The 52887-nt window shown below is 55.4% G+C and overlaps 2 protein-coding genes across 3 annotated transcripts; one reads left to right on the top strand and one right to left on the bottom strand.

Moving 5' to 3' along the window:
• Positions 1-11595: 11595 nt before the first annotated feature.
• On the top strand, positions 11596-12678 carry LOC104476986 (4-galactosyl-N-acetylglucosaminide 3-alpha-L-fucosyltransferase FUT6-like). Its single transcript, XM_010116955.2, has one exon. It carries the CDS (start codon positions 11599-11601, stop codon positions 12676-12678), a length of 1080 nt encoding a protein of 359 aa, XP_010115257.2. The 5' UTR covers positions 11596-11598.
• Positions 12679-25231: 12553 nt separating this feature from the next.
• On the bottom strand, positions 25232-42827 carry NRTN (neurturin). Of its 2 annotated transcripts, none has more exons than XM_086767528.1 (3): positions 42673-42827; positions 27271-27523; positions 25232-25706 (listed from the first exon to the last, which is right to left on the bottom strand). In XM_086767528.1, the coding sequence occupies exons 2-3, from the start codon at positions 27494-27496 to the stop codon at positions 25258-25260; spliced, it is 675 nt and encodes a 224-aa protein (XP_086623654.1). In that variant the 5' UTR covers positions 27497-27523; positions 42673-42827; the 3' UTR covers positions 25232-25257. The 2 variants fall into 2 exon arrangements, with proteins under 2 accessions (XP_086623654.1, XP_086623653.1); XM_086767527.1 differs by having other exon boundaries at positions 27271-27432; positions 42673-42764.
• Between the last annotated feature and the right edge of the window lie 10060 nt (positions 42828-52887).

Genomic DNA, 52887 nt, shown 5'->3' with positions numbered 1-52887 from the left:
CAGAGGGTGAAGTTTTGCTCTAAAATACTGGAACTTGAATCCCTCTTACCCAAGGCTGCCACATGGTGCCTCCTTGAATTCTTTGATGTGGGCTCTTGCAGCCCAGCACACTCACTCTACAGCCACCTTCCCTGCCCAGAGGATTGCAGGGCTTTGCATCCCAGCTGGGATATAATTCATGGGATGCTACAGCCTTTGGGGTAATCCAAAGGCAAAGCTGACTGGAGCCTCTCTGCCCAAGGAAGAGAAACCACTGGGAGGTGGTTGAGCAGAGCAGGCTTTCCTCTCCTTGCAACCGCTCCTGGCTGCTTGGCCACCCACCCATGCGGACCCGCTGTGAGAGGCTGGAATGGGCTCAAGCAGCAGCTTCCCCGGCACTGAGTGGCCACTCTTGGGTCTCAGCAGCCCCGGCTGGCGGTGAGAAAGCTGATGGAAGGCGAGATGTGTCCGCTTGCTGTGACGGCAGTAAAAGTATTTCTGGAGGAGCGTCCTTGCCAGAATAAATTGTTGGCAAGCATGCACTAATTCTCTTTTCATAAACAAAGCGAAGGAGATAAAAGCAGCAGCCTCAGCTGCCTCCGCCTTCTCCCTCTAGCGCAGCGCCTCGCGCCCTTGCACACCCAGTCCTGCATCTGGAGCTCATTGGGGGCAGCTGCTGGGAGGATGCAGATGGGAACCAGCTGAGCCTCCTTCCATGCTGCCACCAGGTCCGAGCACGGTCCTGGGGAGGGAGCATGCAAACGGGGCCCCGCTTGGGCTAGGAAGCTTGGTTCAGATCACCGGTGGCAATCAAAGCATCAAAAACCAGCGTGATTTGGTCAACATGTGAGCAGAACAGTGAGGTGGCTGCCATGTATTTGTAACAGCCAAAATAGCTTCAGATTTCCTCTTGGCCATTCATGCCACTCAACCAACAGTAGCCAAATGCTGGGAAAATGTGGTGCTTGTTAGATCTTGTGTGTGCCATGAATTTTGTCCTGTCCCTGGCACAAACCTGAGATGGGCACCACGAGTGGGGTGTTTCCCTCAGGCTCTGCAAAGAGGTGGTCATCTTGGGAGCCAACACTTGGGAGCACCTTGGGAACAGCTTCCCAAAGCTTTGGCTTTGAGAAGTTGTTATTAGAAAATCTAATTTGAACCCTTTTTTTTTTTTTTTTTTCAGCCAAGGGTCATTGCAGATGGATTTCTCAACACAGAAAGATGTTAGTGGGTGGGGAGAAAAAAAGCTCTATGTGGCCACAATGGAAATGTTTGCATTTTGCGTTTGCAAGAGGAACATTTTCCATTTTGGGGTTGGAAGTGACTTCTGTTTAGAAACTTGAGGACAGCATAGTGTAATGCAAAAATAAACAGCAAAACAGCCCAATTCACTGCAGCCCAAAAAGAAACATTTTGAGATAAATGAAACAGAGGCCCCTGGTTGGTCCTAAATGAGACGTCAGGAAGTGGGATGGACACTTTGGCTGGTCTTTGACTTTACCAAAGCCTTCCCAGGGCATCTCTTGGTGGATTCTGCTGCTGGTTTTGGGCAGGATTTTGGAGGCTGAGCCCATGGTGCTCACCTGGAGTTACCGTGGACTTGTCAGCCCTGTAGAGAAATTGTCTTTTAGTCAAGGCTGCATATAGCAGATGGCAGCTGGGAGCTGTCCTGGTGTGGGCGTGCGCTTGCCCAGCTCCAGTTCCCTGAATCGCTCCCCTTCCATCAGGGTTTGCTTTGCGCTTTCCTGACAAACCCTTGCTGGAGTGCTGGTTTTCATTAGCTGAGGGACAGCAATTCGCTCTTCCACGTCCGCCCCGTCCTCAGGGAAGGCTCGAGGAAACAACTTGCGTCAAGCATGCTCAGGGAACTCCAAAATGGTCCCCTCTGCAAGTGTCAAATTATAGACCGTTGTATTCTGTGTTAGTCTCTGCAATCTGAGACCTGTGGTCCTTCAGCTGCACCTTTATTTATTTATCTAGATTTCCTCTGAAACCAGAGATGGGTCTCTAGCATGGCCTCCATTATAATTTTATTAGTTACATTTCCAGCTACTTGTTGATTACATTTTCCCCTTCTAGACCATCCTTTTGCCCTTTCTTGGGAAAAAATAGATGCTGCATGTATGGGGGGGGGGGTCACTGCCCAAATCTGCTTTTTTCTGGCAACCAAAGTGCGCAGCTGGAGACCTGGAATTGGCTGCAAGAGGGCTGTCTCTGGGGTGCAGCTCAGCCTTTCCAAAGGATGCTTTGTGAGGGTGTGGCCAGTGTCTGGTAAGAACCAGTCTTCCTTTTCTCTGTTTTGGGTTGTTCTCTCACGCGTGGGGAGCTGCGACTTGTCTTCACAGTCCCCAAGACGCAGGGGTCCTGCCCGCACAGTGACTGTAGCTGAGCCATTGGTGTGGAGGGGCTCAGGGAGCTGACGGGAGCTGCCACGTGCTGTAGTGGAGGAGATGGCAAGTTGCTGCTGGAGGTAACCTCCACTCCTCAGACCAACTGTGTATCCACTCTGTATTAGGTACCTGGACCCGCATTCGAACCTCACCTTCACCCATGTTTTTGTTGCCTACTCTCATGCTAAATGATTTTCAGCCCTTGGCCGTTTTTAAATTTTCTAAAATATTTTTTGGTGGAGACCCATAGTAGACAACTGACAAATCACTCTTAATCCACCTGAACTGCTAAATCTCTTGGTAATCCCTCCCCAGCACTGCTCCGACACTGCTCCCCTACAACAGACCTTCTTGGTACCATCAATCAGTGTCTTTGGCTCCCGGGTGCCTCATGGTACGTGTCTATGCAGGGAAACCTTCTCATCTCTAAAACTTGGGGACCTCCCACGGTTTCCCATTCCCTGTGACCCCGGCGAGGGGGTCAGTGCACAGAGTAAACCGGTTGAGAGGGAAGGTCCTAATATTTATACGGAAAGCCATTAGCAGGCAATATCTTATCTACCTTCTGTTTTGAAGTGGAGGCTCGGGGCGATGGCAGGGCTACGGCTAGCATAGGAGCTGCCTCCGAAATGCCCTGACATGCTCTGTTTTGCCATCTGCGCTTGCAGCTGGGTTATATGTCATGTTTTTAATATTGTGGAACGAGAGCAGTGGGTGCAGAAGGCTTTGGGGGGGGGGGGAAAGAGCTTTGATCCTCACTTGCTAAATTTTAAAGCCAGACAAAAGCTCCCCAATCCACCTTGTGACCTCCGGGGATGGTGCGTTGTAGCCAGCTGGTCCCAGTGGATGCTGTCCTTCCAGGCCCAGCTGCAGGATGGAGTGGTCTTTCCTGGTCTTAAAAAGCACAGGGCTATGAAACAGCTGTTGTCTTGTGAGCTCCCCTGAGCCTTCCCCAGATGTTGAGCGTAGCTTTGAACACAGAGGTGGTCAAATGTTGTTTTCTCCAGTAGAAACTGTCTTGGAGAACCTCTCTACTGGATGTAAAAAAAAAAAAAGGCAGGGAAGGAGTGGAGACGAAAGTGAAGACATAGCGGTGGTGAGATTCCTGCAGGACTTTTCACATGAGAGGAGAGGTGGTGGCTCCTTGGGGAGGCAGGCACACAGGGCACAGGGGACTGGCACGTATGTGGGTGCTGGGTAGGCAAAATATCGAACTCCAGCACTGTCACCGACTGCGTTTCTTTAGGAAATGTGGCAAAACACAAACCAGAACCAAGCTAAAGAATGAGGCAGTGGAATTCCAAATTTGCTGATGTTTTTTTTCATAACATCTTCAGCAAAAAGAGCCCTCCGCTCCCGGGCTGCAGTGCAGCTGCGGATAGAGCTCGGTAGTGCCCTGTTTTCAAGTCCATGTCCTCATAGGATGCTGGGAGCCCAGGTTGTGCTGGGAATGGGACCAGCAGACACAATGAAACTCATTGGAAGCTGCTGGCTGACCTCCCGTCAGCAGCTTTGGGGTAGCATTCAGCATATCTGGGCACTTTGTAGATGCTGGGCAGAGACTGGGGAGAGGAGTGGGGCTGAAGCAGCTGTTGGGACTCCGTGAGCCCTAACCAATCTCAGAGCAATTGTCCCGTAGTTCAGAAGCCATCAGGGACATCCAGGCACAGGCTGGAAAAGTCTTCAAGGGCGGGTGAAAACTGACCTCACCACTTAGTTCTGCAAGGCTGGGAAAAGCAAATTCCCAGAGCGAAGAGTGTGGTTGCTCCCTCTTTCCTCTCCTCTCTTCAAGCCCGGCATGGGATGGGTTCCTGTGGGATGGAAGAAATGTTTCTAAACCAGAAAACTGCCTGTTGAGAGCATCCAGATTGTGTGCGTGCTAGGAATGATAACTTTTAAAAATCAGGCCCTCCCTCACCACCAGGGGTGTTTCTGTGTTCCCGTGTTCCCGTGTAGCTTTTGTTCTATTTCAGTATCCGGATCTGTCTATTTGCATTGTTTGTACCAAGATGGATTTCGGAGGTGTTACTATTTGCAGTCGCTGAAATCCTACCCTGACGCCATCACATGCTGATTACTAAATGCTGAGAAATGTAGGATCTTGGCTCTTGACCTGGGAGAGACATTTGATGATTTCAAAGAATGGGCAGGACAGGGACAGCTGGGAGGGAGCAGCACACCATGTGTTGGGCTGCTAGGGAGTCAGGGAAGGGAACATACATTGTCACAGGGAACATAGTTTTTTGCTGAATTTATAGATGTGCTTGGGCATGCTGGAGACACAAAGCATCTCTGATTCTCAGATATGATAGGGAGAAAACTTGTTCCTTCCCCAGAAGAACACTGGAGGCTTTCAGTGCTGTGTGTGAACATGGCCTGGGCAAGCGGGGCCATTAGCGCTGGCATCCCTCTGGTGTGGTTCAGCTCTGGGTGCAGCACAAGTAATTGTTGGGTTGGATCTTTTTTTTTTTTTTTTCACTAGAAGGAAATAGCACGTTCTTGGGAATAGAAACAGTTCAAAACCTTCCTGCACCACTCCCTGCTGCTCTCCTGGAGGTTGGAGCCTGTGGGGAGCACGAGTGGGGCTGCCTGCCCTGGGCTCCCCCATGGAGTCGGACCCATGCCAAAGGGTGGTGTGGCCCTCTGGGAGGAGCTGTGGTCCCAGCAAATGCACAGGACTGGTGATATAAGACAGAGCAAAATCATGGGGTAGCCTGGGGAGAGACAGTGGTGATGAGGTTTGGCCTGCCCAGGGAGGCAGATGGCTAAGGAGATGCAGGGCGTGGGGGAGTGCTGGTGTTCGGGGCTGGCTGCCAACCCCACGCTCCCGTCCTGGTCTCCCTGCAGACATTAAAGGGCTCTGGATCAGGCACTGCTAAATGTGTTCTTGGTGGCTGCATGTCTCTGCTCTGCTGTTGCTGGGCTGTGCCATGAGGTGGGTCTAACCTAGAAGATCAGAAACCCATTGCTGGATGGCAACCAGGGCATGTGGTTATATGGTGAAGCACAAACAACATAGCATCTTAGGACCTGTTGTACATTTGGGGGTTGGGCCCCTCCCACCTCCCAGATCCTCCTTCCTCATGCTGGAAACCCATGTGAGAAATTTGGCAGGGTGAGAGTACCTATTGACACTTATTTTATGTCTGTGCAGGCAAAAAGACTGACGGTGATGGAGGGGAGCATCAACAGTCATCGTGTTTGGACGTGACCTACCCATCCCATCCTGAAGCTGAGTGTTTGTGACGACCACTGGATCCATGCTGGTATTTGCCTATTGATGAGCATCTCCCAAAACATCTTTGTTCCTGGAAGCTACGAGATGCGTGCCTGGAGATGAGCAGGGACCAGCTGGAGACCGAAACTGTGAGTGCTCCAGCCAGAGCTCCCTGGTGAGTCTTTGCAAAGGAATTCTGCATTCCTCCTACTGCTTTGCCCTGCTCCTACTCTTTGCAGTCTGCCCAAAGGGAAGTGCAGTGTTGTTCCCTTGTAGATGCTGCAGAAAATTTTCAAAGGAATTGGAGGTATATAGAGAGCTTTTACCAGTTAATTTTAATGCAATCATTAAAAGCCTCACTACTAGCAGAGATATATTGCTGATGGGGCTGTGAGAGATGTGCCCTGTCCTCTTGGAGACTCGTGTCTCTTCTTGGGACAAGGTGTCTGATCAGATAAATGCTTCCAAGAACTCTCCCCTCAGCTGTAGCCCTGGGCTATGGCTTTTCCTCACATGCTACATATGCAACGGGAAACTAAACGGAGCCAGGGCACAGGTCTATACTGTCGTGTTATCACCTGTACCGCACACACCTTGGCACAGTTTTAGCCCATGCCAAAGAGTGCTCTCCAAAGAGCATCTAGCTGTGGCCCGAGAACAGCCCAGGGCAGGGACCATTCCCAGCAAAAAGCCTGGATGCAGCTGCAGTTGACTGAGAAGCGGTGGGGATGGGAGTAAAGCCGGGTCACTTGGCCTCAGGGACAGAAACTAGTTTCTGGCCCATTTGTTTAGTAGTGCAGATGAATCCAGTGTGTTTGCAAATCCACCACTGTGGATTATCCGTGGTGGACTACCTGCACTTGGCGACCCCTTTGCAGGCAAATGGTCTCAGCTGTTGACCTGCTAGCATCCCTGGAGGAGCAACATTTGCCCCGTGGGCTCAGGGAGTCCAGCCCTTGCATTTTCCTGTGCTCACCTGGGTGGGACCTCAGCATCTGAAACTCCGCCGTCACTTGCTGGGTCAGCAAGGGCAGTAACCAGGACGCTTCTCCAAAGTACAACACTATTTGTTTTCAGATGTAGCAATTACTGAGACTATTCATCATATAACAGTAAGTTTTCACGTCAACTGTGTTTGGTCCTGCCAAATCCATTACCTGAATGTCCCATTTGTTCTGTCCATGCCACATCTCACATCACCTTCTGGACTAAGTGATCTGTCACCTCATGTCACGTATGCCACTCGTAACAAATCTCAATGCACAGCTCTGTGACTGTTTTCCATGGATTCTCCACACTTGCTCATATGTTTAATTTACACTAGTTACCCCTGTTGAGCTTAAGTTCCATATAGTCCTGGCTTTCAGGGGTACAAAGTCTTGAATTTTCCACCTGCCTGAAGGCTCTTCACTGGTGTTACAGCATCCTTCAACTCGGGCTTCCCATAGTGCTGGAAAACTCAAATCTTCTTTCTCTTCTACAGGCTTGAGTAAAATTGCATCTGGGAACATCTGGGCACTCATGGTCTTCATTCATGCTGCTGGCTGCAGAGCTCACGGCCCCTCAGCAAGAAAGCTGGCTGGTGTCTGAACTTCATGACTGCATCTACCGTTGGAGGACAAGTCTGTTCTCCTGAGGCTAACCAGCCTGGCAGGGCCATGTTCATGTTAGAGAAATCCTTTTTCTACCAAGGAGTGGCCACAGGTTCCCTGTAGGGAATGGTCGCTTGTCCTGGTAACTCCCAAGTTGCACCTGGGTCACATCTGGCATAGCGCTAGCTGGATCATGCCAAAGCTGGGCCGTGGACCATTCCAGATTTCAGCCTCTAGATGAATTAAATACAGAGCCTGCGCCCTCATATTGTTCAAGTTAGTAGTATAGGTGTAGCCTGTGCCATGGGGAAAGGGCAAGAAGTCACAGTTTCTCAAGTGTGGCATTTCTAGCCGGAGCAGTTGAAAGGCTGGTACCTTCTCAGGCGCAGGTGAGGAGCTGCCTGGGTCACCCTGGAGTGAGCAAACCATGAGTTCTGGCCCCTGTCCCTCAAGCCATGGTGTATTTTTTGCTCTCAGCTGTGCTGGAGTGCTCCCAAGTGTGCAGGAGGCACCTGGATAGACTTCAGGTGACCGCCAGCTCTGTCCTGGGAAACACACACTTGCTGGGAGAAAGCCTGAAAATGTAAAATCTTCCACCCCATATTGCCCATTTACAATCATCTTGCCCACCCAAAACACTCCAAACCTGCCTTAAAATGTCTTCTGTTAATTCCAGACCAACAATCCATATTTACAGCCGGGTGTATTTAAGCCTGATAATAACACATAATGGCTTTTTTCTATCCCAGCCAAGTGCAGCCAAGCTCAATGCAACATCAATTCACTCTGGCTGTGGCAAACAAACCATGACCACAGACCGTGATGCACAATGCCTGTTTACCTGGGCTGGAGACGCTCCAAAGCATGGTCTGTGGTGCTGGACACAGGAGGGATCCCCCAGATGGTCTTGCTCAAGCTCTTGTCTACTCTGAAGCTCACAGTGATCACTGAAGTCACCAGTTCCAAGACGCTCTTTAGCTTGAGATCCTGGAAGGGTGACAAGGAGATGTGGCCTGGCGTGGGGAGGGAGACAGCCATGCCACAAAGCCTGTTAGCCGACTGGGGGACTTGCAGACCTGATGCGTGCGCCTCGGCTCCATGCCAGCTTTGCCCATCCTTCCCAAACAGAACTGCCCTCCTGTGACTCAAGGTGGAGAAGAAAGCATATAGCAAGCAAATCCTGTGGGTTGAGACCAGCAGAAGAAGCAAACCAGTGCATGTGCAGTGATGTTTTCAATGGTAAGGTACGCTTTAACCACGAGCAATGTCTGGGCTGCTTTATTTCCTCAATTTGTCAAAGAGGAATCCGTCCTGGCTTTATTACAACTTTTATTTTTGGGTGACATGTTTCTGGTGGTAGCGACTGGCACGCACAGCTCAAGACGCAGAGGAACACCTGGAACACGCCGCTGATCCCTCCCTGTGTCTGCGCTCTCCTTTCTTCTCCTCTTTTCCTGGTTGTGTCATCCACTCCAGTGCTCACCTTCACAGCGTGCTTTCTCACCAGGACCAAGACTGGAGGTGAGCTGCAGAAGCCCTTTCTTTTTTTTGTTAGTTATTGGAGGAGGAACCTGACTTGGGCTGCGAGAGAGAGGCACCGGGTAGAGAAAGGAGTGGGTCTGCAGACATCTCTTTTCACCTCTCATGGTAGGGTTTTGCGATTTCTTTCATTGCTTCCCTCTCTATTTTCTTGTTGTGGCTGTCGGTAGTACAGGTACCACTGATACACAAGATAAGTGACAAGCACCACACCCACCAGCTTCTGCTGGAAATCCTGTTGTTGTGGAGGATCTTACAGCTGCCTGTAAGACCACGGTGGAACGCAGGTTGGTGCTACATGCGTTTCCTTGTCCTTAGGTCAGTGTTGCTAATAAGAGGCAGAGACCAAGCCTGTCCTGGTAGATAGTCCTGATTACTGCAAAAGCAGCACGATGCAGGCTGTGGGACGCAGACAGCAGCCCCGTGCTCTTGGAGACCACAGCAAGTGGATCAGTGAAAGCAATGGGGTGTTGCAGACCTGAGGGACGGTGACCATTATCTGGTACAGAGGAGCAGCCAGCAGGATGCAGGTGATGGTGGTGCTGTGATGGAGACTGTCAGAAGCTGGGGGGTTCATGGCATACAGGCTGTACTGAGAAGGCTGTGGCTACTGTTCACAGAACACTGAAGTAAAACACACAAATAAGGCCATTAATTAGCACAGATAAGCTGTTTCAAAATATTCCATGAAGTCATCAACCAAAAGCCCCCGACATCAGAAGGACGTGGACCAGTTGGAGAGGGTCCAGAGGAGGCCACAAAGATGAGAGGACTGGAGCAGCTCTGCTGTGAGGCCAGGCTGAGAGAGCTGGGGCTGCTCAGCCTGGAGAAGAGGAGGCTCCGGGGAGACCTGAGAGCGGCTCCCAGTGCCTAAAGGGGGCTGCAGGAAAGATGGGGAGAGACTCTTCAGCAGGGCCTGGTGTGACAGGACGAGGGGTGATGGTTTCAAAATGGAGGGAGGTACATTCAGATCAGATATTAGGAAAAAAGTTTTTACACTGCGGGTGGTGGAGCACTGTCCCAGGTTGCCCAGAGAGGTGGTGGATGCCCCATCCCTGGAAACGTTCCAGGCCAGGTTGGATGAGGCTCTGAGCAACCTGATCTGGTTGGAGATGTCCCTGCTCCTTGCAGGGGCTTGGACTGGATGGGCTTTACAGGTCCCTTCCCACCCAAACCATTCTGTCATTCTAACAGACAAGCAGACACATGGCAGCAGCCTGCACACCAGAATGTTTACAGGTCAGAGCCCTGACAGCCACACGGGCCCCTATCCGTTGTCTCTGCATGACACTGACCTCAAAATCCAGTTTGTGGTTCATGGGTCCATTGACCCATCCTTCTGGTTCATGTCATCGTTTTGGGGACGCCCTTCAGCTCTGTTCCTTATTGTGCCCCCACACATGCTCTGCTGAAGCTGGCATTTTGCTCCGGTTTCCCACGTCTGCAGGCAGCGTTGCCCGTGTCACGCAGCCCCATGCAAGTCCCAAAGTCTGCCCCGTGCTCCTGTCATTCTGCTGAGCTGAGCTCGGACCTGGAGGCTCCTCTTTGCACCTGACAAGATTTGTGCTGGGGCCTTTGGTGGCTTCCCTGGGGAAGTCTGTCACTCCTGGCTACGTTCCGACTTCTCCATGCCCCTCGGCCTTGTGGTGGCTCTCTGTCCTCGTGAAGTTTCTGCCCACCCCAGACATGGTAAACTGGCCAATTTATATCTACGTTTTTATGGCTCTATGTTTTTAATCTCTGTAGCATATATAAAAAAATATATATATAAAGATATGTACACAGCTATACATACATAGAAGAATATATAAACCAGTGTCTCTGTATCTAAATCAGTAAACAAATAATTATAGATCTTTGTGCCCTTCTTTATGTATACTTCTATATACTGTATAGAAGTACAAATTACACATATATTTTAAAATACGAGCACTTCTCAGGCCAAAGGAGGCAGCCAATCACAGCGCTATTTCCTGGTCCAAAGGAAGGGGCCAGCCAATCACAGGGCTGCCTGAGAAGATGTGGGCTATGACACTGTCAAATGCGGCGGCCTCCCACGGGGGAGGACATGGGGGCCCTGCTCTGATGTGCTTCAGGCCTCACGGCTAGCTGGTCCTGCCAGCCAATCGCAGGGCTGCCTGAGAGCACATGGCAATGACATCAGAAATGGCTGTCAGCCAATCACAGAGCACTATGATGTTTAAAAAAGCGGGAAGCTCCCCGCCATAGCATGGTGGCTCCCTGTCCTAAAATGGCGGCCAAAACAAAATGGCAGCCCCATGGAGGTAGAGGAAAGGCCTTTGGGCGGAAGGGGTGGCCGGTCCTGCCAGCCCATCACAGCAGAGCACATGACCAGAAAAGGGGGGCGACTTCCGAGTCCTAAGGCTAGTGGGGGGATGGGATTTCTGGCGGGAGCTGGTGGCGGGACACTTGTCACTCCCTCACGTGTCTGTCGTGGTGCCTGTGGTGCTCCTGCCCCGTCGCAGGGCCCCGAGGTCACAGGGCTCCCCGCGACGGAGCAGTCCTGAGGAACCCGCAATGGGCAGCTCGTGGCTCTTCTGGGAAGTGAGCCAGGGAAGAAGAGCTGACAAGGAAAGGCGGCGGGTGGCGATGGAGGAAAGGCTGGGGTCTGTGGGAGGGTGGCTGCGGCCTGTGGGTGAGTGTGTGTGTCAGTGCCTTGTGCATGGCGCTCTAGGGACCTTTATTTCTGCAAAGAGGCGGCTGGCGGTAAACGTGCCTCAGGTCTTCATGCTGTCCCCTGAGGCCCTGGGCATAGCTCCCTGCCAAATGCTGTACCCAGAGCCACCTCGCTGCTGGGGTCACTGTGCACCCGTCACTCCTTGTCCTGTCTGTGGTGTTTGCAGAGCCATTGGTGGAGCTCATGGAAGGGAAGAAGATCTCCTGCAAGAAACTCCTCACCTTCCTGCTCTTCAGCTTCATCTTCAGCTCCTGTCTCTTTGTTTCGCTTCATCGGTTCAGGGCTTCTGAGCCAGAGCATTACAATTCCAGTCCCTCTGCACCAATAGCCCATGCCGGAAACACCAGCGCCCCACCACAGGGTGAACGCAGGCTGACTATCCTGCTGTGGAAGTGGCCCTTTGGGCACCACTTTAAATTCATAAACTGCTCGGAGTTCTACAGCACCCCAAACTGCCATTTCACCGTCAACCGCAGCTGGTCCCAAAAGGCTGATGCTGTCATTATGCATCACAGGGATGTGTACAGGGACATAGAGGGGCTGGCCCAGCTTCCCAGACTCCCGTCCCAGCGCTGGATCTGGTTCAATCTGGAGTCCCCAAGTCACTCTCCAAACTTAGGTGCCATGGACAACCTCTTTAACCTGACTATGTCTTACCGGAGAGACTCGGACATCTTCACCCCTTACGGGGAGCTACAGCTCCTTGGCCAGCCCCAGCCTCTCAGCATCCCGGCCAAGACCAAGCTGGTGGCCTGGGTAGTCAGCAACTGGAGAGCAGGCTCCCACCGGGTAAGGTACTACCAGGAGCTGAAGAAATACATCACTGTGGACGTCTATGGGCGACATCACTTGCCCCTGCCCTGGGACAAGCTCCTTCCCACTGTGTCCCAGTACAACTTCTACCTGGCTTTCGAGAACTCGCGGCATGAAGACTACATCACCGAGAAACTCTGGAGGAACGCCTTGTCCTCTGGCACTGTCCCTGTCGTGCTGGGGCCTCCTCGAGAAAACTATGAGCACTTCTTGCCCCCTGACTCCTTCATCCATGTCGACGACTTCACCAGCGCTGAGGACCTGGCGCAGTACCTATGGGAGCTGAGCGAGGACTTCGAGAGATACCAGCGCTACTTCCAGTGGCGCAAGTGGCTGAAACCCGTGGTGGGGGCCAGCTGGGCCCTGCACGTCTGCAGAGCTTGTCACTTCTTGCAGACGACAGAGGCCAGGTACCGGGTTGTGCCCGATCTCTCCGAGTGGTTCGTGTAACTGCTGTTTGCTCAGCTCTCTGCTGCGCTACAGTCTCTTTGTCCTTGCTGGTGGGTTGCCATTTCATGGGGTGAGTGGACTTGATGGAAATGGAGGGACAAGAGGAGCTTTGAAGCGAATAAGGACAAGGAAGCAATTAGGTGTTTGTATGTCTTTGCGTTACTGGAGAATAGGCTGTCAGATAGAGTAGTACACTGTTTTTTTCCGCTGAGCTATTAGTTACCTGAACACCTTGTTATGCTGGCTGCAGCTTGGTCTTTGGAGAAGTTCACTTCCAGTTTCTGCAGACAATCCTGGATCAGCTCCACAGGCTGGAGAGCCGAAGCAAGGGGCCAAGCGGAGAAGGTGAAACAGCAATACCTATCGTACGCCTGTTTCAAGGACTTTGTACTCTGCAAAGCTGCGGCTTGAAGGGGCGGCGATGCCACAAGGCTGCCTGCTGCCGCAGGAGGACCTGGCCACGCTGCTCCCTCTCGGCCCCGCAGCCCCAGGCCGGCCTGTGCTCTGCCTTGGGCTCCCCCGACCGCCTTTGGGGTGCTGCATCGGGATGCTAAATGGGCAGAAAACTACTCACTTTACTTTACAATGCTGTTTTTTGGACAGGTTAGCGAGATGGTGTGGGTTTGAGGAAGGGTCTGACAGCAGCAGGCTGGTGCAGGTAAGGTGTGGCCTGCCCAGGACGCCCCAAACAAACCATAAGTTGTAGTGTTTGCAGCACCATGTGGCGAGGAGGCGCTCAGGACCAGCATGTGATGAGCCACCCCTTCATATCTGCCTTGGACATCGCAACTTCCAGCATCGGCTGATGCCTCTAGGCCACATGGTTAAAAAACTGAATAACTGGCCTTTGTGGAGCTTCGTGCTGCCGTTCAGGTTGTGTCACTGGAAGTTGTTTCCTTTTCAGGTTGGAGAGCCCCGTTGTGTGGAGTCGGCAGGCGCAGCTGTGCCCTCCCAGGCTCCCTGCCCGTACCTCTGGACATTCAGTTTGTTTTCCTGACTGCTACTGATCCCCGAACAGAGGTTTTCAAAGGTCTGTCCTGACCCCGGGGTGTTTCCATGAGGAAAATCAGCTCAGAGGCCAGCAGTGTGTACAGAGATGCAATTGTTTTCTCCATCAGCAGCATTTAGCAAACATTGCCAAATAATTCCCTCCGCATTTCCTCCCACAGCCGTTCTGTAGCAGAAGGACCATGAGCAAGACCTTGCCTTTACGCATTGCGAGTCCCTTATTTTCCTTAGCCACCTTTGCCATCTTCGTTTTCTCTCTGCTTTGCAGTTTGATTGAGTACATTGATCAGCACAAGCCTAAGAACAAATCCTTCCCTCCGAAATCTGAACCTTTATCCCTCCCATCATCTTCCTGTCCTCCTAACAGTACCTGTCTAGATGGGACCTTCCTGAGGCTGCTGGCTTTCCTGAAGAGCCCTTGCTGGACCTCAGCAAACCCCTTTGGAAATTCAGGTAGACAAATGTGCCATGTCTTCCTTAGCCATGTGCTTGCTGGCCCCTTCAAAGATGACCGATAAATTTGTGAGGCATCAATGTTTATTGCCAAATATTTGTCCATACTTCTGCCTCTGCCTTGTCTGTCTGCAGGTGCACACATCTCTCCTCCTTTAGCGTGCAGCCTCTCCGACGCATGAACCAACCCTGGTGCTCTTCGCATCTTTAGAGCCAGCTCAGCAGTGGGGAGCTGGGATGGGCATTCACTCATTTCACTGCTCCTGCTAGAGTTGGAAGACGACGCCTGTCCCTGGGCTAAATCCTTCCATCTCGAGACTTCTGTTGGGAAGACCTCAGCTCTGATCATTGGCTTTTCCATTGCTTTTTCAGCAAATGCAAAATGCTGCATGCAGTCAAGAGGACCTTGCTCTTTGCTTTAACCAATTTCATGAAAAGCTTTCCCAGAAGGAAACCACAGTGTAAAGCGCCATGAACAATGCGTTCTGTTCACCTGAAGTGGTTTTCTTTAGCCTGTTTTGAAGAGACGTAGTGTGGGGAAGGGATGTTCCTGGGGTGTTTTGGGGCAGGACCACTGTCTCCAGGGGATTTAGATGCCTCTTGCAGCAGTGAGCGACTGCAGATACTCAGCTCCCTTGGTGATCACGGTTCCAAGTAGACAAGGTGGGATTTGTTGGGTGCAGAGTGAGTGGCTGTGCGTGGGCAGGAAGGCCAGTTTTGGTCCCACTGGAGGCTTGGTGATGATGTTTGAGATCACCTTGTGCATTAAATAGATATCTTAATAAACAGGCTTGCATCTTCAGCTTGCATCTCGTTCCTTTGAGCGACCTGCAGGCTCGCACTGGGGAAGCAAATGCCCATGAACAGGAGCTCCAATCCATCTCCCCTCAAGAGCTGGTTTTGTATAACCCTGGTCTGGCATGGGGGAGGGAGTTTGTTGTCGCTTAAGTTGGGCTCAAGACTGCCCATGGCCCTCTGGAAGGAAACATGCTCTGGGCTCTCTGAAATTCTCTTTAGTAAACACACTAGCACCAAGCAAGTATTATCAACAGCAGGTTATCAAAGCAGACTGAGTGTCAAATCACAATGCAGCAATGTCATTAAAGAGGTTTGATGAGTTTGGCTCTTCTGCATGCCTTTTTGAGTCCTAGAGTCTGTATAATGTACACACATGTACAGTGACATCCATGTACCTCATGGTCTTAACTTCAACCTCATTGCAATTTTAAAGGCAAGAAAGCAAACCTCTTGGTTCGAAGGAAGGCACTAGATTTGATATCAAAAGGAAGAGCAAAGTGACTCCTGAAATGACTGAACCTTTTCTCATCCAGGAGCAACACTGCTGCCACAGCCAAGCAAGGAAGGAGATTTGGCCAGGTCGAACCAGAGCTGCTCTACATCCCTCCCTTCTGCACAGACTGTGAGTGGCTGCAGGTTGAACTTCTTTCCAGCTGCATTTCAGGTCTCCTGCAGTGCTTCTATCCAGTGGGAAACGTTAGGCAGCAGCAGAGGTTTGGGGAACCCACCCAGGCCAGCGGTATGAAGCATGGTGCTTTCAGCCCTTACCCAGGTTGGTCTGCAGAGCAGCCCAGGGCAAGGAGGCAATGTTGCACCGTGAGCAGCTGAAATTACAAATTTGCACCAGTTCGAAGAGCAACAGGACAAATTCCCAGAAGAAAACTTCACCAAGAGCCTTTCAATGGGAAAACATTCCCCCACGCATTAGTCTAGGACATCCTCAAGTTGCAAAAACTGGGGAAACAGAAGCCTCTCCAAAGCCCGTAGAAGGAAGGCACGAAGCATGGTCAAAGCCTGCCCAACATGAGGCTGAGACACCTTTCCAAGCAGATGGACCCCTTCAGAGCTGGCACTGGTGGCATTTTCTGGGAATGCCACATGCACCTTGGGAACAAGGAAACACCGATGTTTTTGCACCATTGTGCTGGGAAGAGGCTGGATCGGGAAAGTCCCGCTGCTGTAGGGCTGGGAAGGAGCCAGCTGCAGGGAAGAGGGGAAGGGGAGGGGCTGGACTCGAAACAAATGCTAGGGGTTTGTCAGGGGAGCATAAAAAAAATTAAAATTTGGAAATTTTCAGTTGAGGTCAACCTGAAACATGTAAATCGTGCTGAGAGGCAGGGAAGAGCCAGATTGAAACTCAGGGTAATTTTTCAGTGGAAGGAAACACCAAAGCAATGCCCCAGGCTAGGGAGGGCTTTCTCTCAAGCAGAAGGAGTGTTTCTGCAAAGCTGAGCAATTTCCACGGCCGATGGCAGGCGACACACACCTTAGAGCAGCGCCGGCGTCGAGGCAGCTGTGTGCTGTGGTGCAGGGCGCTGGGACGTGGCTGGAGGGGGATGTGGAATGGCAGGAGAGCACCTGAGAGGGCCTTGGGCCCCTTGGCAGGCGGGACCACGGAGAACAGGGCTTGACATGTGTTTAGTAGACACCTTGCATGCCGAGAGGGCCAATTCACCCAAATGTGGGGTATTTACCCTGTGGGAAACCCCTCTTCCAACTATGGGGAAAATCAAACATAATTATAGAATCATAGAATCATAGAATGGTTTGGGTTGGAAGGGACCTTTAAAGCCCATCCAGTCCAACCCCCCTGCCAGGAGCAGGGACATCTCCAACCAGATCAGGTTGCTCAGAGCCCCGGCCAACCTGGCCTTGAATGTTTCCAGGGATGGGGCATCCACTGCCTCTCTGGGCAACCTGGGACAGTGCTCCACCACCCGCAGTGTAAAATACTTCTTCCTTATATCCAGTCTGAATCTGCCTCCCTCTATTTTGAAACCATCACCCCTCGTCCTGTCACACCAGGCCCTGCTGAAGAGTCTCTCCCCACCTTTCCTGCAGCCCCCTTTGGGCACTGGGAGCCGCTCTCAGGTCTCCCCGGAGCCTCCTCTTCTCCAGGCTGAACAGCCCCAGCTCTCTCAGCCTGGCCTCACAGCAGAGCTGCTCCAGCCCTCTCAGCATCTGCGTGGGCTCCTCTGGACCCTCTCCAACTGGTCTACGTCCTTCTGATGTTGGGGGCTCCAGAATACAGTTTAATTTATCCATCCCTGCTGCTGCAACCTGTCCAGCTGTGGCTGAGGAGCATTTTAGGAGCACCTACTCAGCAAAACAGCTGCAAGAAATCCTCAGCTTTCTCTTGCCAGCCTCCCCAGCCCAATTCCCTTTGCTTCCGAGACCTGGAGTCATTCAACACCTGTTAACAAGAGCTGAGTCCTGTAGGGCGTTGGACTCTTTTAACCAGGGAATGGCAGCGCCAGGGGGATCAGCTCTCTCCTTTTGCACTGGGTTATTTTGGAAGGTGAAGGCCAGCAAGGCTGGTCAGCCTTGTTCCTCCCCTGGGTCCAAGGGCTGTTTGGGGACTTGGGTGAGCCTCCGGGAGAGCCGAAGGGGTTTTGCTGACCCTGAGGCAGGCCAGCCTTCGAGGCTGCAGCAGCAAAGGCAAAATAAATAAGCAGGGGGCAGATTTATGAATGTTGACCTCACCCTCATCCCCTAAATTGTGCTGCAGCCTTCAGGAGGGCAACCAAAATATGAATTTTAGTTCACTGAAACACTCAGGGCTGGGCAGAGCATGACGTGTTAGGAGTTTGAACCCAGCCAGGCTTAAGCCGTGGTCCTTGAGGAGGGGACATAGGGTTGGCAGGACAAAACTCCACATTAAACCGTCCCCTCCTCTGAGCGGCAGCTGGGTGCTGCCATGGCCTGGGGCAGGGATGGCTGTGGCATGCCTGTGGGCGACGTGGATCTGCGCACAGGCTGATTTCGTTAGGGGATGGGAAAGCTGACACCGCATTTGGGAAACTCTGTGAGGGGGAACTTCAGCAAGGGAAACATCTGGATGGCTGCATCGCGGGGGCCCGGGGCTGGGAGACCGTGCTGAGATGTCGCAGTCTGGCTTTTCCCAAAACACCGGCGCTGGGTTTTGCTGCCAAAGTGGGTTTCCCCCTCCACACTCGGTTGGGAGATACTAGCGTGAGGGGCTGCTTCAGTCCCTTGCAGAGAAGATGTGAAAACACCCCATTTACCCCCAAACCTCCCATCTTTTTACCCAAAGGTGAGAGGAGGCAGGCTGAAGTGTTCCCAGCTGACACTTTTGGGTAGAGATGATGCAAAAAGCAGAGAAGGGGAGAGCTTTACATGGGTGTTTCCCCAAGAGGAGAGAAAGAGGCTGCTCCTCATGGGAAACCAGGGGATAATAATGTTGAAAATGAAGTTTTTGGAGCAGTGTCTGACTTCTGCTCTGCAGAGACACCAGGGAGGCAAGCAGAGAGGCAGACCTTGGGAGAAACAGAAATCCTCACCAAGTCCGGCTCAGCAGAGCTTTGCAGCTTCAGCATCCTGGGTTTGTCCTTCTGGGTGTGTGAAGGTGCTTGAACCACCCCTATAAATTCAATTATTTCCAGCTTTCCTGAACCTACGGGCAGATACCCGCCGTGCTCTGGAAACTTGCTCCTCGGCTTGTCCAGCGAGGCTGGGAGGGAGAACGTGGAACTGTCAAGACTCTCTTTTCTCCACGGTTGTCCAGCACCACTGAGCTCCCTCCCTGCCTTGTGGCAAATCCCCAGCAGCAGCTGGAACGACGGATATTCCTGGGCTTCATACAGAGATATTGGGGAAGAAATCACAATCTATATGGGTTTGAGGTTTTTGTTTTTGAGTCTTGCAAACTCTGCACTCTTGTCTTCACTTTTAATTCATGTTTTCCAGTTTGAAGTGGGGCTGGGTTTATTTTCCCACGGTTTTTCTTACTGGGAGGTACTTTTGAGAAGCTCAAACTGAGTGGTGGGGTTGAGCACTCTCAGCATCCCATTTCCCGCCTGTTACTTTTTTTTTTTCCATTTAAAAATGAACAGACGAATACAGAGCGTCATTTGAGAGCTGGGGTGTTTTAAGCTGGGGCTTTAAAGTGAACACCAGCCAGTGACAATCTCCCACTTAGACTATGAAAGTTGGCAACACGCACCTCATCCTCAAGAAATTGCACCCAAAAATCACCCAAGCCCATCCCAGCACTACATCCTGAATTCACGCTGTTGCCTGCAAATGTTGTTTTCTTTCTATTTTTTTTTTTTTTTTTTTGGCACTCTTGGAGGAGTCAGATTTTCCAAGCAGCCCTCTCCAATTTGGTCATTAAAACTTCAGTTTGTTCTTTTTTTATTTTTTTTTTATTTTTTTTGGACAGGCTGGCAGCAGGATTGCAGCTTTTCTTAGTTTCTGGAGTGCGTGCACACGTATACACATGCATGCATACATGCGCACACGCAAAGATTTATGAGTCTCAAAAGATGCTTCATAAAATATTTACAAAGTGGAGCTTCGAACGTGAATGTTTGACTCGGCCACGAGCCGTCCACGGCTGTCAGGCCTCTGGGTGGCATGAGGAGGGAATATAAACAGACCTTTTTTTCCATTCCCAAAAAACCACTATAAACCTTTCTGGTTCAAAAGCATTTTAGCTTCTCTTTCCTTTTTTTTTTTTTTTTCCTTTCCCCCAAGTTGTTCATTGCTGCTCAGTGCCAAGCCCAGCAAAGCAGCGGGGCAACGCGCTGTCTTTGCTGGAGATGGAGTGTTTTCCAAACAATCACAGGAACTTGGACCCGCTCTCACCACAGGCTCTAGATAGTTTCAGACTATTTTTCAATGAAAAAAAAATAAATCGTATTTTTCTGGACAGACTGGACTAGGAAGTAGTTTCCCTGCATCAGGGACCCTGATGCTCTGCACCATTAAATGCTGAAATGTGTCTTAATTGGGGGTAATGTGTGTTAATTGGGGGATCACTTGTGTTAAATGGGGGGTAGCAGATGTTAAACGGGGGCAATGAAAGATTAAAGGGGTCAACCTCTGTTAAATGGGGTTCATGTGTCCCAAAATGGGGCTTAAATGGCAGGGCACATCTGGCTTTTGTCCCATGCAGAGCTACTGGAAACCAGTAGCAGGGAGAAGGAACTGGGGTGGGACTGGTGCGTGTTTCCGTCCTGAACTTGGCCAGGCTTTCAAATTGCAACATTTCCCCCAAAACAAAATATTAACCCCCATAAGAAGAGCAACACAACCCCAGCCAATGCCTGCTGCTGCCTTCGAGATGTTTTCCCTATAAAATATGTTTCTAACCTCAGCACTGCTTCCAGATGAGCAACCGAAACTTTTTTTTTCTGGCTGACCTTATCAAAACCTTGCATTTTCTTCTTTCTTTTAAAAATTTTATTTTAATGTGATTTTGCCAGAACTGGCATAGCTTTGAGCCAACCCAACTGGAAGCATCTTTACAAGAAGGGGGCAAAGATGATTATTTCTGTGGCTAAACCAGCCCAGACCTACACAGGCAACGACCCAGCCTTGGTAACGTCTCAAATTGTTGGTTTGCGTAAATATGGTTTTGCAGCAGACGAAAAAGGAAAGAAATGGGGCTGATTGCAGGTGTGCATGGAGATGTCTGCTGGAAACCGGAAAATAAAGCCAAGCTCCTGCCATCCTTCAGCCTGCAGCAAGCCACGTGGTCCCTCTCTGCTCTCCCAAGGGAAAAGCCAAATTTGCCATTGCCATGGCCACCCCCAGCCACGTGCTGGGGACACAACATCACTCTACCATCGCTTACCCAGAGGCAGCAGTGAAACACAATAACCAGCGAGAAATCAATATAATCTTCCTTTTATTTTCAGTTTGTCGTGAGTATGTAACAGCATCACACCCGAGTTTATGTTCGTTTAAAAAAAATATCATACTGCATTTTTTTTCCCCCAATGTTCAGAGTAAATGGTAAAAATGTAATAAATGTAAACTGCACTTGGCACCATTTGGATCAATAAATAATTTTTTTTAAAAAAAGAGAGAGAGAGAAAGAACGCATTATGTAGATGGCACACTATGGTATCTAAATAAATAATATAAGTTACTTCGAATAAATAGAGTATCTAAAATATAGATGCATTGCATCAACTTCTGCAGATGGTCGGTCAGACCCGACAATACTGGAAGGGAAATGGGTTTATCCGGATGCTGCCGAGCAGAGCTGCGGGCTGGACCGTGCGCTCCCGCCAGCGGTGGTGAAACAAATCTCCTCTTTTTTTTTCCTTTTTTTTTTTTCCCCCTCCCTCCTCTTGGGCCTCAAGTTTGAGGCTATGCCTTGTTTAACCAAGAACAAAAACATGTGGTAGCCCGATTTACGAAGGGAAGAAGGCTGAGGTTTTGAATACCGCCGAAAAATAATTTGTCTTGATAAACTGGGAAAGTGATTTCTTCCCAGCAAGTTTCTGGACCTGTTTAAATAAGGAACACTCCCTTTGCCAGTGCTTGCATCGAGTGGAAACAATGATGTGAGCCCCATTTCCCCCTCACAGATACCAAATTGGGAGTGGGACCATGTCAGCAAATGGGATCCCGAGCGATGCGAGTGCCGGCTGGACCTGCGCCAGAGCCGGAGCCGCGGCACTTCGGCCGCCTCCTGCCCCGGCCGGCGTTACACAAACACAGGCGCGTACGTATAGAGATGTGTATAGTAGAACACAATGAAACATCCCATAACTCATTGTCGGAGAGCTGGGATAACATAACACTCGTATTTCTGCTCTGTCACAACCACCAGAATAGGTTTAAACATCTCCTCGTCTTTCCAAACCTCCTCATTTTTTTCGAACAGTGTGAAACACCCGCATCTCCGGGGGAGCGATGCCGCTGCACACAGTGAAGCTGCAGCAACAGATAGGCAATCCGCAAAAAAAGAAAAAAAAAAATCCTAAAAACACCCCCCTGACAGATGTTGCAGGCTGTTTATTATTATTAGCATTAAATAACGCACGGGATGGAGAGGAAGGAGCCAGATGAGATTTTGCTGTAGCTTTGAGTAGGGAACTTTCCATCCTTTTTTGCCCTTTCTGCATTGTAGACATTCTTCCGGACAGCTCCAGCTCCTATTACAGCAGAGAGGGCTGCAGAGATGGAAAGCATTAGGCAAATATCAGCCTTTCTATTGGAACCACATTTCCATGCCCAGGCGGCAGTGAGGCGGCGCAGGACGGCACGGGGTCGAGCAACGCTCGTGCAGTGGAGATGGAGGAGCTCCACACGACGACGGGCCCCGAGACGCATGGAAGGAGACACGCAAACAAAAGGTGTCCTTCAGCCACGGCCGCGATGCTCCAGCTAACCCCGAGACCTGGTCGGGGAGTTTCGCGCTTGCAAATCCCAGCTGCAACCCAGCTGCACCCAAAAAAAAAAAAAAAAAAAGAAAATACCAAGCAGGCGCAGCGTGCTCGTCTGCCACGCCAGCAGCGGCAGATGTCAGGCGCTTCCCCTACACCTCTGCACAGCCCGGTGCTCAGCTGCCGGCAGGGCGAAAGGAAAAAAAAAAAAGAGAAAAAAAGATTAATTGGAGCTATTCATGTTGGTTTGTAACAGATGCATCACATCAGGTTTTGGTTTGGTTTTGTTTTTTTTTCTGCAGCATGCCAGTTTTTGGGGGCTTGGAAGCTGGATGTGTGCCATGCATGGGTGCAGCTGGAAGGTACGAGAGTGGGTCCGGGGTGCCTGAGCACCCCCACCTGCGCCTGAGCCCCCTCGCAGCAAGGCCCTGGCGAGCGGAGAGTCCCCTTGGGCCCGGAGAGCCCTCAGCCCCTGGGTGCCTGCGAATCACGGCACCCCAAATCCCTAGGTATTGTAAAAAAATGGCCCAAAGCAGGGTGCAAGCAGCCCCTTGGGGAAATGCAGCAGCTCCGACATCTCCCAGCCGCCTCCCTGGGCTCCGGGGAACAAAGGCAGAGGTGATGCTGGGAAACGCGGCTGCAAAGCCTCCTCCCACGGTGCCTGGTCCTGCTCTGCTTCTGCAACACCTTACCTTGCTTTATTGCTCTACTGCCTTTTTTATTTTTTTTTTTTTTTTTTTACTGCAGGCTTCTACAACAAAACTAATTTTAGTTTTATAGTAGTGAGAACTGGAAAGCACCCAAGCCCTTGAGAGTGCCGTTATTATTATTATTAGATTTAGGTGCTTTTTTTTTTTTTTGAAGTCAAGAGTGAGTCGCTGATCCGCCACGAGCACAGTGCCGCTCATGCTGCCCCTCTGCTGTCCCCGTCCTGCTCCCACTGCGCATCCCCCGGCGGCTTGTTTCAGGCCATCTTTTGAATTCCCACCCAAACCCAGTGGTGCAAATTCTCCCTTGCGAGACTGTTACGGGAGCTCTGGGTGCCTGCAACGTGGCTCAAGTTTGTCTGGTCTCAGCAGCTTTGCACCCCGGGCTGGCCAGCTCTCGCAGGTTCAGCAGCGTCTGCAGTGCCCCACGGGCGAGTTTCGCGCTGGCACCCATGGCTGCCTCCTCCCTTTCCCAAGAGCAAGGAGAAAACTCTGTGTTACAGAGTGCAGGCTGCTTTCCGGGGGACTCCGGCTGTGTGGCCAGCCCTGCTGAAGGATGGTGTTTATATTGCTTCACTACAGCCTGGCTCCGCTCAGCCAAGAGCCACATTTGGATGAAAAGCAAGAAAAAAAACAACCCAAACCCACCAGCCTGGCCCTTTGCAGAGGTCGGGAGATGCGGAGGGAGGACAAGCTGTCTCCCAGCCCACGGTGGGATGGGGCTGTCCCATCCCCGGGGATGCTGACCCGCTCCCCAAAATCCGACAGCAGCATCCCATGGCTGCTGTGGTCACCTCCTCATTGCTACCGCACCGGGATGGAGGTGCATGGGATTTTTCTTTTTTTTCTCCATTTAACTGGATCGGGGTGCTGGGATGCCGTCGTGATTGAGGGGCAGCAAGCGGAGCGTTTTCGCTTGTGTTGGTTAATGCCCAGGACATGACACCAATATTCTCCTTCTGTTTATGATTTGCTTTTTCTGGGAAAAGGGCCAAGGGGAGAAAACCCATCAATCCCAGGCAACAAATATAGCCTGCCCAGAGAATGTGAAAGTCTGCGGTCTCATTTATTTCTCCGCAGAGTAAACACGAGTGACACTGCTGTAAATGAGAACCGGAGCCAAACCCCAGGCCTGAGCCCTCTCCCGCACGATTCAAGCCCCGCCGAGGCCACGGGCAGTACTTACGTGCCATGACCGGGAGAACCGGTCTGGCTTTCGGGAGATGCCCAACCATGGATGCTCCGGCCCGCGCTGCAAACCTGGCGGAGGGTGGCGAGTGCCAGGGCTTCGCTGGTGGCCTGGTGAGGCTCGGTCACCTCCCGGGCCATGGCAGGTCTCCAGCCCAGCTGCCCGCGGCGCGGGACGGGAGGTTAATCCAGTTACTTCAGATTATCCCGAGTTTTAAGAAGAAAAGCCCGGGGCTGCGGGGAGCGAGGTGATGGCAAAGAGGGCACGAGTGGCACGGGGTGCAGAGCCAGAGCCTTTCCCCTGCGCGCCAACCACTGCAGGTGCATCTCTGCTCCCAAATGCGGGGATGTGGGGCGCCGAATAGCTCCCAGCAGCGCAGGGACCCCAGCACGGCGGTGACGAAACCCTGGCAAAGCCCTGCACAGGGTGACACGGGGCGCTCACAGCCGTCTAACGCACCCCACGCCTGTAACGCACCCCGTATGCGCAGCACGCCCTGTCCGCTACCACACACAGCAACACCCGTGCAACAGCCCCTGTGCACAAACACCCGCTCCGTGCAACGCACCAAGCACGTAACGCCTTGCGTGCGCAGTGCACCCTGCCCGCGGCATCTCTGCAGCGCCTGCGGTCCCCCCCCGTGCAGGGGAACACCCGCTCTGCAACACCCTCTCTGCCGGCAACGCGACCCGTACGTGTGACACGTAACGCACCCTGTGCACACCGCGCGTTCCCAGTGTACGACACGCCCCGTGCACGTTGCACACCCACTGTCACCCTCTGGGTGGGCTGACAGGGACCCCCCGGGCAAGCAGCTGTCACCGCTCCAACAGCCGCAGCCTCTGCCGCCACCGCCAGCCACGTCTCTAGTCCTGTGCAGCGAGCGGGACGGTAATGCTGAGGGATGCACTGGCGGCTCAGTCTCTCCTCGTCCAGCCAGAGGTCTGGGGCCCATCCCCCTCCTCCCGTCGCAGCCCCCGGTCCCTCTACCTGGCGGCCAGCAAAGATTTCGGGGCCGGGGCATCGCCTCTCCTGCCCGCTTCTCCTGGGGGGCCCCGGCCCTTCACACGCAGCCGCACTCTTTGGCTGAGAGCTCGTTGACAGTGTAGTAGCGGTTGTAGGCGTCCAAGAAGGAAACGTCGTCGTCGTAGGCCAGTGGTCGGCAGCAGGGTCGGGCCCGGACCTTCTCCTTCTTGATCTTCTTCCTGCTCCTCATGCTCTTCAGCGAGAGGTCGTAGCTCCGGAGGGCCGCCTCGCAGGTGCCGCTGCAGTAGCGGAAAAGCACTGTCTCGTCCGACTCGTAGCCCAGGCCCAGCTCGCTGACGCTCACCTCCAGCTCCTTCAGGGCACAGGGTTTGTGGCGAGCGCGGGCGCGCTTCCGGCGGCTGCCCGCCCGGGGAAAGAGCGGCAGCTCATGGCCGCCCGAGTTCATGGCCTGGCTGTAGCGCTCCACCAGCGCCGAGATCAGCTGCCGGATCTCCCCCTCCGTGTAGCTCTCCAGCAAGCTGCTGTCTGCAAGAGAAGAGACAGCCGTTAGGGGGATGTCCAGCGGTGGCGGACGTTCGCTGGGATGAGTGGACATCCCCAGGATGGAGGTCCCCTGGGGCAGGTGGTTGTCGCCCAGGGTGGTGGCCGTCCCTGGTGCTGGCTCCTGGCTCCCTCCGCATGCAGTAGGAATTGCAAAAATTGCAAAATCCAACGCTTGGCCAACACGTGGCCGAACGGCTGCGTCTCCCAGAAGCCATCTTAGAGACATGCACAAGGTGCCCCAAGGCTTTGAACCCAAACCCCAAGGCTCACAAACCCCAGGGTGGGCACAGGGAGGGGGCCACAGCCCAGGCCCCCAGGCTTGCGAGGGCAGGAAAGCAGCAGGGTGAAAAATCCCCAAACTCCCCTTCCTCCATTTCCCTCTTCTGCCTTATTTTCTTTTTTTTTTTTCCCCTACCAGCTCTCCCCTGCCTGGAGCTGTCCCAAACAGCCCCTTCCACTGCACAACATCAAGTGCATGCTTAAAAGCCAACTATTAAGGGGCGGAAAAAAACCCACCCGCTATTAACTCCTGCCATGCTCATGGCTTCCAGATGGCTGTGGCCGGGGAACCGGGCAGCCGCGCTTCTCCGGCATGGCCGGACACCGGCACCATGCTGGGATATCGGAAGGACGAAGCACTTGCAAAAAGCATCCCGGCAGGAATTAAAGATGCCAGTGCTGCTCCTTGGTGGAAAAAAATAGGAAAAACCACCTGATCCTGACCAAGAGATGATGCTGCAGAACAGCTGCGATGGGACTGGGGAGAAACACCAACAAATTTAATATTTGCGCTGTTTCCCTATGGTCTGGGTGGAAGGGTTGCCCCCTAGGACCCCTAGGCCAGCAGCCACCACGCAAACTGTCCTCAATGGCCACTGGCACCATCCAGGTCCCTTTGTCCTACCACTGAGGTCGGGGTTAGTCCAGCTCAGCGCCAAGGGAGGCGCGGGAAAGAAGAGGAAAGCGTAATTTGACAGCTTGTCATTGATTTCAAAATTTCAACCCCAAAAAAAGTTCTTTTGGTTTGGAATCAAAACAAACATGCCGGAGATTTCCAGCACACTGCCAGCACGAAAGGGCGAGCGGCGCTGCGGGGGAAACCGCTGCCTCCCCGCAGAGCGGAGCCATTCCCCCTCGTGTTCAGCTCCTGTTTGACATTTTGCATATATAAAAATAGTGTAGAAATTTAAAAAAAAATTTAAAACATGCCATTTGGAGCTAAAAAAGCAGTTTCTTTGCACTAAGATGAGCGTTCGCATTTGGTTTCCCTATATGGAGAGCTGACGTGCTTGCACCGAGGTTTGATGCGGAGCGGCTGGGGTTTTGTGGGACCCCCTGCTCACCACCCCAAGCTCCTCTTCCAACACTCGTAAAAGGGATGAGCAGCAGCAGGAGGGGACGGCGGGGAAAGCGGATGGGGAATAAACCCGCTGGGTTTGCTCGCGAGCTGAAAGCGCATCCCGCTGTGGGCTTGGGGCCACATCAGGCGGGCGCGGGAGGGACGGTGGGCGCGGGAGGGACGGTGGTCCCGGGCGCAGCGGCTTACACTGGGAGAGCAGCGAGCTGTGGCGTTGCAGGGCCCGTGGGGATCTCCGCGGAGCCGTCGGCAGCGAGGAGGAGGAGGAGGAGGAGGAGGATGCCCGTGAGGAAGACGGCGAGGAAGGCAAGGGACTGTATTTCCGGCTTCCGTTGAACATGTCTCTACAAACTAAAATGGATAACATGGAACTGAGGAGCATCGATGCAATGGCTGCAAACTTCCATACCTTCATCTTAGAGCAAGTCAGAACATTGAAACTCTGCAAAACAGGCAAAACAAATATCCTTATTACTTGGCCTTCGCCCGTGGGCCCCTCTTCCCTCCCCCCAGCCCTGTGGCTCAGGTCTCCCGTGGGACTACCAGCGTCCCCTTGGCTCCAGCTCGTCCCCCCTGCCCCCCCCAAGACCAGTGTCGCAATAGGGAAACTGAGGCACAGAGATACGGTGCCGGCCAGGGCTGTGCTGCAAAGGGGACATTGGCCTTGGTGGGCGAGGGCAGCTTGGGGCTGGTGGTGGCCATGAGGACAAGTCGGTGTCCTTACCGTATCCAGCCCAGGCAGCCCACAGCCTGGCTGGGCAGGCGGATATCCACCGCCCCTCGCGCCAGTGGCTGTGAGCAAAGGACGGACAAACTCATGCCAGGCCAGCTGGTGACACCTCTTCACCCGGCACACCCCGTCCATGGGATGGGGTGAGCAGCACAGGGAGCCCCTGGCTCCATCGTCGTCCCCCCTCCCTGGCAGAGCCCCGGTTGGTATCCCGCTCCTTTGGCGAGCTGCACCGCGAGTCTGCTCCTGCCATCCGCTCGCCCAGACCGCGTCGGTGAACAGGGTCACGCTGCTCGACCGGAGCCTCAATCCCTCCCCGCCGGCGCACCCACACAGCAGCTCCATCAAAACCAGACAAAATCAGGAAAAAACTCAGGAAAAAAAAATGAACAGAGCGGTTGGACCGTACTGGCGCGGCTCCAAGGCCTGCGGTGGGACCAGGCACCTCGGCCGTGCGGATCGTCCGGGGCCGCAGCCCAGCAATTCCTCAAAGCATTAAAAAACCCCGCTGGTATTTCCCTCGCAGGTGAGCAGGCCCTTACCTCACGCCATTCCATTTTCTCCATCCAGAGCAGATTGGAGCTGGTGGGATTTTACCAGTGACCCTGCAGCCGGGCAGGGCAGCGGGAATCGGGTCTGTGCTCCCGTCAATGGCTGTCAGCCATTAAATCCCATCAAAGCCAGGCTCTGGAAAGCAACACAGGCTTGCAGCCGCCTCCTGGCCCTTTTTTTTTTTATTTCAGCTCCGTGCAAACTCCAAACATTTCTCCTTTTTAAATAAATTTTCCACGGGGAGAAAAAAAGGAGAGAATGAAAAAAAACCCCCTAACTCCAGTTTAGCAATATTTGCCAAATAGAATTTACCGGGAGGGAAAAATTTTTATTTTAAAATGGAATTTGACAGATTTGCCTTTACTGTTATTGTAGAAAACAACAAGAAGGGCTGTGAATGCTGCCGCATTGCTAGCAACCCTTTATTTTACAGGATGCAGATAATTGCCCGTTAACTAACAGTAATTATATGCCCTGTAGGTTACAAGATAATTGTAGAACCCAGCCAGAGTCTAAATATTTTCAACTGGGCTATAAACAATGCCAAGCTAGAAAAAGAATAGTTTCACCATATAAGGAGGTAAGATCGTGAAATCCCGCCGGGGTACAAAGCGGCGGAGCTGGCCGAGACACCGCGCCGATAAGCACCGGCAGCAGAACGCGCGTCGGGTCGAGAGCTTGCAGCCGGCTGGTGGGGAGCGGGAAGAACACCGGGATCCGGGATGGGGATGGTCCCTGTCCACCGCCGCCTCTCCTCTGGTGGAACCAAGGTTGGGCGGGCCTCCCCGTCCTGCAGCCGCAGGGAGGGCGATGGAGGCCGCTGGGTGTGTTTGCGTCTACAGCCATCCGCAGAACGAGGTGCCTCGAGCTCAGATTTCTCCTGCAAGTTAAGAGCAGGAGCGGGGAATGGGCACCAAAAACCCTCACTGGCGTCAAACGGTTCCCAGCAAGGCTGCAGGGATAGGGGCTAAATGGCAAAGGACCGAGAAAATTGCATTTTGTCCTTGGAGAGCTTGCAAAATTTGGGGAGTGTAGGAGTTGTGAAGAAATGGCAGCCCCAGGTGAAGCAGACAGTGGGGGTTTTGGAGGTGGGGAAGGGACCCCACGTGTTGTCGGCAGCGGCTGGCTGTCCAGGAGGACAAGCGGCTTTCGGCAGCTGCTGTTTGGGCATTTCGGGAGGTGAACACCACGGTGGGCAACCGGCTCTGGGATCACGCACAACCCAGAGCTCAGCTTTCAGCGTTGCCTCCCGAGCTGCTCCCGGGGTCTCAGCCCCCTCCAAGGGCTGCGACGGAGCACGGCTGCGACGCTCCAACCATGCACCTGAGAATGGGCCTCTGACTTATTGCAAGCCCATTACATTTTAGGAGGGTGGTTTTGGCCTCGCTGCACTTCCCGTTAAAAAGCCTCCTGTTTCAGCAGCCAGTGGCTCCCACCCACTCGCTGGTGACCTTTCAAAAGACTAAAACCCCAGCGCTGACGTGCAAAACAATTAAAAAAATATATAAATATTCCAGGCTTTGCCTTTGGTTTCTCTTGCTCTAAACAGCCACAGACCACATGTGCCAGCCTGTGGGGAAAGCTGAAGTTCGGGGTGAGGGGAAAGGAAAAGCACGTGCGCACGCAGGAATCGCCGCCACGACTCAGCCGAGGGGACGCTCGAGCTGCACCCGCCTGTCTCCCTGGTTTCCACACATCTTAAATCCACTCCCAGCAACGATCCATCATCCCAAGGGATTTGACCTGCACTCCCCTGGACCCATCGTTGCGGGAATCACTGCGCGGCTCTCCCGCTGCTCTGTTTAGAGACGTGGGGTACAGCCCTGCTGGCTCAGCCCCATCCCGCAGCCCAAAACCTCGCCGGGTGCACACCTGCACCCAAAGGTGCCTGTGCCCCAGGATGCACTGTACACCCCAAGCATGGCAGTGATTTGCGCACAAGTGTGCAGGGGTTAAATGGGCGAAGGAGCAGCTGGGTACTCAGGGTACCCCAACTGGCACCCAGATCCGGAAAATTGCCCATTAAATCCACACTGGTGGCTCGTTCCGCTTCCTCAAAGCAATTCTGGAAAGACGGGAGCGCGTTGCATGGGTGAGGATGGGCCAGTGGGGGTAGGGTCTGGCTGCAGGGCAGACGTGGGCGGCCGAAACGCCGGACTGGGCGGGACAAGGCTGCTCCAGCTTTGCCCCCCTCTTTCTGGAGGGGATGGAGAAACCCAGAAGAGTCTGGGCTCTGGGGTGGCGCAGGAGCTGCAGGTGCACAAACGCGGGTGCGAGGGTGTGCCACGGGACCGATGGGGACAGGATGGCTCGCAGAGAGGTGCGGTCTCACCCAGGGACATCCGGTCCTCACGCAGCCTCTACAGCACAGAAATCCCTCTTTTTGCAGGGCAAACAGGCAAGCACTGTTGTCACAAGCACCCTGCTCTGCTCCTACAACGCGTCCCTGGGAGCCGAGACCCATGGAGCCGTCACAGCTTTATGAGTCACCCTCTGCCACGGGCCACTCCAGTGTGGCCACTCCAGCCCCAAAACACACCCACAGAAGCTGCGCCGCCGTCACCCGTGGGGCCGTGCCCTGGGTTTGCTGCGAGCGGGCTTTTGGGTTGAGTCCTGGCGGGGTGTGGATGCTCGCAGCCACGTTATATCCCGGGGAGGGACCCAGGGATCCTCCTGCGCTTGATGAGCAGCCAAAGTTTGCGCTCAGCTTTTCTTCTGGAGAACAGCCCGAAAGCTCCTTATTTTCCTGCATTCTCCTGAGAATCCGTTAACGCGATCACAACCGTCTAGCCGCGCCATGTCTGCTGCCAAGTGGGAAACACAATCCTGCAGGAGAAGACCCTTCCCCGCTGGACAACCCCAAACCCAGCTCCATTTCGCAGGAGTCCAGCAAGAAAACCACTGCGGCGCGAAGCCTTTCCTCTGGCAGCCTCCTCCGCCGGCCACCTGCCCTGCTCCCATCCCCGCTGCAGCCGGCTCCTGCCGGGGCTCGCTGCTTTCCGGGCAGAGGAAAAACTACTCTGTGTCCTGAAGAACTGGAAATCTTAAGGAAAAACAACAAACAGCAGCACAGCCAACTCCCATTGCTTAGGCTGGAGGGAGCAAGCTAATGATCTTGGCTCCCCGTGCCGCTGCCGATCCTCCCCAAAAACCTTCTCTGAGCATCTCATGCCTCTCGTCGTGCTTTTTGAAGGGGAGCCAACAAATCCACCCCACAGCCCTAAGTAAACTTTTCCAAGGCTTGATTCAGAAAAAACCCAACAAACAAAACCAGTCAAATCAATTGAGCCTCATTTCTAGTTGGAGTTTTCTTCCCTCCAGCTCCCGAGTGTCGGCGTTTCCGCTGCCTTTTACTGCTGAATGAAAAAGCAGCGATCCCTTCCCTGCAGATGCATCACCTTCACTCACACAAACAGAGCATTTTGAGCTCCTCGGACCTGCCTTGCTTTTCATGCGCTCGCTTTTTCTCATAGCTGGGCTTTCTTTTTCCTAACCCATTTCCAGGTTTCAAGGAGACTCTTAGGATTTGTTTCTGATATCCGCTGACTCCTTAAAGCCTTAGCTCCTGGAGCCATGAGATGAAGGAGGAAAAGCAGAATTTTACTTATTTCACCCTAAATCCTCCTTGCTGGAGAGGGAAGAGGAGACGCAAAAACTTTCTGTCCTGACACTTCAAAGCCCAGAAAGCAGAGAACCCAAAAGACATTATATTCTAAGTGTGCCATAAATTTTCAGTCGATTCATGCTTCCGGGCATTGATTCATTATTTTCAAGCACTCGGCCTCAGCCACGCCGCAAGAATGGATGAGGCCACGGAGTGGCCGAGGTTTTTTTGGCAAGGCAAAACACTTGGAGAGACAAAAGCCTTGACGGGACATCAGAGAGAGCTTCCACCTGCCACACTCTGTTTATTTTAGTGCCTTACATGGGAGCCAAGCTGCTTTGAAATCCCGGCTCCTCATGACTCACCCCGCAGGAATTAAACAATTTCCATCCAGGCTCACGGCGAAGCGGCTCCTCCAGCCCCCGGCTCAACGCCTGGTCCCGCTCGAAGGATGGTCAGCCGGTCCCAGAGGGGATGGGGGTGGCGGAGAGACCGCCTGGGCAGACTGTCCACCAAAACTGATAACAAGCTCCTGATGTGCTTTTTTTGGGAATTGAACCCCCTGCCAAGAGCATGGGTGTGTCTGACACCCCTGAGCAAGGAGGATGCTGCAGAGGGTACCAGAGCCTGCAGCGGGACGGCCAGTGCCCCAGGGGCAAACCAGCCCCAAAATGGCGAGACAGGCCCCCAAATGGGGAGCGTTGAAAGCAAAAAAGCCCCAAACCCTGATCTGAGTTGAACTGTTGGATTTTCCTGCTCTTCTGACAGTACATGAGTGCACAACTGAGGGGAAGCAAGACGATGTCCCCATCCCCAGCTCTGCTCCAGAGGTGGCTCCAGGGACACGGGGCAGCAGCACCCACGTCCCCAGCAGCTCCTCTCCCATCCCATCACAGCCCCACCCTTTGCGAAAAGCGGCGACGGCCACAGCGTGTCCCACGGCCCCGCGGTGTTGGCTCATCCCCATGCTGCCTTCCTCCGCTCCCCAGCTCGCCCCGCTTCCCCCGTAAGCAAAACCAGAGCCGAGCATGGGACACATGGTTCTGCTTTGCCTAAGTGAAAACCAGCCCAGCGCAAGAAACTCCAAAGCTCTTCCCGCAGCCCCAGCTTCCCCCGGTCCCCTCCAAGGGGTCGACCGCAAATGAGCCAGATCCTTGTCCCCGGGCTTCCCGCCGCAACCCGGCTCCTTTGGGAAAGCCTTTTGGGGTGACAGCCAAAGCCTCTCCTGGCTGCAGCCGCTCGGCACGGCCCTGGCGAGGAAACGGCGGTGGTGGAGCTGATCCAGGACCCGCGGGATGACAGAGGGGAGAAGGGGCCGTGGTTGGGCAGGGGGAGCATCAGCATTCCTGGCGGTGCGGGGAGCCCCTCGGCTGAACACGTCAACCGTCAGCAAGCTGCGTCGTTCCCACGCTGACATGACATTTACGTTCAGGCTGAATTACAGCGGGTTTGGTTTACATCTCTCCAAACAGCTGGATTAAAAAAAAACCCACAAAACAAAAAACCAACACCCAACCCCATCATCATGATAAAAATAATATGAAAAATAAGTCCCCACCAAGCCCGTGCGACACAGCTGAAGGGTTTGCCAGGGGCTGTGCCAGGGTCTGTTCTGCTGCAGGTGATGCCACGGGGCAAAGGCCACACCGTGCTCCGGGTCATGGCTGGAGAAGGAAGATTTCACAGATTTCACACCGGGACATGGTGTCTCAAAGCGAGCAGTAAGGTTGGGACGCCGCTGAGCGGCGCCGGGGCAGTTGCCGTCAGATGGAGCAGCCCCGGTCTTGTCCCCATCCGTATTCCCACCACTGGGCTCTGGGGAGCCAAACCGGCTCAGAGGCAGTGGGGTTGAGCACCGCAGGTGGCATCGGGAGATGCCGGGAGGCTCGGGGCAGGTACATCAACTCATCCGCACCGTACACGCGTCCTGCATCCCTAGGCACCTCCGAAGCAGTGCTGCACCCACGGGTACCTCCTGCTCGCCGTGGGCTGCAGGGCTGGGAGCAAGCAGGTGCGGGACCCCCGCAGCCCCCACAGCACGGCCAGAGCCCTGCATCAAGGAGGACGTGCCCTGCTCCCTGTCCCTTGGCAAGGGGGTTGGGGGCTCTTCCAGGAGAGGATGAAGCACAGGGGAGGGAGAGAAAAAAAAAAAAATCCCAATTTCTGCCCTGGCCAAGGGGCACCGTAAGGAGCCGACCCTGCGTGGCAGGGGACAGCACCGTGTCACCCTGAGCCGTGCCGGCTTGCGTGGGCAGGAGAAGCCAAACTCACCAGGATGGAAAACCCAACACCAGTGCAGCGCCTGGCACCGTGCCCGTGCCCCCAGCCCAGGAACACCAAGCAGAGACCCCGAGGCCCTGCTTGCCTCCGCGGGGCAGAGCCCGCCCCACTCGGACCCATGTGGGGGCCAGACTCCTCCAGGGAGTCGTGGCGAGACGGATGCCAGGATGATGCTGGCTGGTCTCACCGTCTCCCGTCCCTCCCACAGGATTTCTGCTCTCACCGTCCGGCGCGCGCTCCGGCATGGCGCAGAGCTGCGGGGAGGCAGGCGGCCCCGCGGGACGCATCTGCACCCCGGGCGATCAGCACTGGCAGCTTCGATTCCTTCCCTGGAGGTCCCGTGCGGGCTTTCGCGTCATTAATTAACAGGCGACATGCAACGGGTGCCCGGCGGGGAGGAATCCTGCTGCCGCTGCGGACCCGAGTGCGGCGACGCGGTGTTTTCTGCCGCCGTTCCTGCTGAGTCCCCGCGCTGGGGTCGGCTCAACCCCGGCTGGGCTTGGCTGATCCCTGCGAGGGCAAATAAAGACACTGTTTCCCCCCAGCCTCGACCACCCTCGTCTCCCACTCCGCCGCTCTGCCCTTGCCTCTCTGTCCGCCGCTCGCCAGGGCACAACGGAGGCAGAGACGCGGCTGCAATATAAATCAGCATTGGGGGGGAAAAAAAAAAAAAGGAAAGCGGTTTAAATGCGGCACGGCTCACTGCAGCGCTCACGCTGCCCGGCCAGCTCAGGGGCACCTGGGTGAGACCTGCACCCCCAACACCCCTCACCCTCCAGCTCTGAAAAAAAACCCATTGAAAACATCACATTTGGGGGATCTCTGTTCCTTTTCCTAGCTAAAAATCAACAAAAGCGTGGAAAAATCCCAGGTGGGTGGTGCGGTCCCCAGCCGGTGAGGTGCGATGGCTGCGCCAAGGTCGGCAAGGCCATAGCAACCCAAAAACCCCCACGGGCTGATTCAGTCGGTTCTCAGCAGCGGGAAGAGCTGCCCTTTATGATGAGAGATGAGCAACTAGAGAGAAAATTATGAGAAAATGCTTCAGGAGCGTATTGCTTGGCATGTCAGCTGGCGCAGAGAGCGGGGCTCGTGGCAGGATGCAAAATAACACCGTAACGGGGAAAGAGGTGGGAAAAAAAACTGCAAAAAGCCCCACTGATGCAGCCAAATCCCCGTGAAAATGGGCAGAGAAAATAAAATATACCATGTGAAATCCCACCAAAGCCAGGATGGTTTCTGTAACCTTGCAGGAAATCAGGGATAACTCCAGCCAGAAAAAAAAAAAGCACGAGCAAGCCCCCCCCCCCGGTACCGGGCACCCATGGGTGCTGGTGTGCGGGCAAACAGAGCCTCAGTCACCACTCAACACCGTTTCTGCTGCCCAAAATTTCCCACTCATGCTAAAACGTGAGCCTGAATTTTTTATTTTTTTTTTCTTTTCCCTGTGGAGTGACAAACCACCCCCCCCCCCCGCACGAAATAAGGATGCGATGCCAAAAAGGGGTGGTTTGTCGGAGGAAGCTAATTACTGTGGCTTGTTTGAACAACCCCAGTGCCTCGGGAAACAGGGTTAAAAGCTTAGATTTTGGCTGCGAGACGGAGCCCAGGCCCCAGATGTGCTTTCCTCTGGGGTTTTAACACTGCTGGTATCTGTGAGCTGCCACGGGTGCGCTGGGGGCAAAAATCTCTTTTTTTTTTTTTTCCCCAAGAAAGGCGAAGCGCCTGGTGGGATCCAGGAGGGAAAAACAGGACAGAGGCAGGAGGGCAGGAGGGCTGCCATGAAAGCATCACCTCCTCCCTCCCAACAGCTTTGGCCGCTTTTGCCTTCCTGGTTTTGTCGGGTTTTCCTTCCTTGAGGATTTGCCGGGTGTCACAGCACGCTCTGGCCCCTCCAAATCCCTGGGGTGGGAGGGGGTCACTGTGCTGCAGTGTGCCTTGGTTTCCCCTTTGCAAAAATGCCCTGGGAGCACGACGGCCCTCGAAGGACTCCATGTATTAATTCCCCATTTTTCCAGGAGCAGAACGGCCACCTCCGGCTTTCCCACGCGTCTCCAGTGGGCTGGTGTGGTCCCTTCACCTCCCCGCTTCGTAACTCCCGTTGTCGCACCTGGGTCGGATCCGGCCCTGACCCAGCATCCCTGCACGCGGGACAGGCTGGGTCGGAGCCGAGCCGTGCCGGGGGCAGGACGGGAGGTTTACAGCCCCCGGGCGCCCTTGGAGGGCGAGCACCCATCCCCGTCCCTCAAAAGCCGTGAGACCAAGCAGTGCAAGTGGTGCCGGCGCTGGGAAATCCCCCATATCCCCGCTCCCCTTTTCCCTGTATACATTTAATTTCTTTTTGCACAGAAGGAGCCGGCTTGTCAAGGCGCCCACCGGAGATTACAGCGTGGGGCTGAGGGCAGAGAGACCCCAGGGAGGTTCGCAAATCCAATTTGCGCTAAACCCTTCCAGGGGGCTTTGGATGGCACACAGATTAATATCCCATCAGCATTGACCGTCCGGCTCCAGCAGCAACCGCCGACATGTTGAACCACTTAGCGCAGCTCCAGAGCGAACAAATGAGAAATTCCTCCCAAGGCAGCAACAACGGCGGACTGGGAATGGAGATTTTGGGTGGGGGAAGGTCAAAACTGGGAGATGCTTGGGATAAAGAGGGTTGGGGTAGGTGAAGGCTCTCCAAAAGACTGGAACTCCGCATGCAGAGACGCTGATACTGTGGCACAGCATCACGTTGACGCAGACGGACAAGTCCCTTGACTTTTCCTGTCACTGAGGGGAAAACCCGCTTGGGATACCCTCAGGGATCGGAGGCTTTCCACATGGAAGAGCCACACAGCATCCAAAAAAAAAAAGCAAAGTTTTCCCTTCTGAGCCCTCTGATCGCACCCAATCGATCCCAGGACGTTGGCACGAGAAAGGTGTGGAGGCACTGCCCTTCCCGTCCATCTCCCGCAACTCCAGATCAGATCCAATCGAGCTTGTGCATAAGAGTCCGGGATTGTCGTTCCCACCCCCAGCCAACGCCACGGTGCGCTCTGTGCCGCCGGAAAACGTGCTTTGCAATCGGAGCGTGGCCGCGCAAACCTGCGGAGGAGCTGACGCCAGCAGCGGGGCGAGGGCAGGACCGCGGGGCGATGCGGGCCGTGACAATTCGCCCCTTTTCTGCCAGTTTTCCACCTTTCCCAGCCCAGATGCTGCAGTGGGACCCGCTGCTGGGAGCAACAGGGAAATAAAGAAAGTGCTGCTAGGACATAACGGGGTGCTGGAGGAAGAGCTCCAGCAAGAAGATGGATTGCGGGAGCAGAGCCGGCAGCCGCAGCCAAGCCCTGCGTCCTGCACCGTGCCATCCCAGCGGGGAGCCCCGGGCCACCGAACCGATGCCACCGCTCCTCCTTCGCCTTTAGCCCACGCAGCCTGTCCCGCCGGCATTGGGGGACGGAAAAGCTCAATCGTCCTCCGATCTGCGCTTGGAGATGGGCAGGGACCAGACTCCCTTCTCCTCCTCGGCCTCTGCCAGCGCGAGGGCCGTTGCCTTCCTCTGCCGACAAGACCCGACCGCAAGCGAGGCTTTGCCAGGGCATCGGCAGACACCACCGTCCCTTCGCGCCTATGCGCCCTCCCTCTGCCTGCGCTCAGAGCCTCGTGCCACCCAAATCCTGGCTGGGTCCTTCTGGCCTCTCCTCTGCCCACCCGTGTCCCAGAACCGCTCTCGGGCACTAAGCAGCCGCGTCCCCTCCCCGGTTCGGGGCAGCGGGGCCACGCCATCGGCACCCAGCCCAGCTCGGCTTGGCAAGGCGGAGCATCGCTGCCAGCGGCCGCCTCCCGCGTCCTCCTGCCACGTGCGGCGGCTCTGCTGCTGGCACTGTCCCTCCCAGATGGCTCCGTGGAGCTGCTAAGCCTCAAAAATGTGCTCTTAATAAGCCAGCACCACTTAACGAAGAGAGCAGCTGCCCTATTAACTCAGAGGGGCGCCCTTCCTCGGGGACACCCGGGAGGGACGGGACCGGCGTCCCTGGGTGGGATGCGGCACCGGCTTGAGAGGATGAAGATGTTTTGGTTCGTATCCAAGGCTTTGGCCGGCTTTGGTCTCCCCATGTTGCACAAGGGCACAGCATCCCTGCCTGTTGTGGGAAAGGCAGCAGAGAGGGAAAATCCCAGGGAAAACCCAGCAGGCTGCTCCAGCACCCTGCTGGGATCATCCTCTGCCCGTTCCTCCCAGCATGGCTCCACTGGCTGCAGCCAGAGCCGCTCAGGGGACCACGACCACTGGGGTGGACCCCATGGGGATTTGGGATTTTGGCTTGCAGCCCCCATGTCAGCGGCGCAGGGACGAGTCGACCCCGCTCGGCTCCAGGAGCGCAGCACGAGGCTGCCCGGGGCGGCAGGACCGGGGGCTCTGCCCCGTTTTAGGGTGCCAGGAGGTCCTCGGCCACCAGCCGCCTTCACCAAGTCCGACAGCCCCGACGTTTTATAGGGGAGGGTCAGGGAGCAACAACAGCCAGCAATAAATACAGCCCGTGCTCCCGGCCAGCCCTGTCAGCACAGCCAAAACCAACAGCATTAAAGGCAAAAAAAGGCACCGCACGCCGTGCAGAAGCCCGCGGCCCGCTCCGCCATGCGAGTGCTCGGTGCCTTTGCCAACAGCTCTGCCACGGTGAGCGAGGGCCAGAGATGGCAGAGGAGGCAAGAGTGGCTCCCGCCCCGGGGACTCGCCCAAAACGTGTTCGTCGATGTCTGGCTGCCGTGGAGCTGCCGTGGCTTGCAGACAGCGAGGGCGGTGGGCTGCCAGCCCCCCCCCAGCCCCCGACGATGGCTGTTTGCTCCATCCACCCCCTGGATGCTCTAAATAGGCTTCAAAAATCAGCATTCATTTGGTTCCTTCTGGGGTACATTTTTTCTCCCTGAGAAAGACCAGGGGTGGGCTTACGACTGCGTCGCCCCTCTGCCACGGCCTGGAAAAAAAACAAGATGGAACTGGGGGCCCCATTACAGCAAACCTGCAAACCCAGACCCGGCTGACGAGCCATCTCCTTGGGCATCGCCCCGGAGAGCTCACAGACGGGATTGATCGCCCTGCCCCGAGCCCCACGCAGCCAGGTCCCTGCGCTGCAAGAAATTGCAGAAATAGAGAAAGATGCCATTCCTGCCTTGGGTGAGCGCAGCCGGAGAGTGATGCTACAGGAGGAACTTCCCCTCCTTGGACATCTCCTGCTCCCTCCTGGCAGCCACCATCCATCCCGTTTGGACAAAGCTCAAAGGAAACCTTTTCTGTTGAAAAAAATGAAAAAGTGGTTCCATCAAAATCAAAACACTAAACAAAAATCAGTGTTGATGCGACTGCCATTGCTTATTAGGAGACTGCCATGCTGGCTTTGCACAGCTGCAGGAGGAAATGCTTTTTTGTTGTCGTTCGAGAACAACGCGGTGGCAAATAGATTGTTTCAATTTAGCTCTCTGGATCTTGAGTTACAAAGTGAGCCCATTTTGGGTTTCATGACGAGGAAGCAAAGGGAACAAAACCGCTTGTGGCATTTCCCTTCCCAGGGCGGTCGCAGAGGGGGTGGCTCCGTTCCTACGCTCTTGGGATGCTCCTTCACACAAGAGCATCTCTGCACCGTGCCCGGCACAGCCAGGAGGGAGCCAGTTTGGGTTTCTCTTCCTCTCCTTCAAGTTTAACGGGGAAAGATTACTCCAAACTGGCCAAATCCCAGAATAAGCTAGGCTGGGTGGGATTTCTCCAGTCCAAACAGGTGGTGCTGGAGCAGACGGCTCACCCTGACTGAAGGACTGGTCCGCCCCATGGCTGCATCGCTGCGGCAGTGCTCCTGGGATGCTCCTGGGATCCCTGGCACGGTAAGAGTGGAGGTACCTGGGCCCTCACCCCCTCCCCACGCACGCTGAGCCCTGGGAGCTGCCGGAGCGCGATCCCATGCTGCTGCCCTGGCCAGGCTTAGCGAGGGTCCTGGAAGCAGGATGGCGCACATGTGCTTCAGCTTAGACCAGCAATTAAATTGCCTGCGGCACCAGGGGGAAAAAAAAAAAAAAAAAACCAAAACCCACCAAACCCACACCAGTAAACCACGTACCAGTCCTGAGCTGCGCCACCGCACCTCCTGCGACGCGCACCACGCGGAGCCGCTGGACCCCCCCTGCTCTCAGCATCTCCCCCTCTGCCGAGGCTCAGCCGCGCTGGGTACCCTGAGATGCTCCCTAGGAAGGGGCCGACACCAACAGGCAGCTGTCGGCTCTTTGTGACCCCCTCCCCAAGCCCACCCCTGCGTGGGGATGGCGTGGCTGCGCGTGTCACGGGACGGGGCTCTCCTGGGTAGGAAGCTGCCTGCCCTGTGTGCCAATCGCCACCCCGGCGCGCTGCGCTGGGAACAGCCACGGTGACGGCTGCTCTGGCCACACTACCGGCTGGGCTGCGTTTAGAGCCACACGAGAGGCACCTTGCCCTCAAAAAGTGGCTATTGCGAATCTGACGTCCTCCCTCGCAGTCCCCCAAAGGTGGAAATCGACCTTAAAGCAGGCCCCAAGCCCCCAGGGCTAGCATGGCCAGAGGAGAGCTACCCACCTGCAGCTCTAGGAGAGGATTTTCACTGGGAGAGCAGGGAGGCGGCCGAGCGGAGAGCTGTGATTCACGCCCGCGCCGTGGGAGGGCACCCAGGCAGCCGCAGCCAGGCCTGCTCCAGCACCCAGCATCAGGCAGCCGTCCATCGGCACGGGGCACCCAGGGGTGCCCACCTCCCAGGGAGAAGGGACAGCGCCAGGACCCGCACGTCCCCCCCACGCCGCCTCACAGCTGGCTGGACCAGGTCCCTGTGCCTACAGCCCAGGGGGGTGGATGCCACGAGGCCTGGAAGGTGCCAGGCTCCCCCCCTTGCCCTTGGGAATCCCGCGGCTGTGCAGCCCAGGAGGAGCCTGGCCCCGCTGCCGCATCCGACTGCGAAGTAGCTGCAACTGCGCACAGACTGACTGCGAAGCAGGAGGGACAGCCCGGCATCCCCCCGGGGTGCCTGCAGCCGGCATCTGCTCCTTCCTCCAGTGAGACACGAGCTGGACCAGGACTGAGCAAGCACTTCGAGATCCAGCGCTATTTACAAACTCGAGATGCAGAAACGTAGGAAAGCGTCGCTTCCCTCACTCCAGCCCAGCCCTGGACCCGTGGGGACGGAGGCGCAGGACGAGCCGGCTGCCGGGCAGCTGCATGGGGACACCGAGGACGCCATGGCACAGGCAGGGCGCTGCCTCGGCCCACAGCAAATCTCAGGCGCAGCATCGCCAGCTCCGCTTTGCAACCCTGTCAGGGCCACAGCAGGCAGATTCGGGGCTGAACCAGAGGCCCAGTTAAAACCAGCAGCTAAAAAACCAAACCAGAGTGCTCAAGCCTCCTAAAACCTTTCACAGAGCCCCCCCCTTCCCTGCTCGATTTCTCTGCCCTGCGGTGCAGCGTCTCCGCCGTTAAATCTAGGAGCACCCACGAACACGGGAGTCTGAATGTGGGATCCACAGATGAACCCGGCTTCAGACCCAGGACTTCAGCACGCATCCACGACTCGTGCGCCGCTCCCGCCAGCCCCTTCTCCCGCCGCGACGAAGGACCCAGCGCCTAATTGCAGATTGGCTCCCGAAGCGACGATGGGATTTCAATCAGTGCTGGCTGCAAGCTACCATATATGTGCAATAAAGACAGGCGCGGTCCAGATTGTTTTTTTAAAGCCTTCGTACAGACCGCAGCAAGAGAGGGAAATGCCCTCCCTCGACGCCAGGGTGAAATTCGCCTCCCAGCCCCTGCTGAGCTCTGGATATATTATTACCGCAGCTCAGCGGAGGCCGAAAGCTGGCGGCTGGAGCTGGGAGAAGGTGATGGGGTTGCAGATGCAGACAGAGCCCGGCCGTAGGTCCTTCCGTTCCTTAAACTAATATTTAGACAGGACGCATTTCCCCCCCTCTCTCCTGTGAACAAACTGCACCCTGAGCCGTCCCTCGCCGTGTTTGTGTTTCTGCGTGGCGGGACGGTCTCCAAGTATGAAGCAAACTCCTTCGGCAGCCGCAAAGGCCGCCCCGACACCGAGCGGGGGGTGGGCGGCCGAGGGCCCGATCCTGGCTCTCCCCCCATCTCTTCTCTCATCCCCCCGGGAAGCCCGAAGGCCCCGATTCTGCCCCATTTGCGAGGTGACAGCATCTGACTCCAGCGAGGGGGATGTACGATCCCGGGCGGGGGAAAGAAAAAGCGGCGAAGCCCGGGGCTGGGACCGGCGACCGCAGGGCCGGGTCCCCCGGGGGGAAAAGGGGCTCAGCCGGGACCCACGGAGCCTCCCCCCGGCCCCGCACCGCCGGGCTGGGGCGGGATGGGTCCGGGCTGGCGCAGGTGCCCGGGGCCGCCGTTCCCGAGCCGGGGGCCGGGGCCGCCCGCGGGCCTTACCTGGACACCGGGCCGGTGCGCAACGCTCAGCGACGGCTCCGTGGCGGGACCGGGACACGCGTGGGGCCGGGGGCCGCCATGGGCGAGAGGCAGAGCGGCTCGGCTGGGCTGGGCTCGGCGGGGTTGCGGGGGCTCGGCCACCGCCGGCTCCCCGCGGCCGGGGGCCGGGTTTGGAGCGGGCCGGTTCCCCCGCCCCGCCCGGGTTGCGCTGCCGTGCCGCTGCCGGTGCCGGTCCAGCCCCGCCCCGTCCCAGGCCCGCCCGGTGCCGGTCCCGCCCGCGCCCCCGCAGCCAGGCGCGTCAGCGGCTCCGGTCGCTTCTCGCAGCGGAGCCGACGGGGCCTGCCCGGCCCCTCCCCGCCCCGCCCCGCCCCGCCCGGGCGCAGCCAGACCCCCCCCGCCCCGGTCCTGCCCCGCATCCCCGGTCCTATTCCGCATCCCCGGCGCTACCAGCCCGGACCGCCGGTGCCGCCCCCCGCATCGCCCCGCTCTCCCGGTTCCCTGCCCCCGGACCCCCCGGTGCTGCCCCTGCACCCAGTGCCCGAGCCCTGGCCCACGGGGAGGGGGGGCTGTGTGGGCCGGGGGGTACCGACCACGCAGGGCTCGCCACGGGCAGTGACCAGCCCGGTCCCGTGTGTCGGTGCCCAAATCTCCCCTCGCAGCGGTACCCAGAGCCCCCCGGCCGCAGTGTGCATCCCTCCCCACACCGGTACCCAGAGCCCCCCGGCCGCAGTGTGCATCCCTTCCCACACCGGTACCCAGAGCCCCCCGGCCGCAGTGTGCATCCCTCCCCACACCGGTACCCAGAGCCCCCCGGCCGCAGTGTGCATCCCTTCCCACACCGGTACCCAGAGCCCCCCGGCCGCAGTGTGCATCCCTCCCCACACCGGTACCCAGAGCCCCCCGGCCGCAGTGTGCATCCCTCCCCACACCGGTACCCAGAGCCCCCCCCGCTGCAGCGTCCATCCCTCCCCACACTGGTACCCAGAGCCCCCCGGCCGCAGTGTGCATCCCTCCCCACACCGGTACCCAGAGCCCCCCGGCCGCAGTGTGCATCCCTCCCCACACCGGTACCCAGAGCCCCCTGGCCGCAGTGTGCATCCCTCCCCACACCGGTACCCAGAGCCCCCCGGCCGCAGTGTGCATCCCTCCCCACACCGGTACCCAGAGCCCCCTGGCCGCAGTGCGCATCCCTCCCCACACTGGTACCCAGAGCCCCCCGCTGCAGCGTCCATCCCTCCCCACACTGGTACCCAGAGCCCCCCGGCCGCAGTGTGCATCCCTCCCCACACCGGTACCCAGAGCCCCCCGGCCGCAGTGTGCATCCCTTCCCACACCGGTACCCAGAGCCCCCTGGCCGCAGTGCGCATCCCTCCCCACACCGGTACCCAGAGCCCCCCGGCCGCAGCGTCCATCCCTCCCCACACCGGTACCCAGAGCCCCCCGGCCGCAGTGTGCATCCCTCCCCACACTGGTACCCAGAGCCCCCCGGCCGCAGTGTGCATCCCTCCCCACACCGGTACCCAGAGCCCCCCGGCCGCAGTGTGCATCCCTCCCCACACCGGTACCCAGAGCCCCCCGGCCGCAGTGTGCATCCCTCCCCACACCGGTACCCAGAGCCCCCCCCGCTGCAGCGTCCATCCCTCCCCACACCGGTACCCAGAGCCCCCCGGCCGCAGCGTCCATCCCTCCTCACACCGGTACCCAGAGCCCCCCGGCCGCAGCGTCCATCCCTCCCCACACCGGTACCCATCTTATTAAATTACATTTTATCAGTGAAGAACTAATGCTCTTCATATGCAAAGTGGTTTATTTTTCAGTTGTATAATTTTATCTCATACCAAAGGTTTCTTTTCTCTGACAACTTCTTGGTTTGCAGAAAAGAAACAGTTTGGAGCTGCGAAGATGATGGTCCTTCCCAGCCTTGGCACACCAATGTATAACCGATCCCAACAATTTGTCCTGGGACAGTGCTGGGGACAATGAAGGATGGGGGTGACAAACATCCCACCTCCAAGCCCTGTCCCTGGCCCCGGCTGCAGTGATGCTCTGAAACAGCGAAGCTGGGAGAAGTTATTTCTAATAAAAAAATAAATCCGGGTCAGCTATAATTTTAATTTACGGCAAATCTGGGACTCTGCACACTTGAAGTGCTGCCGTCCCTCAGCCCAGACCAGTATCAGACACCTCTGGCTGTGGTGGCCCCGCCTGGGAGAGGACCAAACCCCTGGGTGGGAAGGGCCATGGCAGCACCCACAGCTGCTGCTCGTGCACCTCGGGGCCTCAGCAGGGGTGCTCCAGAAGAGCCAGGGACACCCCCTCCCTTCCTCTCTTTCGCTTGTCAGCTATTTCCTAATGGGGCAAACGCTTCCTCAGCCTCATTCATCCCCATATCCTCACCCCGGGGCCAGCGGGACTGATTTAAGTATCCCCACCGCTCACCCGGCTCCTTGCAGGTGGGGAACGGCAGTCACCTCAGGGACGACCACAGACAGGCACTTCAGCTTACAAAAATAAATGGAAAGCATCATCATTCCTTCTTGGTCAGAAAAAAGACAGTTCTTGTTGCTGTTTGTACTGACATCATTAGTCTTCAGAGTTAACAGCCAGCTTCTTATGACAGATAGCCCCTATGTCTCTGCACTCTTCTTGTAACTGCTCTTCAAACACCAGCGGATGCTGTGGTCCCAGATTTAGAGCTGGGTGAAGCTCTCTGATGTGGGAAACCAGCAATAGGTACAGACATTGCTGCACAGCTTAGCTTAACGACACCTCTCCATTGTACAGAAATGTCTCACTTAAACCCTCCCTTCCTCCAGCTCCTCAAAAGTGGCATCAGTTTTGGTTTTTTTTTTCAGATTTTGAAGAAACATGATCCGTATTTTCTGTTTGCCATTGTGTAAGCCGGAGGGGTGCAGGTCGGGGTGCCGGGGGAGGCAGGCACATGCGGCCCAGCTGGGGCACCCCAGGCACCTCACTGCGGGCTGCAAAGGTTTCAGCTTTCCTGGAAACCATTACAAATTTCACAGAACCAACAAGCAAACAAAGAACCTGAAATAGAATAGTTCTGACTGGAAAACTACAGAATAGAAATCTTGTTTATACAGATATTTGTGGAAAAGCACCAGGAAACAGAGAGTAATGCTGACTGACGGACAGGTGGGAGGCAGCTCAGATGAGGGAGACCTGGGTTTGGGGACAGATTACAGCCAAGCTGAAGTGTCACCGTCTGCTGGGGCTGGCAGATGTGACCCAGACCAGAGTGGAGCAGTAGGAACATCCCCCCCTGTCCCTCAGGACAGTTTTGGGGCTGGACCCACCCCTTATGGGACCTGTCGGCTCTGCCCGCCGCTTGAGGAGGAGACCGACACGTTGGGTAGCGCTGGTGCTCCGGGCAAGAAGCAGCAAGGCAGGGCTGTGAGCACATGAGCCATGCTGGGATTTAATCAACCAAAAGGAAAAAAAAAAAAAAAGGGTGAAACAGCACCATAGAAATCCTCTGGCCATCCCTGACACCTGGGGCTGCAGGGGTGGCTCCGTACATGCGGGGTGGGGAAGATAGCCCACCAAAAGCACTCTGGCCCTGGGAGGGGTTACGGAGCAGCCGCAGACAAGGGTACGGAGCAGCCCAAGGAAGGCAGGAAGGAGCCCAGCCCCAGCAGCAGGGCTGGAGCAGAGTGGGGAATATAACCCAGATGTGTCTCCTTTCATCCAGCTGTGTGTCTCCAGGACCCCTCTTGCAGGACTGGGGCTCAAAAGCATTTTCAGGCCTGCCCCATACATCCCCATGCTGCTGCACAAAGCTCAGGATGCTGCCCGCTAGCACCAGGGGTATCCAAGCAGGATGCAAGGCAGGCCCATGTCAGCACAGTGGCTCGTCCCCGACGCAGCCGGGTGAGCACAGGGCTGCTCACACGCTGTGGGCAGCTGAGAACGGTCACAACTTGTTGCACGCAACGCTTCCTCCTCAGCAGCAAATCCCAAGCGGTGGCACCCAGGGCTGACAGGCAGGCAGGCCGTGGGTCCCCTCTGACTCCAGCTGTGTCACCCATCTCAGGGCAGCTTTGGGGCCACTCTGCTGGCGGAGCATCTCCTATGTGGGCTCTTTGCCTGTTGTAGTCCCAGGGAGAAGGGTGAGCTCTTAAACACACTTAAACACACTTAAATATCCTTAAACATGCAGATGCAAACTGGGTAGAGGTAGCCTCCCAGTGCTCCCCATCACATCCGCACCCCGAGCCCCGGCAGTGCTGGGGCTGGCGGCTCACGCTGGGGACGTGCTCAGCATCGGCTTTCACCCGGCAGGTTCCTGCGTGGAGGGGCTGAGGCCACTGACTCCTGCCTGCTCGGACCTCGGGGAGCAGGTCCTTTGTCCTCAGCAGCAGGCAGAGCTGCGGGCAGGCGCCCTCAGACCTGGGCCCCCTCCATTCCTGGGTGTCTCTCAGGGACCAGTAGCTGCTGGAGCCACGGCTAACTCGCCCTCGCTCAGCCTCTCCGCCATCAGCGCTTCCCAACAGCTCCCAGAGGCTGGGCAACCTCGGAGATGATCAAAACTCCCCAGGTACCACCCTGGGCAACCTGAGCGAGGCTGTGCCCTGCAGGGGAGTTTGGATCAGTCACCTCCAGATGTCCTTTCTGACCTTCATCATCCCTTCATCCCCAAAATACTCACCCAGTTCAGCAGGAAACTCTGGCCGTGGCAAAGCCTTACCTTGGGCATGGCGCATGGCTTTTTGTGCTGCTCACCAGCTGCTTTCCTTGCTGTGGGATGTCGGGATTTCCTTCATTGCCTCCCCAGCCACCTCTGCTGTCGTTCTGGACCTGCCACGCCAGTCCCACGGTGAATTGCACAGGGACACCCTCAGACGCATCTCTCTGCAGGACAGGGTACCACGAACGCTCTAAGGGCGAGTGGGCTGAATGCACCGCATTTGCGTCACCTCCTCTTCCTCAGCATGGAGGAGCACCATGCTAATGTGCGTGCTGGGGCTGACCTCTTCCAGCTGCCACAGGCTGCGATGTTAGGCTGATTGTACTTGTTGGGCTCAGGAACCACCTCAAATCAGTTGCTGGCCTCTCCAAAAAAAAAAAAAAAAATTTAAAAATTTAAAAGTGGTGAGAAGAGGTGAGAACCCCTGCAAGGCTCCAGGAGGCACGCTGAGATGCTGATCCTGCAGCGTCTGCCAGGGCCATGCCATGTCTCCTTTGGTGGTGGCTCCTCTCCCGCTCTCCCATCTGAACGGAGCTTTGCCCTGTTGGAAATCGGGATGTTGTGTTGCAGTGTGAGCACTGGAGATGCCAAAGAGACCACGAAAAAGAGAAAAATCTGGCTTTGGGAGGGGTGTAGGTGCTCCTTCAGAAGCAAGCCATGCTGGGACAGACCTGGTACAGGGCACAGCTGAAGACATCTGCAGAGGCTGCTCCTGGCATGGGGCATTCAGGGAGGCAACGGCCATAGGAAACAGAGAGAGCGGAGGTCTAGAGACGAGCGGCTTAGCGCCGGCTAATGGCTGGCTCGTTCCTTCTCCTGTCTGCGTAGTGTTTGTTTTTGCAAGTATTAATATGCTGGGACTGTTTGCTTTAGCGCACGTCGGGTCTGGAGGGTTGCGCTGGGGGTCTGAGATCTGGGTGACCTTGCCCCATCGGGAGATCTTCCCAGGAGCAGTCTACGGAGCCTGGCCCACGGTTGCCTTGGGTCCTCACGGCCCCGGCAGGAGCCGCAGAGGTGCCCCTGCCACAAAGACTGCTTGGCCTGAGCCCACAGGGTCCTGCGAGGTGGCGGGACGGGCAGCAGTGACGGGTGCTGTTGCTCTTCTCTCTGAAACGAGCAGGCTCCACCTTGACACGCCTGGCTGCTCTGCAAAGCAGCATTGCATGAGACTCTCCTGCTCTGCAACCTACAGAAGGCAACAGCTGTCCTGCCAAAACCCCAGTAGCTGCTAAACAAACAATTTAATGCAAAACAGCCCCAATAGAGCAGGAGCAAACGTGCCCGAGAAAGCGTCGAAGCCATTACAGAGCCACAGCAAAAGCACATGACGTTGCACAGGCTTTGCAGGGCGCTCAGGAAGCACAGCCTGGTACAATTTGCATCTTTTGTTTTATCCAACGTTTTCCTAATGACGTGTGTAAGATGGTTAGTGATACGCAGCTTCCACCTACCCCTCAGTGTTTGCTAAGCGCCCAAATGTCAGCCTGGGTGGCTGGCCAGCGCCTGCCTGCCCCCACACCTCACCCTGCCGTAACTCACAGGGTTGGTACCAGCACGTTATTCCTAAAATCACAAGGCAGTGAAAGCCAGAGCGTAATGGGGAACGTCTGGCTCGTGGCGGAGGTTTGGGAGCTGTTCGTATTTGGCTTGGCTGCCTCCTCTTGACCAGTCAAGCTGCCTTGATCCACCAGGGTTTAAACCGGCCCCACGCTGATGTCTGGCAGGCTGACAGCTAACGGTGAGCAGAGCCCGGAGATTTCCCTTTGCTTTTCCAGCGTTCCCTGCTTGCAGCTGCAAAAGGAGCCTGAGCAGGATGCACACCTGGGTACCTGAAAAGGATGCCCCACCTGGGCTCTCACAGGGATGCGCCCGGACTAGGAGGGATGCTAATAAAACCGTTGCCTGTAGCAGCATGGACTTGACAGCTTTCAGCGCTTCCTTTGAGCTGTGTGAGCTGGGGGATGAGGACGTGCACACGGAAATGCCCATGCAACCATCCAGCTCTGGCCTCGCAGCCACAGGCTGTCCAAACGGAAGATGTTTTCCAAGAGCGTTTCGGCTGCAAGACGTGAGGGTGCTTGGAACAGTCCTGACTCGGGCAGACGGGGAGCAGGTGAGGCTGAGCTCTACTTGTCTCCACGGGGAGATGAAGCCAGACTTCATTTCCAACATGCACTTGGCCTCCTGCCCTGCTCTGCATCCTCTAGAAGGTGAGAAAGGATCATCTGTGACCTCAGGTCTCTCCTGGTCAAAGCCAGCCCCGGCGCAGTGGCCCGGTGGAGATGAAGGCTGCTGTACCTGCCTGCAGTGACCCAAACCAGGGGCAGCTCAGAGCCCCAGAGGGCAATGCCTGTCCCCACGCCGTGCGCCCTCCCTGTGCACAGGAGTCCCCAAGCAGAGTTACCCAGAGCGGTCTGTCACGCAGGAGGTGGGGAGGCACACAAAGGAGCAGCTCCCAGCCTGTCTGCGTGCCGCAAAGGGTGCAGACTTGTGAAAGAGGCAAGTAGTCCCCAAAAATGAGAGATTTGGCAGATGAGAGCTGCTGAGCGAGCCCGCTCCCAGGCTTGGGGCCAGAACCAGCTGCCACCATGGGCACCTCACCCTTATCCCACACGGCATCCACAGCCTGGCTGGAGAACGGGTGCTGGACACTGCACAATGACATCTCAGACATCTTCCTTATGCAAACATCTTAAGAGTCATTAAAGGCCCTGGATCCCCACATCAATCGACACCAGGAAGGATGTGCTGCAGGTTGATGCTGCTCTACACTACCTCTCACAGCCCCGCTCGCCCTATCGACCCTCTGGGAGATGACGGAGTCCAGAGACATGATCTAGAGCAAGAGGAGATGTTGTGAACCGCTTGGATGGAATGAAAAATTGGAATCAGCCAGAAAATACATGGTACATAATGTCACACTCAAAATCTACTACGAACAAGTGTCCATAAACACTGAGGGGAAAAATCTAAGCAATTAAGTAATTTTAAATGTCAAATAGCCCATGGACCCCACATTTGGACATGACAGATGAACAAAAACATAGACATTAAAAATTCCTGAAAACTAACAAAGGAACAATGATTAATTTCTCTCTGTTCCAGGGCAATCACATTATATACACACAAAAGAGTCATAAAAATTCCAGGATGACGGAACAAAATCCTTACAGAGCTCCACAGATAAAATACAACCATACTGGAAGGAGCTGGAACAGTCCAAAAAAAGAGCGTGCCCGGGGATGGCTCCTTGTCCTGGTTTCGGCACTCCTATATATCGCGCTGGATAAAACACCTTCCCCGGAGGATGCGGCCACAAGATTGCACCTGGAGAAAGTGCTGGCGAATGCCGTGTCCCAGCTCGAGATGGGACAAACCCCTCTTGCTTACAGCAGCGGTTCCACTGTGCTTGCTGCAAGCAGCCACACGCGGAACAAGCTGGGCATTGCCCCCGTGTAAAACCCAAGCACCAGGTGCCAAAGGAATTGAGGATGCGGATACATCAGTGGTGGCACAAGCAAGGACGGTGCAGAAGGAAACAGGTAAAGAGGTCAGCATCCTAGCCCTGCTACGGCCAATTTAAAACTTCTATTGAACCCTCAGTGCTGGAGCAGAGCATTTAGGAATGCAAGAAAATGAAGGAATAAAATCAAATCATTTCAGGCCAAGAGGGGGCTTCTTTCTTTCGTGTAAGTGAAAGATATTCCAATCCAAAACCACAAAGAAAAGATCATTAAAAGAGGCCGCAGTGGTGCTCAGTGACTGTTCATTGACTTTTTGTGGGATGTTTTTCATCACAAATGGCTGTGCAGTCTGCAAAATTAATTAAGGAGGGTGCTGAGTGGTGCCAGGGGCAGAGGGGGATTTAGGGGCTGCCCCTGTGGGCCACAGACCCTTTATGAGGAGAACAGTCCCTCTCACCCACCTTGGCTCCGCAGCGATGGTCCCCTGGGACAGGCAGCCACAGAGCAGCAACAGCCAGAGAGGAGGGTCCCAGCATCTCCAGGAGAGCCGCATCCCCTGCACTTCAGCACTGGCTGCATCCCGAGCAATCCTGTCCGTGCTGGAGGCTGCAGCCCAGCTCCAAGCCTGCTTATAATTCACTCCTCAGCGCTCAGCAGCCCGGAGCGGTGAACCCGGACGATGAGGACATCGTTCCCTCATCCTAATGGGCCATGAAACTTCAGCATGCTCAGGATACCCAGAGTCCTGTCTGGGAAAAGAGACAGAAAAAATGTGGGGCTTGCGGCAAAATGGTTTGAAACGGCTCAGGAAACGGCAAAATGCATCACAGCAAGAGAGGGGAGAAACAGGAATGTGGGAGCACCGGTCTTGCCACAGTGCGGGGGACCAGCCCTGGCTGCGGAGATGCCTGCACCCCAGTAGGTCCCTGGGTGCAGCTGTGTCCCCGTGTCCCCACCTGGCCCTGGCCAGTGATGGCAGCAGCCGTGCCTTGCGCCTTCTCCGCTCCAGTCCCCCAACTTCCTGGCCAGGAGAGGTGTGCCTGGCGAGAGCCATGGCAACTCTTACACAGAACGTCAACAAAAAATCAGCAAAATAATGACTTTCTTATTGAAATCTCCAGGGAGGGAGAAAGGCTTTCAGGCCAGATCTGCCCAACATAAAACAGGCTTTAAAATTTTTCAGTAGATGCTGAAGCTGAGTTAAGGCGAGAGCCCGCTCCAGCTCCGCCACATCCCAGTTTGCTGGGAGCGAGAGCTGGGAGAGCCATGGACACGGCTGTCTAGCCTTCCCGCAGGGCCGGGCGAGACGGCACAAACACAGCGGTTGTGCCAGTCCCTGAGCTTGAGTGAGCTGCACCAGCATATGGATGGCTGGAGCCTGGATACTGGCTTGGAGAGGTGGGAGAGGGACACCTTGGATTAATCCTATTTTTTGTTTGGCATACATCTTTTCAACCCAAATCCAGTGGTTTAAAAAAAAATTTTAAATGGAAAAATTCAGCTAGAATACAGTTTTCTACACTGGGTGTGAAATACTCCTCCTTCGCAGGCTGTCGGGGACAGTCCCCCACCTTTCCTGTGAGCAAAGGCAACCCTCCCGCCTTGCTGCTCAGCAGGGACCCAATTACACATATGAAGCTGACCCAGCCAAAACGCAGCCCAGAAGAGTTTGACAAAAAGTTGGGAACCTGCCAAGAAATTCCTAATTGAAAGTGGTTCCTGAGACGTCGATCAGTGGGGTCTCCGTCTGGTGAACCCTCCTCTGTCACCGTGAGTTACAAGCACGCTCTGGTTTGAAATGAGGCAGAGTAAATCTCATCGTATTTTTATGAGCCCCTTTTCCTCTTGCACGGGCTGGGCTTCGGGCGCATGCTGTGCAGCAGAAGAGCGGTCGCTTTGCCTTTTTCCATATCCGTCTCCTTCTCTGAGTGACAGGGCAGATTATTAACAGATTAAAAATTCAAGCTGTAATAAATCAAGTCCCCAAAAGTGAGTTGCAGCCACAGGCGGGGCAGCGACGGGCAGGCAGAAGAACAGATGTGA

The sequence above is a fragment of the Chlamydotis macqueenii genome, chromosome 26, assembly GCF_036417535.1.
Source record: "Chlamydotis macqueenii isolate bChlMac1 chromosome 26, bChlMac1.mat, whole genome shotgun sequence".
Lineage (NCBI taxonomy): Eukaryota > Metazoa > Chordata > Aves > Otidiformes > Otididae > Chlamydotis > Chlamydotis macqueenii.
This window is presented reverse-complemented; position numbering and strand designations above follow the sequence as displayed.

Excerpts from the sequence above, each read along its gene's own strand:
- LOC104476986 (XM_010116955.2), top strand. The coding sequence starts at position 11,599 with ATGGAAGGGAAGAAGATCTCCTGCAAGAAACTCCTCACCTTCCTGCTC.
- NRTN (XM_086767528.1), bottom strand. The coding sequence starts at position 27,496 with ATGAAGGTATGGAAGTTTGCAGCCATTGCATCGATGCTCCTCAGTTCC. Across the intron at positions 25,707-27,270 it reads CAGCTCGCTGCTCTCCCAGT|ACAGCAGCTTGCTGGAGAGC; the intron begins GTAAGCCGCTGC and ends CTTCTCTTGCAG.